Here is a 72,089-nt window from a genome sequence, read left to right as displayed (position 1 = left end):
TTGATAAAATTAAAACTTAAGGTAAAATACTTGCATCTCTTTTGTGTCGTACAATTTTATGTATAGCAATTTCAATCTTAAATATTTACTTTATCATTATACTTTTTGTAATTATTATAGTTGGTAGGTCAACAATAATGACATATTCATCAACGTACTCAATGAAATTATCAAACAAGTTGATAGTTAAACAAAATTAAATAGATAAAACTAAGTTTATTCAACAACAAAAGAATATCAATATTAATACATTTCATCAGTCAACATAATGCAACACTTATAAAAAACACATGTAACATTTACTTATATAAAAAAAGCACTGCATACGCAATTTGCATAGAACGAATTGAAGCCAACGTTAGGATGAAACAACGCGTGTACATTATGTTTATCTATAACACAATATGTGTATACTAAGTTAAACGCTGAATATGAACAATTAGGAAGCAGCTAGCAATTATTGCAAACAAAATAAACACACTTAAAGACAATAATACATTATCAGCCGTGTTTAAGGATGTACTTAGGTGAGGTTTTGGAATTTGTGTCAAATGTTCGGACTCCTCGGTGTTTTTCCATACAATATAAGGTAAAAGATTTTGCCCCATAACACCCATTTATTTTTTAACATTAGACTAAATAGCTCATATAAGGTCATTTACCAAAATTTTAGAAGATTCTTACTTTTCTTTCTTTTGATTTGAGACACAAATAACACCAGTGCAAATATAAGGTAAAAGTCAGAGTCAGCCTTTTCCCGCAATGTATTAAATATCAAATATCTCAAAAAGGAGCTCCATGACCTATCAATATTTTTAGCTTATTTTGATCCTTAACCAATGCGCTACCGTCTTATAGTATCAATTTTAAATTCTTGATTTATTTAATTTCACCTAAGTACATCCTTAAACATATAAAAACAAAACGTAATTTATAACATATTTAAAAAAATCAACTGTAATACTACTTATAAGTTCAGGTTATTTGATTTCTTATCTGAGTCCAAACCAATTTGATCTTTCAAATAGCTTTATACTGTTGTGTGATGGTGCGATGCTTTCATTGACGTTTTGTTCTTCATTTAATTAAAAAATAATCAAAACAATGAATCATTCGTGCTGTTTTAATCATTAAAATTTAATCAGAACGTGCACTTTGAAACTAAACTTTTATTTTCACACGCAAACGACCATTTCTCAGTTATTGTGAACAAATGGTCAGTATTGTGTATGTGTACGAGGTCCATGTTCGTCGCATTACTCATTCACTATATTACTGATATTCATGCTTAAATGTCATGCTTAAAGAAGTAATTCTTGAGATAATTTAACAATAACTACCATTCTTAAAGGTATATGCATGTGTATTTGATAATGTTATATGATTTTATAAAGAAGTGTTAACTCAAGTCGATAAAGAACGTAGGTAATCGTTATACTTGACCATTAACTTACCTTGTGAATTAAACACAAATATACTGTCAATTCTGCGGGTAGCGTTATACAGAACAGTCGGCGTTGATCCTTGTAATGTTGTTATCATTAACAACTGATTGTTATTTGCATAAAATATGTTATTACCGACGACACCGATAGCAAGGTAGTCTCTACGAACATGTGTTGAAAGAATAGTTTTAACATCAGAGCCATCGTCCTTAGCTGACTTCATAACACCATCGTTATTTATCCAATGTAGTCTTTGTTCATCAGTGTCTACAAAATATGAAAACAAATGGTTAATATATATTACATGCTTAAAACAGAAAATATATAAACGTACTTTAGTTATTTTTTTTTTTCAAATATGGTGTTAACTGTACGTCTGATCATTAAGGTGAACCATGAGGTAAACAGATCAATGGCATGAATGTTAACAAATTATATTATGTTTTGTTCTGTAAAACCATTTGATCAGCATTTCAAATGTCCTGTTCACTTAGCCGTGAACAAAAAAAAAAGCTTTTTAATACTAAGACCAAATATCTGCAGAAATGATGATTATACCGACCTTGACTCTGATTTGGTCCTATTAATATATCCTCAAAAACTAAAAATTAAAGAAACAACAGACACGGCTCCGCCTCATTTTTAGACTTATATCTCTTATCTAACATACAAAGTCATCTCTGTTCCAGAATCTATGACAAAAGAGACAATTTTAATTTTGAAATTATCAATCCCTCCAATCTTAGTAACAATATACCAACTTCACCTGCATATGGGATATACATTTCCCAACTTATTCGGTACTTAAGAGCTTGCAGTCCTACTCAGACTTTGTTACTCGACACCAGTGTCTGTGCAGAAAATTTTGTTGATAAATATTCCGTATCAACTCACAAATAACACACGGTCTTGAATACAAAATGTAATTCTAGTATCTATGATGAGTTTACTTGAAATATATATTCTGCTTACTGACGTTGTTAATCTTTTTTTGTCTCTATTTATATTACTTTCTCTGTTAAGTCTGTTTTTCGTTATATCCGTTTGACGTGACTCTACTTATGCATCCCATTATATTGTATATCTACCTGTGGAACGTTAAACGCACAATTCTACGTAAGAGTTATTGTTAATCTAACCATGTGTCTGTCAGGGTAAGGATTCTGTCCAAGTACTTAAAGTCTTCCAATCCTTTATGGGTGGATTTTACATAGATAAATAAAATCGTATAATCAAAAACCAAAATGAGGTTGTTAAATTTAATGTATTCTTTTTTCTGCTGTTTTGTAACATGTGTTTGTTTGGATAGTAATTAAGACGATAGCACAATGTTGACTGCTGTACCCCAATTTTTGACATTGTTACATACTGTTTCTGTTGTTTTGTTCACGCACCGTTGTCAATATAATGGAATTTGATGCAACTGTAGTACAAGTGAGATGTTTAGCGAGCTATAAAATCAAGTTCAATCAAAATTTTCTACACCAGAAAAGGCCTGTAAAATGACAGTTGTTATTCTTTCGTTTGATGTGTATGAGCTTTAGAATTTTTAATTTGATTAGGCACTTTCTCTTTTGAATTTTCTTTGGAGTTCAGTATTTTTGTGATTTTACTTTTTCTTTAAAAAAAAATTAAGCACTTTCTCACCCATCAATTTAACTCAGTTTGATTATGTTCATATTCTCGTTATACAATCTCCGCATCTAAATGTATTTCTGTTCAACCAAAATAAGATGTTTGGTTAAAACCTCTTTGCAGGATGAATCCTCTTATCCCACTAATACATCGCCCTCAGTTAATCAAAGAATAAGATGCCACTTTAAGGTCAATCTAAGCTGCTACACACGGGTTAGGAAATTTAAAATGTCATTTTTCCCCATTAAGAATCTACTTGCTACTATTGCTGGACCTATTACCACTGCTTATGAAATCTGAATGTAGGAATACTAATACTTTCTAGCTAACTAGTGACTGATAAACTGGTAAACCATCATAATTGATTGTTCTTACAACTGAATTACCAATCAAGATCCGACAGGTTTTTTTTTGCTTTAACCAGAACAAACAGCATCATTTTTCAAGATATAATGGCCCATATCTATATAACTGAATTAGCCAAGTGAACACAAAAAGTCATACTCTCATCTAAATGTCTATGTTATTCTATCGATTTTATTCAATATAATGATGGTAATGAAAATATTGACCAATAATATATAGAACACTTCGCTTAATTTATTGTTTAAGTATCCAGTAAAACATATTTGACAATAAACTGCATTTTTGTTTATGAACAGTAAAATCTATCGTAACTGGACTTGTATCGATTGTTTTCAATACACTAGTCTGTTTTCTAATCATACGTTTTATCTGTATTTCTCTTTAGTTCCAGTGTACCTTTTTTTAAAAACCTGTGAAACAGGCTCTTTTGCGGGACTCTTTTTATAAAATGTTTGTCCTATCTATGATTGAAGCACCGACATAATAATGACCTCATGAATATCTGGTGAGACCTCATGGACAAGAAACCGCATTCTTTTTTTTTTTTTATAAATAGCAACATCTACCAAAATGGAACTTTACATTAATATTTTAAAGGAAAAAAAGTCTTCAAAATGTAGCAAATCATCAATTCAAAATTATGTTTATTGCAGACAAACACTCATCTTTATTAGTCATTAAATCCATTTTAACTTAAATCTGTTAAACAAAATACTCTGAAAAGGTACCTTTGTATGATTCTGACTATAAAAAGTTTGTTTTATCTCCAAAATTGAATATTGACGGTTTTAAAGTTCATTCTACTAAACTCTGCCAAGTTCCAAACTACTAAAAACCATCAGTAAACAAACATAATATGACCACTTGACTGGACGTTCATTGCGTGTTCATCATGCTTACCATTCAGACGTATTGAGATTTACTACTAATTTTTTTTTTATATTTTGTCAGATTTTCAGAATCCTCTGGTTTTATCCATCAAAATGCCTCTAAAATTTTTACCATTGACCCCCTTTTCATTTGTATTATTTTCATTCCATATATTTTAATAAGCCAGTTTTGAAAATTTTATAAAATCCGTGTTATTTTTTTCATTGTTTTTTAAACACGATAGTGGCCAATGTTAAATAAATGAAAAGTCTAGAGAACGTTGTTTACCGCCAAATTTTTTATGGTCTTTATCTTAAAAAACAAGCACACTGACCAATATCTTTTTCAGCTGTTTTAAAGTCTCTATTCATGTTCCATCTGTTGAAAAGATTCATTTGAGATCCTTATTTTAAAACTGAGTAGCGGACCTCCTCAAGAAAAAAATTGTTATTGGTTTTATTGTTTTCTTAGATGAGAATTCAATCTGCCTTTTCATAGCAACTTTAACACAAGTTTTCCAACTACGTTAGCGATCATCGTTAAAAAACAGATTATAATACATCTTACTTGATTCGTGGATAACTTAACGTTGATGCATATGATCATTATATATAGTAAGTAAAGAATCCATGCCATCCGCATGTCGAATTAATACGTTCACATCTAATTTGACAAATGGTCATGAACAAAGTTTTGGGCTTGCAGTTTTAATTTACGACAGGACCATGAAATATCATCATTTCAGACTTATATTTATAACCTTAAAATATGAAAATGTAAATACAACTTACATTTTGGCTGTAAAGTTCCCTTTTTTCACAATATTGATAGATTCTGATGAATAACGATGTTCCATATTTTTCAATTCTTTCCTTAACGTTAAATATGAGTAAAGCTTTATAGTTTTTGAGAATTATGTATTTTGATATAAAAGAGTTCATGTGCCTTCAAAACATGTTCTACTGGTGAAGCAGTCTTTTAAGATGACAGCACCATTAATAAGCAAAAAGCTATAAGATATCCATTCTCAGACATTATTCGTTTTATTCTGCCTCTATGTTTATTTTACTGAACTGGTTTTTAAAGTATTAACCTTATAGTAATGCAAGACAGAAGACAAAGTTTTCATAAGAACATTTGTTATTGCGATATAGTTGATAGTATTATGTGTTGGTGTACAAATTTGATGGTTAACACGTTCATTGTTGGTGCATGTACACATTAACATTGACATAAATATACAAAAATATGACTATTGATATCCAATCTTATAACGAAACAAAAAAGGTCAATTGTCACATTTTATGATATATTCTAACAAGTACAACTGATGAAAACGTACCTATATCCATGCATTCAATATATGGTGATGTAAAGTTAACAATCGTATGTTGTTTAGATAAATCGAATCTAGACTTAAAAATTCCTTTTTGTTGTTCAACTATATACATCCACCTGAAAGATACATCAAAGTGTGACTAACAGAAATTAAAGTTGCTGGATAGTGTGTGCTTGAGTATATATGTGTTGTTACTTTACTTACTCCATTAAGATAGAGTTGGACGATTTTACTCGAAGATTGAGTTGAACGACTAAAAAACATTTTATGACATCTTAAGGTGGTATGGGAGTCTAAAATAAAAATGATAGAATTTGTTCATACTTTGCCAAAACCTAGTATATATTGATATATGTTCAAAAAAATAATTAAAATGATAGGTCACCGCGCATTTTCGCAAGCTACAGGTTGTGACAAAATGACACATTTTATATGGATTATAATGAAAAAAATATCATTATGTGATTAGTAGCTAAACTAACTGATAAAATCGTAAAATAAAATACTAAAGATAGATTTCAGAAAATGCTTTGAGAATATCAAAAGAAAAGATAGGGTCACCGTACGTGTTTTCGAGCTAAAATACAAAATAGGAAAATTCCAGGTAGATTCCTTTAGAAAATGCACTGTTCCAGAGTTACTGCCCCTTAAAATGCAAAATTTAAAAACATTAAAAATGAACTTAAAACAATCTACACTTGTAAACAATTAATATTTGTAAGTTATTATCTTACCAATGTGTTCATTTAAATCAAAATTCGCATAAGTTATCTGCATTCCTACAATAGATTGTGCTAATTGGATTAAAAATCTGGAACTTAGATTCTCAGTTTTTCACTATCCAAGAAGGCGAAAGACACCCATACCACCTTAAATTGGTTACCTTATATATATTGTTTTATTATAAACTGAAAGGTACATGTAGGTTCTGCATAATGCATTTTTATACTATTAATATCATATTGGTCATTGAAGTACATATACATTCCATAGTAACCTGTATACTTATATATATCGAAACTTATTACGCAACAAAAGCAAATGTTTGATTAAAACAAAAGCTAGAAATGTGCATAGCTTATATTAATATATATTAAGACAATTTTAAAAAGAGTCAAAATCGTTATAAATTGATGAATAATAGAAATCATGTATAGTTTTATTAACAAAATTTAGTCATACTTGCTCATTTCCTAGAAACATAAAACTTAATACCTGTTTGTTACATCAAGTCGTATCACCCAAGGAATACTGAGAATTGATAAAACAGTCACATTACTTCCGTTAAGATTGCATCTAAAGAGTCTGTTAAAATCATAATCAACACAGTAGATGTGCTCATTGGTTGAATCAACCGCTGCTCCTGTTGGATATCGGCCTATCTTGACAACTGTCTGTAATGTTATGTTCTTTGATGGATATGGAAAACTATAAACATTATGAAAAGTAGTTGACATTAAATAAATTAATCTATACGACCTTGTGCTCGCGCCTGTCCCAAGTGAGGGGCATCTACACACAAAAATAAATATTACTAAGTAATTATTTTTTACTTAAATTAAGTTTTCTTTTTTATTACTCATTACCAGGAATTAATTACTTATTACTCACTATTACTAGCAATTACTTATATTTTACTAGATATGAAAATAGTTACTTGAAACAAGTAATTGTTTAACTGAAAATGTGTGTCTATTAACAAAATTACTTAAATTAAAGTCATATGAAACCGCAAATTAAAAAAAAAAAATGATGCATATGTTTTTTATAACTAAATGGTAAGTTAGTTTTCATTATAAAACTTATGTACAAATACTGTTTTTTTTAAGAATATTCTTTAATTTGTCCACATTTAGAAGAAGTTTACTTTTTTTAATTGCTTGCATCCAGGAAACAATTTGCCGAAATATTTTTCGTATGCAAGTAACCTTAGTGTGACCCTCTCGTAAAAATATGGAAATCGCAATACGCATGGATCTGTCATTTAAATAAACTATTTTCTGATTGTACATGTTATACACGTGCTCAATATCCATGCTTTTTTGTTGATTGTTTACTATTAGGTGACAATCGATAAACTACGGCTTCAAAACATGGCAATTAATGAGCTGCCATGTTTGTTAAATCATAACAGACAGAGACAAAAATAATTGACGATTATTTTTTGCGTAAGAAATGATAAAATCGTGCATAGAAGACTAAGTTGATAATATATGCATGCATTGGTTTAATAATTGAATAAACATTATTTTTCACAAATCACTCGTTTCATATGACTTTAAAACAAATACTGATAAGGATTTTACTCACTTGAGTAAATGAATTACTTTGCCCTTATTTCAGTAATAACTTACTGTTTTTGGTAAAAAAAATAAATTACTTAGATTAAGTTAAATATTAATGAACTATACATATTTTTTTTTTTTATTTATACTAAAATGGAGTATGAAAGTTACTGGAATTACTTCTGATAACTTGGATATAAAACTTGTTATTATTAAGTAGGATTAGGCACTACATAATGTTGTTTGCTTGCATAAGGACTATTATATCTAATAATAAATGCTTCCTATAAAATTTGACTTTATAATTCAACTATTTCAACATATGTAGGTTTCACAGTCTGAAAATTGCATAAATTTGGATAACTTTTATAGCAATTTCCTTTAAACAGGCTATTATTTAATTATGGAATTTGCTTAATTTCTTGTGCTTGTAATTTTTTATAAATTCCATGTTTATTCTGTATTTTAATGTTCTCTGCGGCGCACAACACTTTCTATTACATAGATGATAACACATTTGCAATAGAATGTACTGTGCCGCGCACAACACTATCTTTTCAAAATACATTGTATGGAAAGTGTTATGCAATGCTTAAAAAATTATAATGCAGAATAAACATGGAATTCATTAAATATTTCAAGTACAAAAAATTATGCAAATTCCATAATAAAAAATACTTCCAAATTGAAATATTAGCCTGTTTTTAGATAATACTTTGAAATGCTTCAAAAATTTGATTGGAATTACTTAGTATCAGAAATTACTAGTCAACACTCAAATTAGTTTCATATCAAAACATCTTCAAATTATCGTTAATAATTCTTGAAATATTTTTTATAATGTTAACTTACATGATTTAGTTTTATTAAAAATTGAAAATTAACTATGTATTATTAATGTACAAAATTGTATCATGTTTCCTTTATTTAATAAGTGGTTTTTGATTTAAGACTAAAAAAAATCCAGCCAAACAGAATTAAGGTTTCATTTGACTTTGGTAAGCTATTTTTGAAAATTTGCTTGAACTCATTCAGATTTAAATTTGAACAAAACGTATACTAAGTTTGTTGAAATAATTGCACGCTTGACAAGCATGAAAGGAAATGAGAATCTTACAAAAATGACATTTTGTGGGTATTCATGTTTCTGGCTACTCTTTGTGTACTAATTCAATTAAATGAAAATGTAACACAAAGAGTTTCTGGGGAGGTAGCCCTTGTTAACTTACAACACACAAGAATAGAAATGGATTATAACAAAGGATATAGTATATGACAATTCTTTAAAAATGTATATTGTTTTTCAAAATATATGCATTTATAATGAAACAGTGTTTAATTTTTATTTTAATCTGTAAATATATTATATATATAAATATATGACGGATTACAAATGTGTCGAGGTTTGTGATTGGATAACAACACAGAGATGTCAGTATATATTCAGGAAACTGCCGGGGTATATACGACGATTTTATCCCCAATTGGAACCTCAAAAATGTCATCATAACACCGGTTACTATGTGACGTAGTCAACTGCTATACAAAACACTAAGGAATGTCAGAGGCTCACAGAGGGAAAATAATGACGTACATCAGTCAATAATACCTTTTCAATACAAAATCACGCAATTTACACTTTAAATACTTAAATTTAATGTTAAAAGTGTTATTATAAATTATTGCATACACGATCAAATTATTTTCACAGCAAATTACAAAATCCTTCACGTATGCCAAACATATCAGGTTGGGTATTTCAATATATGTGTTGTAAAAAACAAAGCCACACACACATTCAAACACAAAATATAAAATCTAAAAACTTTATTGAAAACATTTTCCTAAAGGAAAAAAAATTGTCAAGATAAAAAAAGTGCATTTAAATGGATTACTCAAAATATTAAGTAACAATAAACATGATGTAATGAATATACATGCTGCATCATGAATCATTATTATGTTGAACAAATAGGCGTACCTGCACTGGAAAAAATATTAAGACAGAGGTAATCCGTAATATATGTGTAATTCAGGTCTCAGACAGGGTATATACTGTGACATTCCCGGCTTAGGGCTTATAACCCCTTCGCCTTCGGCTCAGGGGATATAAACTATAAGCCGGGAATGTCACAGTATATACCCTGTCTGAGACCTGAATAACATATAGTATATATATATAAATATACAATTTATAGGTAAAAGAATTAGTCAAAACCTACAAATAAATTTATTGTTGCCAGTAATTGTATTTCAAGAAATTACTTGCCATAAGTGAAAAAATGACTTACAAGTGGTACACGAATTGCTAAGAGTATTAAAAGAAATACTCACAGAATTACTAAGAGTATTAAAAGAAATACTCAAAGAATTACTAAGAGTATTAAAAGAAATACTCAAAGAATTACTAAGAGTATTAAAAGAAATACTCAAAGAATAACTTACTATTATCAATAGAAATACTTAATGTGTATTTAAAAAATTACTTACTATCATTAAAAGAAATACTTACTATCATTAAAAGAAATACTTATATGTATTCAAAGAATTACTAACTATTATTAAAAGAATTACTAACTATTATTAAAAGAAATACTTATATGTATTAAAACAATTACTTACTATTATTAAAAGGAATACTTAATGTGTATTAACAGAGTCAATTACTATTATTAAAAGAAATACTTAATGTGTATAAAAAGAATTACTTACTTTTATTAAAAGATTACTAACTTTATTATATTAATTACTTACTATAATGAAAAAAATACTTAATTTGTATTAAATGAATTACTTCCTGTAAAAAAAGAATTACTTAATAAATAGGGAAACAATACTTAGTATTTATTAGAAAAAAAGTACTTAAGATACATTGAAAAATTACTTACATTTAATTACTAGGTGATTCCTTACAATTTGTTGGCATTACTAGCAATTACTAATTTTTTCACAAAGATTTTGACTTGTTTTTTTATTGATTTGAGTAAAATCAATACTTGTTTTAAGTAAATTCAAGTAATTTATTTTTTTGAGTGTATAGCCTTTGTGAGTCTTGTATGTGCTTTAATTTCAGTTCACTTATATGTTTCGAAGTTTAGTTTGACGTCCATTTCTATCAAACTAGTACACACTTTAGTTCAGGGGCCTGCTGAATTCAGCCTCCGTGTGCATGATTTTCTCTCTGTATTGAAGACCCATAATTCTCTTTCGGCTATTCACTACTCTTTTGTTTGGGTTGTTGTCTTTTTTACACATTCTCCATTTCGATTCTCTATTTTTATCCTAAACAAAACTGAACTTGTATCTGGTACAAAAAGATGTCGTTTTATGACAGTGACCCAGTGTGAATAATGTACAATGACTCGTCGATGTTTATGTCCACTAGTTTTGACAAGTGTTTATACATACATACTGGGACATATTAATTAACACTGCACATAATAGACGAAAAAATGTCCAGTACTTGTAAAACATATACAGTATGAGCTCGACTTAACTAACTATCCTAGTGTTTTTCTTTTCCTCAAATCCAATTTATGTGGCTTATAATCACATTGTTCGTCGATAAAGGCAATATTAGTATACCGCTGTTCGATAGTTATGAATCGCTTAATCGTAGTAAAAGTTTATGTAAAATGATCTGATTAAAAATGGCTTGGTAGCAAGCAAGTCAACTTATTTTACTGGAGTTTTGCCCTTGGAAATAGAAAAACAAATAATCGATCCCATGTCTACATCTCTGTATTTATTTCTCAAACATATATTGTGTTAGTTAGGTGCACAATAGAAAACTGTTCTTCAATTAAGAATACCAACTATATTTTTAGAATTTCCCAAAATACACATCATGCTGTTGTGGATTATGTAAAAGTCTGTCGCATATAATTACTTTATATTATTATAAATGGTTACAGCCGAAATATTCATCCAAAAAAAAACTGAATACAATGTTTCTTTAAAAAAATATGAAAGCAACAGATCAACCGTTAAAGCTACAACATGATTCCGGAGATAAGTACATGTCATAAATCTTGACTCTTTTTCAAGTGGCATTTAAAAGTACTCGACAGCAACAGTCAACAGCACGATGGAACAAGCAACAACATACATTTTTAAAGTGAATTCGGATAATATTAAGTATTAAAAGTTGGCTGTACTAAGCGTTAATAAGTGCTACTATATATAATTTATGCTTATATTGCGTTGACATGTTTATGTCTGTACGTGAATTACTTACCTGTATAAGGTAAGTTTGAACATGGTTTTCTAATAAGAAGGTTTTATCTAAAGTTAATGTACTGCCAAACTTAATGAAAGGTTAAGAATATGACAAGGGAAAACAATGCAAAAGATGAACGAAAGATAGTGCATGCAATAAACAAAGCATAACAGGATTTGTACATTTTTAAAAATCAATGAAATATCCACATGTCAGAAATATGTGATATTAATAATTCTGTTAACATTGATTGTTGATACTTTGAAAATAAATCTTCCTTGACACAAGACAGATTGTTCTTTAATGCTGTGGTAAATGAGAACGAGTATGTATGTTTATAAAACTAGAAAAAATCTTATTACAATTGATAGAAATGATGCTTTTCATTATACATGAATTTAACATTACCAGTTGATGTTTGCCTTACTTTAGACGTCATCAGAATAAACGTTTACATACCGAACGATTTCACTGTAATTGTGTCTCAGAAAATAAATGAATCGGTTTTTGTAATCATAGTCCATGGCAAACACATAATTAGTTCGATGCTCTACCAGTACAGTCACAGTGCGTGTATCAATATCAAATTCCTTAATTGCATTGTTGTCTGAATACAAAACTGTTCTTGAGAAAACTACAAAAAAAATGTAAAAATTATCGTCCTAATTACTTCATAAAAAATCTAAAACTACAAAACACTAAATGGGATAAAATCATCGCAATAGTTTACAGTTTACGTAACTCGCGATTTATTTGTTTTATTTAGATGGTTAGACTGAATAAAGATGAAAACAATACGACAGACAAATATGCAAACAAATAAATAATTTACAAATTATTTTAATGAACTTCACGAACAAAGATTAAGTTTTTATGTATTACCTACGACTTACGTTAAGAAATAAAACGTATAACAAATGGTCAATACAAAATTGTTTGAAATTGTTATGACATCAGTGTCTCTTTAAGATGTATATTTCTAGGAATTACACGATTGTATATAAAAGGGGAAAACAGACACAAAATACTTTCAGACAAGATAACACATTTAAAGTTTAGATTTGAACCCTTGAGACTCAAATAATAGATGTACGCTCATACATATTATTTGTACTTCAGTACAAATGTGTGACATGTGTTATATTTAAAAGGGTAATGTGTCTTTGAAGTCAAATTGAGTAATGTAAGTTTACTTTGACTGGGAGAATTAATAGAGACTAAATCAAAATCCATTGGGACATATGGAGAACTATTAGCACCACGGCGATATATACTAATAAATAAACAAATATGGCACTTGTAGCATGTTATTCTAGAATTACTCCCATATTGTATTCTTGAGACACACTTTTTGGTTCGACACATACAAAATATTACTGATATGCTTTCTAAAAATAAGCTTAGTATTTTGAATAAAAAAAAGACATGTTGGCAAAACTCTAGATTTCAGCCGACAATATTTTGTATTCATTTTGTGTCAATAATGCGAAATTTATAATATACAACCCATCTTGAGTTACCAAATTTATGATTTACGATACTGGCATATATTCATCATTATTAAGTACAAATATGGTCATCGTTGATTGATGTGGCCAAACATTTCAAACATGTTCAAAATATATTCATCCTGATAAGATAATAAAGTCATTATAGATGCCAGGATAAAAAAAAGTCATCAGTTGCATCAAACAGATAAGCAGGTGAAATTAAGTACGAAGTTTGAGAACATTGAGCACCAAAATTTTCGAGAAAAAAAATTAAAACTAAGCTTAAGTATTCTATTCCTGGGGTAGAAAAAAATAAAAGTGTGTATTCAGTTAACTCATAGTTATGACCATATAAATGATAATTCATATCACCACTGAAATATTGACTACTTAGCTGGTGATAACTTCGGAAAGTGAACCTCCACTAGCATCATGATGACTGACACATTTTAACAATACTTTAAATCCATGAAAAGCTTAACACTCCGAGTAACTACGGTTTTAGGATTTATTAATTATTTCCTGTGTTATAAAATTCACCTAATTTTTTAATGTACATGTTCCTTAAAATCAAAGATATGAGTTTCCATTAACAATGGTTTCCTTGACAAACGTGTAAAATGTTAAATAACTATCAACTAGTTTATTTAAAGGTACGTCAGCAGGTTAATATCTAATTTCCAATGACTTCGTGTGTCTAGTTTAAGGTCAAAATGTTATTCGGTATTTTAACTAATTCAGATTTGATTTCATAACGTTGGCATGATAACAATAACTTAAGTTGTATTGATAGATTTGTTATACATTTCTTGAAATATGTAATATATTTCCAGCATTGATGTTGAGCATTGATTAGTTGATTCGTAAGGTGAATAGAAAGAATTCATTTATTTTTTTAATTATTTAAGTATGAATAAAAAAAAGGGTATCGAGTATTGATCGTCGAAACAGTTTATACCTATCCAATTTAGTTGTAGAGAAAAACACTTAAATTCTAAAATCTTCCTTAAAAAGTCTTCAAATTCATTTTCTAATTAATTTTCTATGGTCGATTATGTATATATTTTCCCTAAACACTTATATCTATCTATTGCAGCTTTTAAGATAAAGGCAAAACATGAAATACGCAAGATAGTCTCCTGACGTAAATCTGTAAGTATTCTAGAAAAAGTGAAACGTGAAACATCGAGGTGAAACGTGAAACATGCAAGGTGAAACGTAAAACGTGAAATATGTCCGTGACTGGATTTAACTGTCACATGAGAATTGTATTGAACAATGTTTATACACGGAAATACTATCAGGTATGATATGATTCCTAATGAGATAACGTTTAGCCAAAGACCAAATTACGTATAAGTTAACAACTATAGATCACCGTACGACCTTTAATAATGAGCACAATCAATAAATCATTAAATGTCATAAAAAGCCCTGTTATACATTATAACGGCATATACACGTGAATCATTAAGTAAGGTAAACACTAGTTTTGCAGTAGAAATGAAATAACAAAACAAATAAAAAAGATAAAAAAAGCAAACAAACATTACAATAAACAATTTTCAATATTATTGTTTTCTGGATATTTTTTTTTTTTTGATGACTCAGAAGTACAACTGGGACAGTTTATACTGGGATACTATTTCTTATCGAAATTGCCATGATGAACAAACACATCGGAAATAGCTTTACGATTGTCGTCTGCCATAGAATTTCTGATAATGTGATTGTAGAAATTGACATCGGATGTTGTTTTATAGAGCTGATGTGATGTGAACATACATTTAAAGAGAAACAAATGAATGAATATTATTACAACAAATACTAGATATTTTTTAACACATTTCTATGATTCTATGATGAAAATGTATGGGTTACGTAGTATACCGCTGTTCAAAAGTTATGAATTGATTGAGAGAAAACAAATCCAGGTTACAAACTAAAACCGAGAGAAACACATCAGATATAAGAGGAAAACAACGAAACAACAGAACACAGAAAGAATCACACCTTGCAAGTCAACAATACAAATGTAAGTATCTGTCTTTAAAATTATTCATTTAACATATACAGATACAAAACCATATGTTACCATTACCTACCATTTTTCTACACTGAAATACCCCTATCGACCGACAATGGACATTTGTAAACATTTTTTATCATTTTAGTCCAAAATTAATGTTAATGATTCATTTTTTAAAGAGAGGAACACCAGATTCCAATAATTTTTATAAAAAATCATATGTAACAAACAATATAAGTTGACGCATCCAATGTTTGATAAGAAGTCAATTTGAATCAAAACACTGTGCATCAACAGATTAACAACTAGTCTAGAAATCTATATAAGCTGAAATGTAAGAATGTGTATTTGAATATAAAATTGTTTATAATATTTAAATGTAAAACACAAAATATTTTAACTTACATTCTACAGCTGAGATGTGGTAAAATATTAAACATATGCTAAACCAAATTAGATCAGCCATGATTCTCAATGCTGTAATACAACGAAGAAGATAACGATCACTGAGTTTTTCGAAGAAGAGGCAAAATCGAAGATAACAAACATTATTATAGTTATTTAGCTACCAACAAAGGAATGGTTATTCAGTTTGTGTCAACATTTTATTTAAATCCACAACAGGGTTAAAATTCTGATAAATAAGATTGGGGATCAAAGTTATGTGTGTACGTCTACAGTGAGTCGTCTACCGAAAATAAAAACTAGAGGCTCTTACTTAGATGTATGTTTATTTTCGACAATGGACAATCTCCAACATTTTGGAAATCTAAATATAGGAAGATTTGGTAGTATTCATGATCATTATCACTTTTTGATGGTGTATCTGTTTACATTTTCTCTCTCAACTAAGGGCAATAACTTATATACGTAGACAACTGACAATTTTATATATGCTGACCCTTTTGTAGACTCTTGTACATTTTTTTAAATATTGGCAATAACACACAAGAATCAGTAGAACGTGTAATACAGCTAGAAGGAATCAAGATACGACTTCTACAGTTTCACAATTTAACATATTGTCTTGCTTTTCGTTAGTTGCGACAGATTCTATGAATCTATTAAAGTTTTCAAGATATTGGGCGAAAAAGGATAAAACATGAAAAATTAGGCTACTTCACGTTTTGTAAAACTTGTATAGCTAACCAATTTTTATTTAATTTAGATCTGTTATTGTTTTCACGATCACAGGCAAAATTGAAACAGAACTGATTAACTATTTGAGGACATTACTTCATAAAAGAAGTCGACTAACATTGTATATGTCAATTTGCAGTAGTGAGATCCCAACGTGTTTCAACACGTTCGCCCTTGTCAGATTTTCTCTATCTATATCGGTGTTTAAACAAATAAACACACCTTCATTATTATCTGTTTTAGCATGCTGGCCATGTTGGTTGGCAAGCGGGGACATCCAAACTAGACGATTGATGATTATGACAAGTTTGGTTCAATTTGGTCCAAAGTTTCACTGGAGAAGATTTTTGTAAAAGGTAATGGAGGACTACGAACGACGACAGACGACATGTGGTGCAGAAAACTTTCACTGGACCTTTGAACCAGTTGAGTTAATAAGGTGGTGTAGTATTAATAAATTGAAAGTGTTAACTATATTGAAGGTACGTTCATCATTGAACTTGAAATAATGGTTTACTAATATAATGATAGGTATGTCTTATATCTGAACTTACATCGAGAAATTTACAATGATGGTCAGTTCAAAACTAAACTTTACCACACCAATTTTTCCAATTGTTTACTTCCCATTTCTATGTAGTAATTTTCCATCAGTGTTTGCACATGAAGTGTATGTCTCTAAATGTAGAACTTGCATTTCCTATATTAATTTTCTCGTTAGAGGGTTGCTGCTAAGAATGGTCCCAACTGGTAAAGTAACAATTATTTATGTTTAAGGGACGCAAAAACGAGTTGGTTGACTGTTATTGAATATCTGTGTCACAGATGACCATGGATATATTCCAACCACAGTCCCTCAATCTTCCTCTCGATTTTGACATTCCAAATATTAACTTATCCTGAACAAAATTACGGGTACCACTAGTGTTGCAGGAGCGTTTTACCCTTTCGGGCCAGCTGCTATTAACTGAGAAATAAGTAATTTGTCGGGTTCCGTGTTTTTCAGACAAGTTTTCAATATTATATTTGTTTATCCTTTCTTTGTCTTTCAATATTTCTGTATTGTGTTGTCAGTTTCTCTTCGACTAACTTGATTTGTGTTATCTTCCGTAACTTTTATTCTTTTTTCTATTTAATCTACAACAATTAAACTATGCTGGTACCACAAGCGACGTTGCTGGTACCACCATAAAAGTCCATCAATATAAAAATCGACCTAGAAGTAAACTATTTTGTATTCCGTACATCAAACGTTAACCAACGTGTTTATTGTGTATCATTGGCATTTGGAAAAAGAATCTTGAACGCTCCAAAGGGAAAGAAAAACAAATGTTGCAGTGTTGTTCGTCTAGCTTTGCAGACTCCATGAGTACACATCTACATTCCGTTTGACAAGAATTATCCAACATTCCGATAATCTTTTTAATTCCAATCATTAAATACTCTAATAATGGTTTTAATTCTTATTTTGTGAATAATTAAATAATGTTAAGTGTCAAGGTCCCACATACTAGAGGATAGTCTATAGTTATAGATTTCAGGTTATGTTACGTCTTATTATTTTGTATTCTTCACTTTATTTGTCTTTGTACTATAGTTGGTCTTTAAACTATTGACGTGACTCGATATATATACATCAAACTTTCAACTTTTAGTATTTGGGTGCTCCTGATGCATGCAGGTCCTTATTATTGTCACAAAAACTAGTTATTTTTTGTTATTTGCTCGAACATCTTTGTCAATTAGACGGAACTATAAACAAGTGGGAGGTTCCGCTTTCATTAAAACCAAGTTTAGGAAGTAAAAAGGTTCAAATGAATGATAATTACTGGCTATTACCTATACACTTTATATATCTAAATCACTAAAACATTATAGTATTGCGATGCATAAACTCCATGTTTGTGGAAGGATTGTGATCATGGGACATTTCAATGAAAAGCATAAGACACAACAACTTAGAGAGTACAATACGACACACGCTTAAAAAAAGCATAGGATTTGCCCATCACGATAAAGTGAGCGTCCCTTGTACAACCATACATGGCTATATATGGAAGCCTCTTAGCAGAACACAATGTTTATCAGTTGATTACTTGTTTATTAAATAAAGGTAGTGTTACATTGTGGCAATACATGACATGATTGTATTGTTCAAAACGTTTTTTTTTAGATACTTCGAGATGTAAGTATGTGTTTTAGATTCCACTTTCCAATTGAAAAAAAATAGATTCTATAGATCAAGTGATATTTGTTAAACACCAATAAGCGATCAATTTATTAATATTGATATATTGTGTATTTAAACATATCGTCAATTCAAATAGACTCTCAGTATATGATACTTCAGTTTTTAAGTACAGGAAAGTTTACCCGTAAATATAAAAAAATGTATTCTTCATATCAATTATATTATCTAAAATTCAAAGTAAATTGGTCTTTTATTATAAAAAATATATCTTCTTAAATCTCAGTTTTGTTTTCATATTCTTGTTTGATTTTAGATTCACATAACTTGATTGCTAAACGATGAGTCGTCCTTCAAATATTCACTTTTAAAACAGCATGTACATCAAACAGGGAAGTAATGACAAATCAAAATCATATCACAAGGAACTATTTATGATTTTGACACGACACTGCCGATTAATAGCACCCCAACAAGATATGGTCGTGTGAATTTAATTTACAATTCTTATCATTTTTCATAAGGTTGTTAAATACAAAGTACAATGTATCGAAGTCTTAAATGTATCTAACTTCGTTAAAAAATTTACAGAAATAAAATGCAAAGTCGCTTATATATAAAACAAACTAAAAGTACGTTTCGGACTAATGCTTATTTTGTAATTCAAGATTGGCCATGATTTAATTTTGATTATCTCTCTTACCCTTGAAAAAAACGATAGCTCTAAATGTATTTTGTATATAACTCCCCTTTTCACTGCCGAACCTATAATTGCCTAGTCCTTAGGAAGAAGTACACCGACATATACTTGTTAACTTAAATGTTTATTGATGAATACAATATTAACGAATTTAGATCAACGCCTACCAATACGATTGTGATAAAACATAATTCGATTTTGAAGCATGAAGTGTACACATAGTCATCAAATCACCACCAGTTCACTACAAACCAGTAAAAGTCTGAAATGGCCTATATCTGCACTCGACTGTACTGAATTTTACTCGATCAGTCTGAATTGGTCTGACTTTTACTTGACATTACTCGACCCCAGTTTGAAACATACTCGACTGTACTGAATCGTACTTGACCCTTATCTTTGCCATTGAAAATAGTCTGAACTATTCCTCGACCAGTATGAAACAGTTTTAACCCATTCACGACCTGTAATCGACCTATTAACCAGTCTAAACCATACTTAACCAAAGGGAAGAACAATACTCGACCAGTCTGAACCAAACTGACCAAATAATCTCTACGTTTTTTAACTGTTAAAATAAATTTCTTTTTAACTGACCTGACATATATAACAACACCCAACAAAATCAATGAATTGTTTAACCTTATAATAGAAATATATATTATTATAATTTGGGATAGTTTCTTTTATATTATATATAATTTATATCAAAAAGGGATAAAATTAAAGAAACTAATTAAATTTTTCTTCTGATTAGTGGTGAAGTATAGAGTATTACCTCTGCTTGGGGCAAACTTATTAATAAGATCACACCTGGTCAGAAGTATTTAATTCTAAATAACATGTATCCAACATCCTGTTTAATTTAAATTTTAAGGCCTTTTAAATATACTAGATAAGTAATACACGAGTTTAAGAAAATGGGCTTTCTTTTTACCTGTAAAGCACACATGTATTCAGGTAATTAAACCATATTAAAGTGCGTTTTGTATGCCATGTCTTTAATTTGACAAAAATCAACTTAAAGAAGTAGGTTCAGTAAGACCCTTTTTTGGCCCCAAAATAAATCCGTTTTACAAAATTGTTATAATGTAAACTTTTAGCTATTTATTGGAAAGTAGAATACTTCTGCTACATAAATATGGTCTGTTTGTGACAATACAATGCACATATATCGGGTACTAGCATCATTAAGTCATGCAAAATTACTGAAATCTTCACAATTTTATCATTTGAGTTATATTTTAGGCGATTTTCGTCTTAAATGGAAGTGGCCGCATTCGTGTTCATTCTCAATATTTAAATGTAAGTTGTATTTGATGATAATGCACAACATATATAAAGGTTGAGGGTGAACACGGATGCGGCCACTTTCATTTTTTACAAAATTATCTGAAAAGTGATATATTATGGCATATTTGATAGATTTTCCATATTTAAGCTTGAAGATGAGCGTCTGAAATGACTAAATCAATTCAAATCTTTCACACAAACTAATTGAATCGACTGAAGTAGACACTTAAGTGTTTAAAAAGTGTACAAAATCTTCCATCAAATGAACCTGAAATTTGAGGCCAAAATGGGCCCTTACCGGACCTACTCCTTTAATTGAAATACATTTGTACTGTTACTTTGGAACACATTTTCCTATTTAAAAACGGTTATCAGGGATTGCTATGGAAATTATATTATCATGATTATATCAAATTCTTGGTTTAACAAAACAAAACAGAGGTCTCATTCTTTAAAAGTTATTAAGTTGCTATATATACTATTTTCTATATATATTTAAAATAAAAAAATCACTGCATTATTAACTAAACTCAACTGACATCATAAATCTATACTAAGCTTAAATTAATGGTGAAAATAGTCTAGTCACCATAAAATACTACTGAAACATTAAAAAATTTGAATAACATTGAAAATATAAGTCACAATTTATTTTTGAGATTATTCTATCAGCGTGTTTTATTTATATTTTAAAGTTGATATATATACTTATGTAAGTGTTGATGCATATTGTATTGAAGTTATATTATGATTGATTATTGGGAAATTTTAATTTCAATATTATATTGGATACATTTTTAATTATATGTTGTTGTTGAAATTTTTTTTTTTTTTTAAATAATTCCTTAATTGATAAAATTCAGTTGTTAATTACAAATAATAGGTCTGGGTTTGGTTAAGACTTGGTCGGGTATGGTTCAGACTAGGTCAAGTATGATTCAGACTAGGTCGAGCATGGTTCAGACTCGTATGAAATGGATAAGTACTGGTCGTGTAAAGTTTAGACTGTTAAGTATTATTCAGACTACAGTCGCGTATTATCAAGTAAATTTCAGAACAAATTCAGACTGGTCGAGTAAAAATCAGTACAGTCGAGTACAGAAATAGGCCATTTCAGACTGGTTTGTAGTGGTTGTAAATGTTTATACGTAGGATGCCAGGCTTTGTCATAATGTATAACCACTGAAATCATACATTTTGTTTCATGGACATAAAGTGTATTTGTAATTTTTACATTTTTCAAACTCATTATACATTAGTTCTGTCTGTTATTCTTTTTATTAGTAATAAAAGTAATAAGTTGAAGAGTGATTGCCGTATGTTATGAAATTGACGGAGTCTGTGTCACCAGTAAAACTGCATTTTCTACCGTTAGATTTTTTCAACGACTGTAACTATTGAACTTCAGGCCTGTATAAAGAGTATGCATTAGTTCAAATCTTGTTTAATCCCTGTTGAATGTACAAAACCAAGAAGACCTTCTTTAACTCGCAAAAAATGCCATATGCCTCAATAAGGTAGGCCTGTCTTGATATATACGCACCATATGGTCTGTAAACTCATACGCTGTCAAAAAGTAGCGATACGGAATGAGACATCACTGGAACTGTACATCAACATAAGTATAAATAAATTTATCTATGGAGAAATGTCTCTCATAGATTGGCACATCTTTGAAATAATTAATTTGTTTGCTTTCTTCTTTCTTTCTTTTTAAATTTCCAGTGGCATTGAAATTATTATTGCGACTAACTGTTTTATTACTATGGACTGCTTGTAACCAGAGAGAATCATCGATCATCTGCAAGTCATAACAATCGAAATATTTCAGTATTTAAGATTTTTTAGAAAATTGAAAGCAACACGTTTAATAATTTCTTGCGTTCGAAGCGCTTTTCTTGATTAACCTTCATCAGGAACGCTCAAAGCCAAATATTTGAAATCCGAAGATGTATAAGTACTGAAACCATCGAAGAGCTATATGTCAAAAATACCTAAAAAAATAACCAGATTCATCTAAAGCCAACTTTGCCTGAGGGAGTTGAAACCTTAGTTTCTAAATAATTTCTAAATTTATCAACGAAAAATTTTAGTAAAGTTTGTTAAATCATGTCAGTACCGAAATACTGACTACTGAGCTGATGATAACCTCGGGGACTGATAGTCCATCAGCAGAATTATCGACCCAGTGATGTAAAAAAATATATATTGTCTATAAAACAAAAAAGCGGAAATGCCATGTTTCTGCCCATTGAATTTGAAAATCGAAAAGCATTATCAATCTCTTAAAAATTATTATCCCGGCCCCGGCGCCATAAAACTTTTTTTTTCTGAGTAAAAAAATATTCTCAGAATGAATTATTTTACTCGGCTAAGAATGACAACTTTTTTATCCGCCATAAATATAAAATTCTCAACGTTGAGAATATTCTCAGCTGAGAATTTTTTTTGATCAGCTGAGATTTTTTTTAATTGAGTGGTAAAATAGATGTTTGAAAACTAAAAAAGTGTACCAAACTTCGCTTAAACGCAGTTTTATCTCTTTGGCAATAATGTAAAACATGGAAAAAAGAATCTATGATAGATAAAATGACAAGTAGCATATTGTGAGCATTGGTAAATCGACAGAAAGTCAGAGTCCTGACAAACATTAACAGGATATAAAATTTAGTCACAAATAATTTGTGGATAATTGTTTGAAATTATAAGAGAAAGATCTTGAAATATTTAAGTTATTTACCCGTAGCTTCTTATAAGTATATATTTCTTCTTATATTTCTTTATTTATCTAAATTTTTTTATAGGGATTAAATGTAATCTTCGTTGACTTTTACGTAAAGCGCGCTTTCGTTCACGTCCATATTTCTATCGAGTATGGCAAGACAAATAAACATTTAAGATAATTATTACGGATCAATTACATACATCAAGTATTCAGACGACATAAGAAGACACCATGTGACAATTGTAAGTCAATTGTTTATTAAAGTGAAACAGAGGTGGGTTTTTTCTCAGATATACAAACAAATAAAAAAACAAAACATAACATAACAAAATAACCAACAAACCAAATATCTTTATATCAATATGAAAGCCAGTAAATAATTTTTATCCGGTTTCAATATTCAAGATATGTACAAATTGCTTTGCATATTGCACAGACAGAGAAAATGAAAGTACGACGTCGTGTGAGAAGGCATGGCATATATTGTCCATTGCATTTATAAGCAAAACCTTGTACAAATATTCTTTTCGAAAATAAAAACAGTTTAATAGAACAAAGAAAACTATCCGTCACAATGATTTATGAGGATCTTGATAAGGGGAAAAGAGGAGATTCCGTATTCTGTTATTCTATTGGCCATTTTTCTCTATCTTTTTCTATCAGTAAGAAAATGTTTCTGTAAAATCAAATTCTTGTGTTTTGATCGTGCATATGGAAATTTCCTTCTGTATCATGATTTTTACATGATAAAATGTATCAACGACTTATGTATGACGGCACTACCCAGTACCCCCCCCTCCCCCCTTTTTCCCCTTCCCTTAATCTCTCACTGTACTGTATTTATCAACTATTTTGGAGAATATTAAACTATATTTAACATTTGTTTTGTTCTACATGCCGTACAGATATTGTAGCGGTGTGGTTGTCCTACAAAGGATGTGAAGAATTTGAAAAAGAAGGTAGTGAACAAAAAAATGCTATCCCTCCCCCCCCCCCCCCCCTCCAAAAAAAAAATAAAATAAAATTCAAAGAAAATGGTTATCCGTCCTCATGTATCACTCAAATAGCCTTACTAAAAAATTGTAATATTTAAATTGCAATGAATTATGGATCTTACAAATCTGAAACCGAAGATGTAGTAAGCATCCTGGCGGTCGCAAACGAGACTTTTTGATTCTGCAATTCTATTTAGATGTTTAGTTCCCGTTAATTGATCATTTATAAATTTTGAAAATATAAAGAAACTGAGATTTCAATTCGGGCAAAGTTGACCTTTGACTCATTTCATTGGCTATCTTTAAAGCCTTTATGGTCATATTTCTGATTTGTTGTTTTCAATTTGTTTTCCACTATTGCAGAGTTTTTTGTGGCCAATGGTACGGTGGCAGAATGCGTCCATGAAAGAAAAAAACATATGTTGTTCCCTCAAGACACTATGTCGTTCCCTCAAGATGCTATGTCGTTCCCACAAGATGCTATGTCGCTCCCACAAGATGGTTATCTCGTCCCCACAAGATACTATGTTGCTCCCTCAACACAACTATACAATTGTATTGATATATTATTCATTTCCCCTTTCGAAGCTATGTTATTGGAACGACATAAAATGTTGAGGGAACGACATATAACTTGAGGGAACAACATAGTATCTTGAGGGAACGAGATAACTATCTTTAGGGAACAACATAACAGTTTGAGGGAACGACAGAGTATCTTGTGGGAACGAAATAACTATCTTGTGGAAACGACATAGCTTCTTGAGCGAACGAGATAACTTTATCTTGAAGGAACAACATAGTATCTTGAGGGAACGAGATAACTATCTTGAGGGAACAACATAACATCTTGAGGGAACGACATAGTATCTTGAGGGAACGAGATAACTATCTTGTGGATACGACATAGTATCCTGAGGGAACAACATATTTTTCTCCTGTTCATGGCCGCATTCTGACACCGTACAATGGTCATTTTGGTCTGACCTCTGACACGAACTTTTTTTATCAGTGATGTAATGTGTAGTAATTTCTGAAACAATGCAGTAGAAGGATTTAAGGTTGACTTTATCTGAAATAGTGGACGAAATGATACGTCAAGATTGTTAACTCCTCATGAAAAATACTGATGGTTTCGGATGTACAGAAATTGACAAATTCCGATTACGACCAGTTCAATATTTTATTCGTTTAACCTTATTCTTAATTTTTATATACAAAATGTGTACAATTTAGCACCCCATTGTTCAGTCTTTTTTCTTTATTATTTTTCTGCACATTTTATTCTTTATTTTTGGGGAGGGATATTTTCTATTCTGTAAATCACTCCGTATGTCTTTGGTAATTTCAAATAAAGATCTGATATTCAAGCGGGATATATAATGCATAATACTACTAGTATCTACAATGAAAAGCTGTTTAATTGGTCGCTGTTTGTGGTCTCTTTTAAAATTCGGTAAGATTAATATGCTACAACCAACAAACAAAGATGGGGTTTTCAACTTAATTTGTTAATTCTCATATGCTATCACAGAATTATAAGACATATTTTGATTTCTAAAGGTCAAATTATGTTGTATGCTACTAAATTGTTCAATCATGTTCAAAGACAATGTTACGGCCATATTTGGAATATTTCTACTATATTGATTTTTTTGTAGTATCAACATATATTTATGCTCATTTTACAAAAAAAAAAACATACTTATTCCTATGAATAGCAGATGCTGCTCAAAGGATTTTATTGGTTCTAAAAAATATTGGATGCTCTCATGATTATTTTAAATAACTTTTGTAGTTGTAAGATTGTTTTGTTTATAAAAAAAACCCCACTCTCATATCTGTTTATAGCATATTTTAGAAAATGTTTACAGGAAATAAAGGAAAATATTAAAATGGCATTTTCACCTTTGATAGATGCTGATGTAATTGTTTTAATCCCTCAGCATTTGGATGTTGGCTTCTAATCATTTTGAGATTCTGGCATCCCATCACATCATTAATTTCGCTCAAATATCCGATACTTCATACGACAACAAAGGAGCAGTGTGCTATTCCACACTAGATAGATTTCAAAAGTTTTTCAATCTTTTCTAAAATTCATAGTATCACAGCACTATAGGTGTAATACCACCATTGATTTTCCCCTATTAGTCTTTGTTAAAGTTGCACTTTTAAAAAAATTGTGCAGAATTTATCTTTGTTTCAAATAAAGAAATACTTGGCATGAGTAAAGTTTGATCCTGTCCAGTACTATAGAAAAAATTTCACATAACATTTCATTGCATATAAGAAAATAACCATCACTGGAAGTTAACCAATCAAATGTTCCCCCTTTTTTAACCTGTGTACAAGCTTTAGTAACCATGTAACCTCAAGTTTCCAAAATATTCTATAGAAACCCCAAATAAAAAAAAATGGTGCTTTGAAATACCCAAGATATGTTTATGACCCAGAAATGTTTTACTGCAATGAAATGTAGGATCAATTATCTACAACTGTCAAATTCAAGGGAATAAATTTTTTTCGACCTATTTTCGTATGCAACCGGATGTGACGTACTATGATTTGGTGGTATTACACCTAAAGAAGACTTTTTTGTTAAATAAACTGAATGTGACTTTTTTCCTTTGTAATACTGGTTATTTCAAGCATTCCTGTCAAGTTTTGTCATAATCAGTTCAATAGTTTGAGAAAAATCTAGTATAATGTAAGACGACATCTACAGCGATTCGAGCTAAATTTCTTCGAAAAATCCAAACCAAGCCGCATCATGATAGAATATAGTGTGGACCAATAAATTATCAAATATTTATCTCATCTGCCTACAAACAGTTGAATATGATACAAAAGATGACTTTAGGATGATAAATACTACTAATGGACCTCTTTGTCTTCTTTATAAGGTCTCTTTTGGTCCATTTATACCTCTCATTTCCTCAAAATTTCGACTTTATAGGCCAATAAATAAAAATTTTGGGGTAACTTTCACTCATTTATGATAGAAATGTTATAATAAATGATTAATTGAAGTATTCAAGCTGAATGAACTATCCGTATAAAAGTTTACTGTCTCCAAGGAGGTTTCCATAAGTCCTTACGTAAAACTTAAATTTACGCCGCGTTCCAGAGAGGGACATAAAAAGCTTCTCTTTTGGTGAATAATTTGTTGTTACTGCTTTAAAAATAATTTCATTTACTTAAAACTATATATTTATTAAAGTATTTCTTAGGAAAAATTTTCTAGTATAGCAGAATATAAGAAAAAAGGAGAAAAAGCTCCCCAAAACTCTAAGTATGGCTTATTCTGTCAACTAATATTCATGGTAAAGTCCTATTTCAAGAAAATTTTCTCATAAAATGTGTTTTGGAGACTCAATCCACTCAGAATATTTCATTATTAGTAATATTTCACTTAAATAGCAAGAAATTTAAACACATGAGAGTACTCACAAGGTCAAAGGTGCATGTACAGCTTCCCATATTAGGTGTAATACCACCATTGATTTTCCCCTATTAGTCTTTGTTAAATTTGCACATTCAAATAATTGTGCAGAATTTATCTTTGTTTCAAATAAAGAAATACTTGGCATGAGTAAAGTTTGATCCTGTCCAGTACTATAGAAAAAATTTCACATAACATTTCATTGCATATAAGAAAATAACCATCACTGGAAGTTAACCAATCAAATTTTCCCCCTTTATTTAACCTGTGTACAAGCTTTAGTAACCATGTAACCTCAAGTTTCCAAAATATTCTATAGAAACCCCAAATAAAAAAAAAATGGTGCTTTGAAATACCCAAGATATATGTTTATGACCCAGAAATGTTTTACTGCAATGAAATGTAGGATCAATTATCTACAACTGTCAAATTCAAGGGAATATTTTTTTTCGACCTATTTTCGTATGCAACCGGATGTGACGTACTATGATTTGGTGGTATTACAACTATATGCACTTTTTTTTATTGTTCTAACAATAATATGATTGATTATTTTAAATAAAACAACAAATTATGAACCCTGGAAAAGGCCTGAAACCTCAATTTTAACAGTTGTTGACAAAATTGATGTTGAATCAGTATTTATCCTAAAAACGTATAAAAAAAAAACATTAACCAAACAAAAAACGTGTGACTGATTTACGATGTGCTTGTTTTTTCGGATACAATTTAATTTGTTTAGATTAGTGACGTTTTTCAATGAAAAATTTAACACAATTTTAACAAAATCCCTATTGACAGATGTTATTTTATATCAAAATACCCTCAATAGCAACATGAAAGATTTTTTTTTATACTTAAGTATGGTTTTGGCTATACTCAATTATTTAAGAATATTCTTAACTTTGAGTAAAAAAATATCTGAGAATGTTTTAATGGCGGTGTATTTTGCTGAGAATAAAAAAAATTGAGAAAATTCGCAGGCTGAGAAAATTTTTTTAACTCAAATATTTTTATGGCGCCGGGGACCTGTGTGCATAATACATGCGTTTGTTGGACATGACGATTTGTTATTTTGATTTTGTTTTTATTATTTTCAAAAAGTCTTCAAAATTATTGTACACAGGCAAATTTTGTTCACGTAAATTTCACGTGAAATTCACGTGAATTTCACGTGAAATTTTTCACGTGAGATTCACCTCAAACGAGCTTATACATGAAACTCACGTGAAATTTTTCACGTGAATTTCACGTGAATCTGATGTGAAATTCACGTGAATTGAGATTTCACGTGAAATTCACGTTAAAAATTTCATGTTAAATTCACGTGAATTGAGATTTCACGTGAAATTCACGTTAATTTTTTCATGTTAATTTCACCTGAATTGTGAATTTTGTGGTGCTTTATTTTTTCTTTTTCAACATGCATGCGCTATAATTTCTGTATAATGAATATAACTTGGCTCACTCTGTAATCATAACTGTTCAAGAACATATATTAAACAGAATGCAAAATTTAAAGCATAATGGCATATAAAAAAGATAATGTTGTTAGATTGCTAATGAGACAACTCTCCACTAGAGACCAAATGACACAAACATTAACAACTTTAGGTCACCCTATGATGGCCTTCAACCAGGAGCAAAGCCCATACCATATAGTCTTAGCTACAAAATGCCCTGAAATGACAAATGTAAAACAATACAAACCAGAAAGTAAACAGCCTAATTTATGTACAAAATTACTAACCAAAAATTACCTATGTAACAAAGCAAACAACAAAACCCACCGATTACAGGCTCTTGACTTGAGACAGGCACATACAAAATGTGGTGGGGTTAAACTGGTTTTAAGGCACCAACCCTCCGTCTAACCTGGGTAGAGGTGTACCTGTACAACATAAGAACAAACTTTCCCTTTATGTTTGTCTTATACTTTTTCAATTTCGATGCTATAATTCTTTCTTCCAAATTGCCAAGCACTAAATTGATAAGAAAAAAAATAACAACAATCAATTACAAAAATATACTTATATTACATATACAGAAAGAAATATATAAACAGAAAATCATAAAATTAAGTGTTCTCATATTGTTTTAAAACTTAAGCTATTGCAGCACTCCATCAATCATGTCCATCTTTATCTGTAAAAAAAAAAGAATTCTCATATTTATAAAGGACACATTTAAATTTAGCTATTCTATTAACGAAGAATACAAAGAGTTATAGTTAAATAAACTTAAATAAAATGAACCCTCAATTTTAATTAATCTAGACTTAAGTTCCTTTCCCAATAAAAATAAGATGTATAAGGAAATATTAAGCTCAATCATTATATTATATGTATACATGTACTCTTGTTTTCATGCATTTTTTTAACCAGTAAAGTATGATGTAGGGTCTGATCCTAATATTTTAGAAATAATAATATATGGTAAAAAATATAATGATCGTTCCATATAAATTATTCCAAAATTTGCCTGCCTAAAACTTGTTTTACTGAAAACATACAGTTCAAAAGTTTCTTATTGTGTCCTAAAACCTTTACATACATGACATATATCCCATACAAGATGTCTTAGGGACGTGACTTAAATTGTTAGTTCAATAAAAACTTTACATCCAAATAAAGTTATTTCCAAATGACTGTGCCTTTTAATTAAAGGAACCAAATACATATGACCTTTCCTTATATTTTCTTATGGAATTATCTTTAATATTTTCAAAAGAGTATGTGTTGCTTGGTCATGATGATGACAAAGTAGAATATTGAAAATAAAATGACATCTTTGTATACATAATATGTCACAAGCTAGCGAAAGTGTAAATTATATTTATTTTACATACTTATTATATCTCTCAATTCTCTTGACTTCCCGCTCTTTAAGCAGGACCCATTTGTCCTGGTCCTGGCTTTCCAAAAGATCCCCAAGGTAACCCTTGAAGGATGTCCAGTAATCCTCCAAAGGCTCCCCAGACTGCCTTTTTAACTGCTTTTTTTCATGGCTGAATGCTCTCTGAAAAATAATTAAAGATCAATAATAAAGATTAAAAAAAATGTTTCAATTTATAGTATGTTTATACAAAACTAGTGTTTAATGCACACATTTTCAGTGCCCCATTGGTTTCAAAGTCTCTTTACAGTAACAAAGGAGGTTGACAAAGAACAGACATGAAAATTGCTAACACAGTAACAACTCATCATTATCATGTCCAACATGCCAAATATCAAATGGAAATTTAAAGAATTAAATTAGAGTTTATACATATTTTGATAAATTCCTAAGGTCTTTCCCAGGTTATAAAGGCACTGGCTGGATTTTCTACAAACTAGATACCAATATGCATAGTTGTTAACTTTAATAACTTAATATTTCAAGGTGTATACAATATAATTAAAAATTAAATTTTCCTTATTGTTTCACCCAGGTAATGAATATATATATAAATGTTGCATCATTGTATTTATATAAGCGAACAGCCAGCTCAATAGATGAATTAGGTATGCAGTAAAATAACTTGTATTTCAGTTTTTTCTGTATTATAGTGTATGTAACCTACTCATAACTAATGTTCTACTGACACAAATTGAGTTTATCTGAAAAATGACGTGACAAGTTGCTTAAACTCTTAAGTGATTGATTTTGAGAATTCTTACAGCTAATAATTATCATAATATGTATTTTATGTGATCAACATCATCCATGTGATGAATAAGTGAATTACAAAATGTGTTTTTAACACTCCTTTCACATAATGAATATCTTAAGATTCAGATGTGGGGACTATATTTTTAATATGATAATAATTATCTATTATTTTTTTTAAAATAATGATTCATGTACTTACTAAAGCAACTGTCATATTTTCAACAGCTTCCTCATCTTGGCATTGAAACCTAGAAAAAAGGGCTTTTCCCAAGTCCTTTAGACTTTTACAGCCTAAGTCTGCGGATTCATTTCTTGATAGCATCTAAAAAGTAATTCAAACATCATGATAGGATTACATGTAAGCAATTTATGTTTCTTAAGGAATAACTTTACAAAAATTCTGTCTATGAAGAAATAGCATCTAAAATGTGGTGCACATATCTGCATGGTTATTTTAAAGTGTGCACCACATTTTTGATGTTATTAGAAAGAAAAAATATAAATTAAAAGTCATTATTTCTTTAATTTAATTCTAAATTCCATTTTAAGCATGAATAAATCATGAAAATACAAGTAATTTTTATGTCCTGTATTAGTCTAAATATTTCTCTGATTTATTTTCCAAGGAAATGTTGTCCATGTCCTCATTTTCAGTAGTAGGAACAAATTGTGTTTAATGTTCAGATATAATAAATAATCATGTATCTTATTTGGTGATTTTTTTAAATCACCTCATATATATGGTGAAGTATCAGAGGTACATTAGTATTCAAGAGGTCTCTTAACAGTTATATATCCTTATTACAGGCCTAAAGAAATCTGATGATACAGATTAAAAAACAAAACTAAATGTGTAGAAACGACATGAATGGCCCTGTCTCAAAGAGTTGAAAAACTGCAATTTCAACAACACCTGTGGACACAAACATGATGGTTGTCTCACATATAAAAAATCAACTCAAAATTTGAAGGCGTATAGAAAATAAGTCTGTATAATTGTGATTTTCAAAGTCGTGAACCCTTAATTTTGACAAAAATCAGAGGAGCTGAACCTAACTTTAACTTGATCTATAACTCATCATGGTTAACTCACAATCCAAAAATCAGCCCAATATCTGAAGGCGTTTAGAAAAAAAGCCTGTATTAAACTGTGATTTTCAACAATTTATCAAAGTCCAAAGCTCGTATTTTCATCAAAAATTAGTGGAACTGAACCTAACTTAAACTTGAATATCTGAAGGCGTTTAGAAAAAAGTTCTAAAGATGCATATAAAATGTGCATCTGTAAAGCTGTATATCAAAACTGTACAGCAGTAAAGCCATATATAAAACTTTACCTCTGTAAAGCTGTATATAAACTGTACATCTTTAAAACTATAAATAAACTGGATAGATATTGTATTACACAAGATGCAGTGGTAGAATCTATAAAGCTTATATAGAAATTTAAAAATGTGCATTTTTACAGAGTTGCAGTTTATATACAGCTTTAAAAATGTACATTTGTATACCACTTTACACCTGTACAGTTTATATACAGTTTACAGATGTACATTTGATATGCATCTTTAGAACTGTAAATCAAGATAATAGTTATAGGACAACACCTAGTATAAAACAGAAGATGTGGTATGATTGTCAATGACAAAACTTTCCACAAGAGATCAAATGACACAAAAATTAATAACTATAGGTCACCATACTGCCTTCAACAATGAGCAAAGCCCATACCGCAAAGTCAGCTATAAAAGGCCAGCAAATTACAAATGTAAAACATTTCAAACTAGAAAAGTAATGGCCTAATTCATGTACAAAAAATGAACTAAAAAGAAATATATACAGTCCGCCAAAAGTTAAGCATCACCTTAATATAACTGTCAATATTTTTTTAACTATTGCGAAAAAAATATTTATGTTTGGTGTTATGAATTGCCTATCGCATACACTAAGAAAATTCATTACGACCAAAAAAATTAAACTACGATATACCCGCCAAGCAACCTTTTATTAAAGGTCATCTGCACTTTAACAAATACACTGTTTCGATGCCTTTAAATCATCTTCCTACTGTCCCGCGTACAGGTGAAATTTGACCTTCACCAAGTCACTGTGAAGTATGGCAAGCGGTAAATTATCTGTGACTGAACGTTGACAAGCAATTGACATGTCAAATGCCGGTAGGAGCACTAGGAGCATTGGTAACCATTTCAATGTTAATCGCACCGTCATTGTCAGATTTTTACAACGTCATATTGACACAGGAACTGTAAATGGTAGACCAAGGTCAGGAAGACCCCGTTTAACTACCTATCGTGATGACAGACTACTTATTGGTCGTGCTAAAGCCAACCCATTTACTCCTGCCCCATAGATTAGACACCACTGGCCTCCAGGTGGTCGTGTTAGTGTTCGAACATTGGTCCGTCGACTTCATAAAGGCTACCTAAGAGCACGTCGTGTTGTCAAAAGACGTGCCCTAACAGCCAGGCACCGTATAATCAGGTTTCAAAGGGCTAATGACCATCGACGATGGAACATGAGAACCTGGCAAAATATTCATTGGTCAGATGAGAGCTGGTTTCTGTTACCAGCAAAAGACGGCAGAATACGAGTTTGGCGGGGAAATAAAACTGCCTATCACCAAAACAACAATTGCCCAACGACAGCAATCGTTGATGGTGGTGTAACAGTATGGGGTTTCTTCTCATACTGTTGTAAGCTGGGTATGCATATTTTGGAGGGTAACATGAACAGACACACATACAGGGATTTGGTGCTTAGAAACATTGTAGTCCCTCATTTTGAGAATCCCCAACTTGCGTCAAGACCCTCGTACATGGACGACAACGCTAGACCACACAGGGCAAGGATTGTAACCGATTACAAAGATCAAGAAGCCATTGACACTATCTTTTGGCCTTCCATGTCTCCAGACCTGAACACTATCAAACATGTCTGGGATGCCATTGGCAGAAATCTCAATCGCAGAGATCCACCTTTGCAAAATCTTGGCGATTTAAGAGGGGCAATTGTTGATGAATCGAATAAATTTGCTCAACTAAAGTTCAGAAGGCTTGTACAGAGTAGGAGACGCTGTGTTGTGGAACTGTACCGGAAGAGAGGTTGTTACACATTCTATTGACTTAAATATTGACATTAAATTTGCGAACATACCAAAGATTATTTGTAGAGACTTTTAATGATTTTGGGTGATTAATTGTTGTAAAAAAATAAAATCAAAGTAAAACTTAAATTCCGTTTCTGATTTGTGTAATTTTCACTATTTCTATGAACGCAAAATTCAAATGCATCGAACCTGCATCAGTGACCAAACTTAAGTGTATGGTTTGTTTATGGCATATGCTAGCAAGATTGCTACATGAATATTTTCTCTTTTTTGAGGATTAACTGGTTTTTTTAAATGAAAAAAATGTCGATGCAACAAAGATAGGTGGTGCTTAACTTTTGCCGGACTGTATATATGTAACACATCAACAAAAGACAAGCACTGAATTACAATGCTTGTATGTCATTCTTCTAACACTTTCAAAAATTTCATGGTTACCTTGTTTTTGGTTTGAGACCTAAAGTCGACCATTTTCCTAGTGCTGAACTTAACTCCTGCTCTAAGCACTTCTTGGGTGTCTGCCTCTGGAGCGAGTCTCCTCTTTAACGACATTAATTTGGCCTGAAACAAAAACAAGTATGCAAAATAAAAGTTATATTTTCACCTTTATTCAAATTAACCATTTAATATGATATAAATGCTCTCAGTAATTGTTCCAATAAACAATGAATTTTCATATTTTTTGTATTTTTGTCCAGTTAAATAATTATTCCATTGAATTTATATGTTGTTTTTTTAAATGTTATATTGCTAGTACGATTGAGTCCTTCAAGCAAGAGAAGTGTGTAATCTGCCTCTCTATTTTTCAAGTTGATCAGAACCATAAAGCATGTTTATACATCTCATGCTGTATAATACCAAACATCCGGAATTATAAACTGTGACTTTGCAGTATTCAGCTGACACAAAAATCTGTTGTTGTTTACCATTATTTCAAAAAGTTGATTGATTTGCAATTGCCATGCCTACATAGAACTTGGTGCCAAATTGGCAATTATAAAATATAGGATGAAGCAGTGATTTTAAGTGACTGGCAAACTCACAAGTACACATTTATTTGGGACACTGTTTCATGAAAATCCATAAAGGGAAAGTCATCAGTAATGCTGAACACATAAAATTCATATAGACGGAGAGACAGAACTTTCCCACTTAAACTAAAAGGCAGATGACAATTAAGTCTTGGTTTAAACATGCATATGTATTTATTCATCACCAATAAATCTTACTTTTAACTCTGTGTCTGGGTCTGCCAAAAATGGGTTCTTTGGGAACCGGCTTTTCAGGTAATCTGTCAACGGTCTCTACAAAGAGGAAAAACATCAGTAGTCTCAGTCTTCTAAGTTTCTGTCTCCCTTTATAATTATTATAAGATCTTAATTTTATTTGACTCATCATGTTTGGTCAAATTATAGCTCATTCTTTGTCTGTTTTTTTTTACCTGATCATTCTTTTCAACTCTTCTATGATATACACATGTCACTGGTGATTTTTCTTGTAACCAGCAGAAGCTATCATTAAATATTTTAAGGTGCTCTAAAGTGCAATGATTGAGGTCTGTCATTTATAAATGAAAGTGAAACAAGAGTGCACACGCTGAAATGTCTCGCCTTCTTTACTAATCACTGATATTATGTTGATAGTCCTTAATATAAAGCTTTATTACAACTGTCACATAAAGTTAACATTAACCAAGAAAACTAAACATTGACAATTGAACCATGAAAATGAGGTCAAGGTCAGATGAACCATGCCAGGCAGGCATGTACAGCTAACAATTATTTCATACAACAAATATAGTTGACCTATGGCTTATATAAGAAAAACAGACCAAAACACAAAAAATTAACGCTGAGCAATGAACTGTGAAAATGAGGTCAAGGTCAAATAATTTAATTTTGGATGTAACGCGTCATATGATTGGCTGACGTTGTTTTGTTTATCAGCTCATAGACATAATTTTGTCATGTGACCGTGACGTCATCAACGTTTTTTCATGGTTTACTCCGGTTTAGAATGGAATTTAGAATTAAATTATAAGAAATGACTGTAATATTTTTTCTGTCTATTCGAAATAGCATAAAAAATGTGGTGCACACTTTAAAATAACCCACTACGCGGGTTATTCAGTGTGCACCACATTTTTGATGTTATTTCTTCATAGACAGAAAAAATATTACAGTCATTCCTTAAATAAAACCTGCGCAACTGACATATAGATCATAAAATATTTCCATACACCAAATATAGTTGACCTATTGCATATAGTATTAGAAAAAAAGATCAAAACTCAAAATCTTAACTTTGACCACTGAACCATGAAAATGAGGTCAAGGTCAAATGACACCTGCCAGCTAGACATGTACACCTTACAATCATTCCATACACCAAATATAGTAGACCTATTGCATACAGTATAAGAAAAACAGACCAAAACACAAAAACTTAACTATAACCACTGAACCATGAAAATGAGGTCAAGGTCAGATGACAGCTGCCAGTTGGACATGTACACCTTACAGTCCTTCCATACACCGAATATACTTGACCTATTGCTTATAGTATCTGAGATATGGACTTGACCACCAAAACTTAACCTTGTTCACTGATCCATGAAATGAGGTCAAGGTCAAGTGAAAATGCTGACGGTCTGAGGACCTTGCAAGGTACGCACATACCAAATATAGTTATCCTACTACTTATAATAAGAGAGAATTTAACATTACAAAAAATGTTTACTTTTTTTTCAAGTAGTCACTGAACTATGAAAATGAGGTCAAGGACATTGGACATGTGACTGACGGAAACTTCCTAACATGAGGCACCCATATACAAAGTATGAAGCATCCAGGTCTTCCACCTTCTAAAATATAAAGCTTTTAAGAAGTAAGCCAATGCCACCGCCGCCAGATCACTATCCCTATGTCAAGCTTTCTGCAACAAAAGTCGCAGGCTCGACAATAGCCGCCACCGCCGGATCACTATCCCTATGTCAAGCTTTCTGCGACAAAAGTCGCAGGATCGACAAAAATGGAGAATATGTCTAATTTGGCCTTAGACGCACCTGTAAATGTGCATGCGTCCACATAAAGATACAGGATTCACATATTCAAGACAGTTTAGCAATTATACCCTAAGCATTTTGAATAAGTTCATTGCATTTGGTGGAGGCAACCTGCAGTTAGAGAACAGAAACAACAGATTGAGAGATTTTTCCATAAATAAAGGGGCATAACTCATAAATGGTAAAAGTTTTGCCACTCAATTTCAAACTTTATCTATAATTATATTTTGTGGGAATGTGCATTGTATATAAGTTTTATAATATTTGGTTGAGGCAAACTAAAGCTATATATAGAATGGAAACCAAAAAAAATCAGCAATTGTCTAGGCTAATAAAGGGCCTTATGAAAGAATAAAGTGATGACACCCAATTTCGACCATGATCTTTGTTTTGTGATAGTATGCATTTTGTTTCAGTTTTATAATATTTGGTTGAGGCAAACTAAAATGAGAGAACAGACACCATTTTTTGAATGGTCAGGACGGACAGACTGGACAAACGGACATGGGTATTACTTAATGCCCTCTTTGTTACTGCTTGGGCATAATAATAAAAAAAAACATGATCAAAGAGTTCTGTCTCATATTGTACATTAAGAGACTTATAATTCCTTTACCATAAATTTAAGAATGTATACTAGTTTCACTACTGAGAATATTGGTGCTCTCAAGAGTCTCAACTGTATATGTTGAGCAAAGAAACAATTCAGTGATTTGTTGATCGCCAGACCTGAAAGATCTATAATATTTATTACAGTGACTGACTGCAGCTTTAATTCTTACAAATTGTAGATATTTTCAAAACTTTCTCAAGAGTTACCTCCATATCTGTCTTCTCAATACAGGTAAATGACCTTCCAGGCTTTGCTGCTGTGTTCACACATTGTTTTAAATCTTTTAATTCCTTTACTGTAATAATTATAAGTTAAAAAAATAAATAGATAGCTATAAAGATATATTTCAAGGTCTTTATAATGTGACATGCAGACACTTTAAAAAAAAATAAAAAATAATAAATGTAAAGTGTAAAATTAAAATATATATGCATTTTTACTAAAGAAATTATCTATATTTCATCATTTCATGCCGTTTTTAAATAAGCAAGCAAGCAAAGAAAGATATTCAGCATTTAACATATGGGAAAATAATTGGTCAAATGATTTATTCTTTACTACAGGAAATTCAAAGCAAAAAAAAAATGTCTACTTACACAATATATTTATATGATATTAATCTAATAAGTGCAGGCTCTTTCTTAGTTAGTAAGTATCATACAGTGCCCATCTAGTTTTTAATTCAATGACATGGCTACTTTATAGTTTTTTGTAGTTTCATGAGTTATCTCCCCTGTTTTGTCAATTTGCAACAATTACCAACAAGTATTTCAAAAGAAGTAGGTTCCAATACATTGCATAACCAATTTGAATAATTTTAAAAATCATGCAAGTTGGACTATGGGTCTATAAAACAGTGCAAGTTGGGATGGAAACACTAAAGATATTTAAATTTTAATACATGTGACCATATATATAGTTTCAAAAACGTAACATACCTATTTCTTTTAACAACAAAGAGTTAGATTTACACCCATCACAACAAAACTGTGCATGTGGTAGGTTAGGGAGGGGTGCTGCTACCCTGTCATCAAAGAGGTCCTGCTGTGACCCTAGGCCTCCTTCATCAATACTATTAGTATTACTATCTTGGCTGTCCTGTTAAAAAATTAATTCTTTCAAAAATAAAACAATTTTTTTTTGTTGTTGCTTTTAATGATTTGTTCTCATACAGTTTTTTTTCTCTCCATTTTGATTGAAAGGCTATGTAAAAACTATACATTGTGTGGGTAAATTTAAGCTTTTTAACTAATTACCAGCAATGCCTTACTTAAACTTTGCTTTTTATAATAATTATCTCAGTCTGTTTTAAAAAATTACTCTGACAAAAAATATCTGTTTGGGAGGTAATAAAAAACTTTATTCAAACTTTTTTTTACTGCAACACATGTTTGTCAGACAGTGCAACCATTGTTTCTAAAGATTTTCGCCTGTAATTGCTGTAATTTCCACCACTACAACCTCACCTACAACTGTGTCCACTTGTTTATAAATTTTTACCAAAATTCATGTTATCCTTCTTTCCATTAAAATTAAAAATCGTAACAGAAATAGAATATTTGCATGTTTATAAAATTTCTAGTTCATTGTGTGGCATTGATTTTTTTTCTGGTTTTATGACGCTGAAAGATTGTTTTTTTTTACCTGAAACATGGCTTTCAATTCGAATCTTTGTCTATCTTTAATCTTTTTGTCTTCCTTTGATCTTTGGCGTCTTTGACAGAACTGTAATAATTTTGACAGAACTGTCGTCTGTATTATGACGTCATGTATAAGCAGGGTTACGTATACGTTTCAAAGAGATGCGATTTCGTTGATTACAATTATAAAGCGTTTCATCGATGTTGATGGTTGTCAATGAAGCCGCTGACATGTCTCGCAATCGGACGTCAAAATTTGAGGCACCGGATAGTTTTAAATGTGATTGTTGTGGGTACGAGACAGGAAAAAGTGCAAATTATCACCGGCATTTGGAATCTGATCGGCATCTGCGTGTACCGAATTTTTCCACCCAGGTAAACTGTGAAAATAACGAGAATGATTTATGCACGGATAGCGCTACTCAGGCTCAGCCCACTGATATGATCGTAGATGGTGCGACCGTAGACTATCAATCCAGTTACGGTCAAGATAATTACGATAAAGATTTTGAAGAAGAAGAAGATGAAGCTGTAGATGATGAGGATGAACAAGAATATTACGAGGAACGAAGCCGTGACACCAGGACAGAAACAGAGTGGTTCCCATTCGATTCCAAAACCCACTTTCTCCTCACTTCATTATACAGTTCTAAAACCCACCGAGTTGTAAGTTTACATTCTGATTGCATATCTTATTCTAGCTGTTTTCTTATATGTCTCCAATTTATGTCCAATCTTGTGTACTTGTATATATGTATTGTGATGAAAGCTCTTTATAACCTATAGGGCCCTTCAATTGTAAATAGAATATTCTTATTCTTTTTCTTAGTCTAGTCAAAGTAATTTTGTAATTTATGATGTCTAGAAACTTAGAAGGCTATTTTTTGATTTTTGCTGTTACCCCTTTCAGTTGAAGGAAGGCATCCAAAAAAAAATATGGAAAAGTCATACAAAACATTGTAATTATTTATTGTGGTCTCCCCAGGGTCTTAAGCGTCATAATATTCATTTGTATAAAATGTGATGCTATTTCAATCACTGATTTTTGCACATCTCTCTCAAAGAGGGAGTACATTTTTTATTGTCAATTAAGGTTCATGTGAACCCTTTGGATAAAATGACTGCATTATTACCTCAAAATTTACTGAGAGTACAGATTCAAACAAACCTGTGCATCTGAAAAATGCAGCCAATTTAGCCTAATGGTCCACATGAACCTTAAAGCAGCCCATATAAAAAGCATATTAATCACAATAAACATGATAATTAAATTTATTTACAAACAATTGGACTGAAACTGAATTCAAACAAGGCTCTTGGTCATAAAACTTTATTCAGTACAAGGAGTACAAAATTTGAGCTCCAACACAAAATCCAGTATTTTGATTGGTTAATTCTTGAGTCTGAGTAAAAAAATCATGCTCAAAAGTTTTATGACCGCAAGGCCAGGCCTTGAAGTCATAAAACGTTCGAGTCAGTTTTTTTGTACCCATACTCCAAAATCACCCAATCAAAATGCTGAATTTTATGTTTCGAGCATGAATATTGAGCTCCAAGCACTGAGCAAAGTTTTATGACTTAAATAAATTTCAATCCCGATATCCTGAAATTCGAAAAAAGGATTCCAAGATTAGGAAAGGGTTTATCCCGAGCTTAAAAACACCCAATCTCCTAGTCCTGATAAAGGTCCTAGGCCTATCCCCCTCATATTTATTCAAAAATGTACAACAATTGCATGTATTTAACAAACAATGATTAAACAAGAGTATGTAAATGAAGTTCAAAACTAAAGATTTCAAATGTATAATAAGAATAAAGTATTTCCAGAGTTAGTATTAAGAAGCGTTAATTTGCTTCACGTTGTGTTTTTAAAGAAGTAAAAACTTGCACCAAAAAAGGAGTGAGTAACTCTTGCGAACTGCACCTGAAGTTATGTCTTTCACTGTAATTTTATATTTTCATTTATACCATACATTTTATTTTTGTTGATGTTGCAGCCATGCAGATATACATAGATATCAATATTTGACAGTCATGTTTCACTTTTCATTTTTTTTTTTTTATTGTTCTTCAGAGTGATGAGGTAATGTCTTTTGTCATGTACATAATGAAGGAATGTGGGTGTCGTAATGTGCCTCCACTGTCCAAAATAAAGAAGTATCTTCAGACAAAAATGGAAATGGAAGATATGATCCAAAAGGTAATTCATTCATTTTAATTGTTATAAAAAAAATTATTTAAAAAAATATTCAAAAGTTTAGTTAAAAAGCAAGTAATCTGAGTTATTTATTTTATTATAATAAACTTTTTTGTATAATTTTTGTTTTGTCTGTATTTATAATATTTGTATAAACAAACATGTGAAACTGTTATAATTTTAAAAGGTAAGTCAAATAGTTTGCTTATTATGGCCCCCAAAATGAAATGGGCACACTCTTTAATGTTTGCTTAAGCTTCTTTCAACAATTTTCAATAGCAAGTTTCTTTAACAAAAACATGAGAAATAAGTTTGTCTTGTATCTAAATTTTAAAAATGTGTCCAAGGATCCCCCGCTGTCCAAGATGAATGACATGGCTTAAAATAGAACATGGGGGTAAAATGCAGTATTTATGCCCCACCTATGATACAACTGTTGGGTTGCTGTCCCTGAATTAGTGATTTTAAGGAATTTTGCTGTTTTTAGTAATATTATATCTTAAATAATAATATCTAATATCTAATAATCTATGTTATTCCACTGCATGTTGATTTTTATAGCGAAATCAACATTTGATTGGTTGAAACGTTCACACGTGACGTCGAACAAAACTTCATATTCAACTCTGAGTATCATATTCCCCTCTGAAATGTCGGGACTAAATCATGCGACGTTACGCACGGTTAATGTACATAACGTCTTGAAATTCTTATTTTTCTAAAAAGCTTTGGCAAATGTCATTATCGTGTTCAAATTTATTTCAGACGTTAAAACAAAAATACTAATTAAATAATTAATGTTTATCCGTACTGTTTATCAATACATATGTCGTGTTTAGTAATAAAAACAAGCGGATAAGAAAAAATGCCGGTATGCAAAGTTGCAAACTAATATTTGAAGTTCAGATAGTATACAAAGCTTAGGCAGTGGAATAAAACATTCCTTTCCTGTGCCTGAGGGAGATATGAAGATTTGTTTACCCAAGAATATTCATATTCAAATTTTTTTACTGTTATTTGTCACAAATGAAATAAGAGATTTGTTTTTTCAACTATATAAGTACCCGAAACCTTTATAGTATCCAATACTATTAATTATGATTTTAACCTTATTTATTTGTACATGTACAATTTTTGATTTACTTTTAGCATGAAGATAAAGATGGAAATATTTCCTGGATGATCAAGCCAACTTCAATGCTAAGGTTACAACTGGCTAATCCAGTGATTTCAAAACAGATATTCAGGTATTAAAATGTTTCATAAAGAGTGAAATTTCAGTCTTTTGCAAGATTGCTGTAATTTTGTAATTAAAGATGGTTGATTGATGCTAAATGTTTTTATATGAGGGTTGTAATGCACTTTACTGTTAGGTGTCAAACGGCCATTTTCAGCTATAAAGCATCAAATTGGTTAAAATTTTATCATGATTCGTCAAAATATTATTATCATGACTCGTCAGAGGTCTGAAATAATTATTGTTACCATCATTTTTTGGAAAAAATTTAGCACGATTTATCAAAATCATTTGAATTTTTTATTGTTTAAAAGAAATTGTACATTTTATAGTAATGCACCAACAATTTATACCGTTAACGTCATTTGGCAAATTTTTTTACCGTTATTTGTCACAAAGGTACCCCCATTACCACCCACTTATATATTTCTATGTATTCTCAGAGGAAAACCCTTTAAGGAAAAGACACTCCAGGTACTTGAAAAATATTAAGAGCGCATGTCAATATGAATTATCAATGTCAATGAAATGAGAGATTTGTTTTTCAACTACATAAGTACCCGAAACCTTTATTGCATCTCAAAAATATAACAAAATGTAGAAGAATATATTTTATAATAAAATACTCTCCATATATATATATATATAGATATCCAACTGTAGAAACAACTACTCAGTCAAACTACCAAGTGTCAGGCAGTAAGTGGAGAGAAATGGAATTTCACTGGACTATAAACAGTAAAAAACACCAATTTGTTAAAGGGCAGTTCATATCCTTTGAACTTGATGGTCAAGCAGTCTACGGCAAAATTTTGCAGTTTCTGGAAAGTGTACAGGTATTGTAATTCAAAACAGTCTAATTATTGATTCAATTCAGTTATAACATCCTTTTAACATCAGTCTTTTTCCCTTTTCTTCTCACAGCATTGTTCTTAACCATCCAAACTTTGATGCAAAGCATTTGGCAAACCTGATATACATGATATAGGGACGTTTAAAATGATATTCTGTAAAAAAAAAATATCTGATGATATTAGCAGATTTAGGTTTAAAAACGAACTAATAAATGAAAATTACATCCCTCATAAGATTATGTAAAATTTGAAACAAAATCATTAATCAAAATATGAACTATTGAATTTATTACATTTTTCCCGACTGTAATGAAAGCTTATTTATTGAGATTTGATTTGCAGTCTCCAACAAAGGGAGATAATTTAACTTAGTTACTCCTACAACAATGTTAATGTAATATCAAACAATATTTTATTTTTTTAAAAGCCAGTTTAGTTCATGTTCATGCATTTTGTTTTGAATGTTGCAGTTATAATTATTAAATTTTGTGAATCAGGGATGTTGTGAGTTGTCCTGTGACTAATGCAAAAAAAAAATTGTTGTATAATGGTATGATGCTGTTGTTTAAATTTGATAGTTGTAACTTTTGTCAGTATTGGGATGTATTTAATATTGATGTTATAAATTTCAAGATACTTGGGGCCTAAATCATTTTATTTCATTAATTTTATGTTAAATTATACATAGTTACTAAGTTAGTGTATTCATATCTTATTTTTTAGCTTAGAACTTATTCTAGATGTTTCAATATGAGTATTAAATGTAAATGCTTTCATAACTGCTGTAATTTTTAATTTGATGTTGCAGGAAGACAAATTGATGTATGCTAAAGTAGATGTGTTTATTGGCAAGGAACACAGATACATGTCTGAAATGAACATGGAAGAAAAGTATGTATATTTTTATAAGCCCGTCAATTTTTGACGGGACGTATTATGGTATACAAAAGTCCGGTGTCCGTCCGTCTGTATGTCCGGCGTAAACATGTCGCACCGTAATTTGAGAATGACTTATCCAAATTTCATGAAACTTAACATAGTTGTTTCTTATGATGGTCAAACGATCTGTATACTTTTTGGTGAAAATAAGATTAAAACTTTCTGAGTTACGGGACTTAGTAACTAAAACAGGTGTGTGTTTTTTTTCACATGTCGCGCCGTATCTCAAAAACAATTTATGATTATTGCTTAAAACTTTACACACTTCTTAGTTATTTTAATCTTAAGATCTGTATACTTTTTGGTGATGATTCAAAATTTTATTTTAGAGTTATTGAGTATTTTGTAAAAAAAGGGGGAGGGGTTTTTCACATGTCGCGCCGTATCTCAAAAACGATTTATGATTATTGCTTAAAATTTTACACACTTCTTAGTTATATGAATCTAAAGATTTGTATACTTTTTGGTTTTGATTCAAAGTTTTATTTTTGAGATATTGATTTTTTTTTTTTTAAAAGGGGGGTTTTCACATGTCGCGCCGTATCTCATAAACGATTTATGATTATTGCTTAAAATTTTACACACTTCTTAGTTATATTAATCTAAAGATCTGTATACTTTTTGGTTTTGATTCAAAATTTTATTTTAGAGATATTGAGTTTTTTGTAAAAAAAAAGGGGGGGTTTTCGCATGTTATGCCATATGTCAGAAACTATTTATGCTTATTGCATAAAAATTCACACACAAGACGACGGGCGTATCATGCACTCATGGCGCAGCTGTTTATTACTTAAGTTAGGCGATATGGTATTTAGTCCAGTCAATCTAGCATAAATTTGACACTGACCTTGAAGTAATTGCAACAGAAGTTTTAATCTTTATCATTATACCCCAAATATACACAGAAAAACATCCCATAAAATCTAACTTGAGGAAAAGTAAAAAATAATGATTTTAAAATTCCTATGGAGATTTCCATAGATATGGGAGATAACTCTGCAAAAAAGGCAGAAATGTCAATAAAAAATTGACACAAAATTATAATTTCACTGCTTCTGTTCAACAGAATGTATTGATTCTTGATATTTTAGCTGTCTTTAGAGTATAAAAACAACTCTAAAGGTTTTAATTCATATCTTTTATCAAGCTACAATGTAGATTTCATAATTCATTTATAAGAATTTTCAGCATGTCAAGGTCAATAATCTCAAATTGTATAAAACTTATAAGGCATATATTATTCTTTTTGTGATTTAAAGTTTCTTTATACAAGGTAGATGATGAACAAATATCATATACAGATATAAACAATACCAAATATTCACATTATTTTTTCAAAATTGTCACAAAGCCATAAATTTGCAATTTCTTTAATGAAAAAGGTTTTGAATTACAATTTTAAGAGAAGAGTCGTACTCTTTGAATTCTCCTTGAAAAACAAAAAGGTGTGGTTTAAGTGCCTAAATGAGACAATTCTACACAGTAATCAAATAAACAACCCTAAAACAATGTATGACCTTCAACAATGATCAAAAACCACACAGTCATAATAGAAGGCCCTTAAATGACAAATGTAAAACAATCCAAACAGGAAATTAATGGCATTGTTTTTTTAGTGCAAAAACTTCCCCCTTATGTGCATTTGCAGTTAGTACAAGCTAGTGCCAAAATTTTGAACATTAATAAATGTAAGTTTAATTGTTTTTTAGATGTTTAGTGAAGTACGGGCAACTGCATATGGTCTCGTTAGAAGAATGCAAGGTGTTTTCTATTCCAAGTGACACATCATTGATGGAGCTCATAAATGGGGAGTTGATAAACATTTCCAGAGAAGTATGTGTTTCATTGTTTAACATTTGTACATTGTTTATAGATGATAATTTGAACAGGTTAGAAATGTCATTAGTTTTATAAAGGAGTTAATTAGCTATTTTCATTGTAATTTTTTCTGCTTAAGTCAACATGTTAAGGAACTACTTATTAAATCAATGACATTTTCTATAAAGTCACATTACTATCAGTCAGGGTTTCCGCTGGTTCAATTAATTTTTTTTCGCCACCTCTTTCCCAAAAACAATATATATTTTTCGCCACTTTATAAATTTATTCGCCAAGTAACATGAATATATTATTTTTTTGCCTTCAGTTATAAAGATTCTTATTTACTCAAGTTCATTTACTTATGTTTGCATTTATGAGAAAGCTGTATTGTATTTTAAGCTCTATCAGCATCAATTGGGGATTTGCAGTGGCGGATCCAGAACTTTTCATAAAGGGGGGGGGGGGGGGGGGGGGGGATGACTGACCTAAGAGGGGGCTGCTCTAGTCATGCTTCAGTGATTCACTATATCATCAACAAAAATGTTCCCATGAAAGGGGGGGATGCCCCCCCTTCAACTTATTCAAATGCAATTTTAAACAATGGTATCATTTAAGTGAGGAATAACTTACAGTACATCTTGGGTTTTTTCAGAGAAGAGATGCAATCTTAAAGCAATCATCTTTGTACACCGGTTTACCTGTTATAACAGTGCCTTTAAACCTGTTTATGGATGATATGTCAGCCAATCAGTCCAAAAGGTGGTCACCCCTGCATGCCATCCAGGGTCAGCTTTCTGGGTTGAGTGTTGAAGAAAAAAACAGAGGAAAGAATGTGTTTTTGTTAGGTGTGGCTGATAGAATGGATATTCTTGAGCTTGTGTCTCCTATTTGCCAGGACATTGAAAATTGTAAACAGTATGTATAATTGTTTAAAGAAATTAAAATGTTGTGTCTTGTGATCTAATTCTATGCATTGTGTCAATAAGACAGGACTTGTTATGGGTAGGGTTGTTGAAATGTTCTTAAATCTATAACTTTCAATTCCACCTAACAGGTATACATGGAGTTGTGATAAGCTTAATTTAACTATCGAGTTATCCACAAACATGTGTGTATAGTAGCAGACAATGTTTTTGAAAGCTTTACTGTAATCATTTGATAACAAACAAAATTGTAATTATAATTAGATTTTTTGAAAATAAAACAAGCACAAATATATACACACGAAACTTATTTACAAATAACCAAAGTTACTACAGCTTGTCATTTACAGAGTGTGACTCCTGCAATGCCGGTCCTAACAAAACCTCTTTTCAAACTGCCATCTTCTACATTTATATGAAATGCATGCACTAACCACCAAGCATGTAATACAGTATACCCAACGGCTATTTACGATTTTACTTTAAATACAGTTCAGATTTACACGCGAGGCAATAATCATAACTATAAAACAAATTTTTGTTTACTTTTGAGAAAAAAATCACAAAAATAAATACCCGGAAACTTGTTTGAAATACACAATTTGCAAAAATAAGTGCTCATGAAAAAAAGTACATTTACAGGATATGAAGTGAAATGGAACTTTTATATACTGTATGTTATTTTTTATCTTTCAGATCAGGGATAGAAGCATTTGATGCTTCACTTAACCAAAAGGTTATACTGACAACTCACATATCCCTGATTGTTACTGACTACCATATGATGAGTTTGGCTTGCAACCATTTAAGCCCATCTGCAAATAAATATTGCCCAAAATGTAATGTAAGTATTCACAGCCACAGGTACTATTTAAAAAATCTTTTGCATCTTATAATGGTATGATGTTGTCATCGTCGTCGTCGTCAGTGTCCGAAGACGCATTTAGTTTCCGGACAATAACTTTAGTTTTAGTGAATGGATCTTTATAAATTTTTAAAAGAAGGTTCAATACCACTAAAGAAAGGTTGGGATTGATTTTGGGGGTTGTGGTCCCAATAGTTAGGGGTCAAAAAAGGGCCCAAAGAAGCATTTGTCTTTGTTTTCGCACAATAACTTAAGTATAAATAAATAGAAATCTATGATATTTCAACACAAGGTTAATGACCTCAATAGGAAGGTTAGGATTGAAAATTTGAGTTTTGGTCAGAACAGTTAAGGAATTAGGGGCCCTAAAATGGCCCAAATAAGCATTTTTCTTGGTTTTCGCACTATAACTTAATAGGAGCACCTGGTTATTTATAGAAACAAACAAAAAAACAAACCTAAAAGTTGGATGGTTGTTCATCATATTAAAAAATACTTTTTTATACCAAACATTACATTATTTAGTGAGACTTATTTGTATATCTGTAGGCAGATGGCACAGATCCTTTTAAGAAATGGGATTTGAGAACACCGGAAACAACAAAGAGGACACTGGAAAGGCTCAAATTAGTGCGAGACAAAGTCTCCTTACAAAGACAGACAGGGGTGAAATTGTACGAAAATTGTTTATGGCAATTTATGGATCCACACAGGTATGCAGCACATATGCATGTGTTTTATAAGCTTAGTATAATTTTAGGGATATCAATATGACGTATATATTCAATTTGTTGGGATGGATGGTAATTGTCTTATATAAGTAACCTGAATTAGAGTAATTTCTCACAATTTGATTGGCTGATGTTGTCCTAGTAAATTTAAGTACCATTTTTTATTATCTCAGTTGGAATAATCTCCCTTAAATTATTGATCCTACAAAAAATGTTTTTAAGTTGCTGTATAGTCCTCATATTTTTCATTTTTCACAGTTTTAGATTAGATATCTAAATTTTTTTGGTTGATATTGTCCTAATTATTGAATTTATATATATAAATTTGTAATTAAAAAAAAAGCATAAATTAAATCTGATAGGTCTATAAAATTTGTATCGATATGAACTTTATTGACTCAATTAATTCTCGTATTAAGACAATTGCACACTGTGTAACTAACACTATCACTTATGGTTTAATTTGTCTTTTTTCTCATTGGTTTATTTGGTCATGTGTTTTCCATTTCATATTTTGTATTTTTTCACTGTTTGCCATATTGACTTGATGTATTTACTATATTTAGAAATGATATATATATGCTCTTATGTTGTTTTTTTTCAGAGATACACCAGTGGGAACTTTACATTTCCTGTATTTAGGACTAGCTAAGCATTTGATTAAGGTAAATGTTTTTTTCTATTATTGGTGTTATTATTGAAGAGGCTGATTGTAATCGAAGTTTTCTTAATAGTAGGGGACATATATGAATAATTTTTAATTAAAAAAACTATAGTTAGGTGTTAATATAAGAAAGCTTTATCATATTTTAATGTTTTTTTGTGACAAATTTACCATGTTGTCAATTTTGTAAATTTGTGATTTTTTCCCGTTTTAAGTACAAATTGCATATTTTTTTTAATTTCTTTGTTATAAATGATTGAAAAAATACATATCTAAGAAATTTGAAAAGAAAAAAGGGATGTGTGATGTACATGTTTCTGGTAAAATCATTTTTTGTATCCCTCACCCATTTTCTCAAAATTTTGACTAAAAAGACTGACTTGATTGGTAATAAAATTTGAATAATTGATTACTCAAAAACTACTCATTGGAAATACCTAATTTTTTCAGAGAGTTAAGTTTGATAATAACCTTTTTTTAAATTCATTGATATTTTCCACTTGTATCACATATTTTAGAAATAATTCCAGAACGAGATTTCAACGAGACTGAAACATCAGAAGAATACATCCTTAAATTAGGATAATGGGTTTTAATTGCATTTCTAAGGGAATGTATTACATTACTGTTAATTTGGCAATGAGAAAAAAGTGTTCCTTATCATCTAAAATTTTACAAACTTTGGACAGTCTGTGTTCTCTTTGAACTTTTTTATAACGTCTTAATTCAATTTCCAAATTATGATCATTTACATGTAATTTTGTTTAAAGTTGACGAATTAGTAGAGTAACCAAGAACAGCTACCATCTCAAAAATATGTATACATTAAAGTCACTTTATAAAAATTAGAAATTAATTTTAACACTCAATCTACAGTTGTTTTTATATATTTGACAGTACTGCTTAGATACCTTAACAGAAAACCAAAAATCTTTACTGGAAAAACATTTAGAAAGTATTGACCAGTCTGACTTCAGCTATCAAATCAATAGCAGTTTCTTCAAATACTTTGATAGTAGACAGGGCAAAGACTTTAAACATTATGTGAGTACTGTAGAAATAGCTTTTCATTACAAATGAAAATAAACTCAGATCAATACAATAAAATTGAGAATGGAAATGGAGAATGTGTCAAAGAGACAATAACCTGAACAAAAACATCTTAACATTGCTGAAATAATCAGGCTTGTCTTATTTTTCCATAAGAACTGAGCTGTCCTTGCTATATCTTTGCTATTTAAAAGATGTTTATGTCAGAATATAACAATGTAAAACATTTAAGCATTATATCTGGCGTGAAATAAAGGATAGGTTATTACGTTTTAATTTGTATAACACAGACAAAAAAATAGATAGTGCAACATAACTTGATGTTACAATGAAAGCATGCAGAGTGCATCATAATACAGGCTATATACAATGCAATGTACAGTGGGATGACCATATAAATCAAGGCAGGGTGATATATTTATATGACTATTTTTTTTGTGGTCAAATAAAAGAGTATGTGGAAAGCCAACTTTGTAAACCTGCTATTGGATTTCAGCACAACAGTATGATAGTATGGTGACATCACATTGACATGCAAAACGTTTCTGTTGATTAAAAAACTATTAAATTTTATGTTTTATTTTTACATCCATTTTTTTATTATTTGTTTTATTAATTTGTTTTGCAGCTCCAAATTGCTGTTATCAATATGGAATATGCCGGATTACGTACAAAGTACATTTTGGTGTTGGAAAAACTCGCATTGGTAAGAAAGATACATGACAATATATTTCCAATTAAGTCAATTTCATTATTTTTTATTTCTTTTGACTTGATTTACTCATATTAGATTTTTTATTGCACCATTTTATAATTCTATGAAATGCACATTTGTAACATACATAATTTCTAAAAAATAAATAAACCACAGACCAACATCTATAATTGGCCATTTACATGAGAAAAAAACAAATTTTTGTTAATGCCACTTTTAAGTTTTAATATTATGATTATAACAAGGATTTTGTTTATCTGTTCTTTTTTTGTTTGTTTTTTTTTTTATTTTGGTAATAATTATCTTTTGTAGATTTCAAAGTATATTTTGCAAGGATGTTGTGTGCAAAAAATCAAATCAGAGTTTGAAGGTTATTTTCTAATTGATACAGGAAAACGTACCAGAAATCGGCACAAAAAGAAAGACCCATTTTTGTGTTCATTTGGTAAATAATAATTGTTTTTAAGGTATTTGATCCACTTGTTTATGATATTTTTGTAATCTTCTGGTTTTATCCATGTTATACCCTTAAAAAAATATTCCCTTTCCCTAACTTTTTTTTCCATTATTTTCAAACAAATTTTCAATGGCTTATTTCTCCAAAACAAGCGCACAGACGTTGAGACCCTTATTTTTTTTTTCTGCTTTTTAAATCCATTATTTCATTGCAATTAGTTTGAACGATAAATTTCATTGGACATTGACAAATATTTTGAGAGGTCAGATTTCAGGTTCTACCAGTCTGTAACTAAGAAAGCCACCATTTTCAAATCTGATTTTTTTTTTTGGGGTTTGTAATTTCTTAAAAAATAAACAAGATAGTCACATTTTGAGCATGAAAATCTTCTTTTTATCTATATTGATACCATTGAAAGCTCATTACACATATTCAAAAGCTATCATATTAATGCTAAGTATATGATAAATATATATTATCCCCTAGAATGTTAGTTGTTTTCTAAAGGTCACCATATAGTCAGAGTGAGGAAGACATCATAAATAAATAAAAGATTATTAAGTCTCATTTACAACTTCCTGAATGTTTCCCAGTTAGTATAGTTTGTATGGTGTGTATTTTCAAGTGTGTATTAAGGTGGTACTCAACACCTTGACTAATATTAATTTGGCTCGTTTAATTTTCATAAAATTTTGACAAAATGTTTACTTTGACCCTTTGACAAAAATATAAAAATTTCAAAAAATTTGAACCAACCACTTTATCAGAAAAATTTCATTGGTTATATAGCAGTTTGACAAACACTAATTTTGATCATTGAGAAGCTTAATATTTCCTTAACAATACAACGTAATTAAAACGTTTAGCTGATTTTTACAGAGTTATCTCCCTGTAGTATTAGGTACCACCTTAAAAAGACTAACTTTTTCAAAAAAATTGCTGTCTTTCAAAGGCTGATGACATGGACAGACATGGCCACTTACTCCATTATACAGAGGACAGTTTTGAAAAAAACCATAAGACAATAAGAAGCAGTATCGCACACCAAAATGGCCATGCCAGGTCAAGGGATACAGCCAGTCAGTTTGCCAACAATGAGTTGATGTGATTGCTGGAGGATTTTTTCTAAATTCTACGAAATGGTAATAGAATAATAGATTGAATAATTCCAAACAAAAACAAGATAAAAAACAATTTGTTGTTTTATAAACTCATGATATAATTTGTAGGATGAAATTTTATCGACAATTAGCACATTTTTCCTTTGATCTTACTACCTAATATTTACAATATCAAGGACAGGACTTGATACTCGAAAGTACTGGGCAATAACGTCATGCATCAGTGCAGTAACGTCACATTATCTTGTCCGCTTCAATTTATAAATAAAATGCATGCGACTTCATTCATACAGACAAACAACGAAGCCCAACATTTTGTACGCATAAAAATAGTTTTACTTATTATTTCATTTTACTTCATATTTTTTACAATAAAAACATACATTTAAGACAGACAGAGTGGCAATAAAAATGCCATTATTCTATATGTATTTTAAAGTCATATGAAACGAGTGACTGGTGAAAAATAATGTTTATCCAATTCTTAAACCAATGCATGAATATATCATAAACTTAGTCCTCTATGCACGATTTTATCATTTTTGTCTCGCCTGCGACGAAAGTCGCAGAAAGTGAGACATAGGTATTACTATACGGCGGCGGCGACGGCGGCAACGGCTGCGTAAACTATTTGTATAAAGCTTTATATTTCAGAAGGTAGAAGACCTGGATGCTTCATACTTTGTATACAGATACCTTATGTTACGAACTTTCCGTCTGTCATATGTCCAATGTCCTTGACCTTATTTTCATGGTTCAGCGACTGCTTGAAAAAAAAGTTTAGTTTTTTTGTTATGTAAATTTCTCACTTATTATGAGTAATAGGATAACTATATTTGGTATATGGGTTCCTTGCAACGTCTACATGTCCATCAGACAGGGTTCACCTGACCTCAGCCTCATTTCATAGATCAGTGATCAAGGTTAAAGTTACGTGGTTAGGTCCGTTTCTCAGATACTACAAGCAGTAGGTCAGCTATATGTGGTGTATGGAATGATTATAAGGGATACATGTCAGTCTGGCAGGTTTCATCTGATGTTAAGTTTTTGTATTTTGGTCTGTTTTTCTAATACTATAAGCCATTGGTCAAACTATATTTGGTGTATGGAATGATTGTAAGGTGTACATGTCTGTCTGGCAGGTGTCATTTGTCCTTGACCTATTTTCATGGTTCATTGGTCAATGTTAAGTTTTTGTGTTTTGGTCTGTTTTTCTTATACTGTATGCAATAGGTCTACTATATTTGGTGTATGGAATGATTGCAAGGTGTACATGTCCAACTGGCAGGTGTCATCTGAACTTGACCTCATTTTCATGGTTCAGTGGCCAAAGTTAAGTTTTTGAGTTTTGGTCTTTTTTTCTAATACTATATGCAATAGGTCAACTATATTTGGTGTATGGAAATATTTTATGATGCACATGTCAGTCTCGCAGGCTTTATTTGACCTTGACCTCATTTTCACGGTTCATTGCTCAGTGTTAAGTTTTTGTGTTTTGGTCTGTTTTTCTTAAACTATATTTTTTGTATAGGATTGTAAGCTGTATATGTCTGTCTGGCAGGTATCATCTGACCTTGATCTCATTTTGTTGGTTCATTGGTCAATGTTAAGTTTTCATGGTTAAGTTTGTTTCTTGGATACTATAAGCAATAGGTCAAGTATATTTAATGCATAGGTTGATGGTAAGGTGTATATGTCTGCCTTGCATGGTTCATCTGACCTTGACCTCATTTTCATGGTTCATTGGTCAATGTTTAGTTTTCTTGGTTAAGTCTGTTTCTTAGAAACTATAAGCAATAGGTCAACTATATTTAGTGTATTGAATGCATGTAAGGTTGATAGTTGTAGTAAAGCTCAATATTTAGGACTATCAACATAATATCAATGGTTAGTAAAGAAGGCGAGACATTTCAGCGTGTGCACTCTTGTTTACGCAAATATATCGTATAATCGTCATTTTTTTTCTTTCTGTCTGTTATGATTTAACAAATATGGCTGCTCATTAAATGCTGTGTTTTGAAGCCGAAGTTTACCGATTGTCATCTTATAGTAAACAATCAACAAAAAGCATGGGTATTGAGCAGGTGTTTAACATGTACAATCAGATAATTGTTTATTTTAATGATAGATCCATGCGTATTGCGATCACTGCATTTTTACGAGGAGGGTCATGCTAAGGTCACTATGCATACGGAAAATATGTCGGCGAATTGCTTCCTGGAAGCAAGCAATTACAAATAAGTAAACTTCTTCTAAATGTGAACAAATTAAAGAATTTTCCTCAAAAAAAAGTATATGTACATAAGTTGTTTAATGAAAACTATTCATTTAGTTATAAAAAACATATGAATATTTCATATTTCATAGGTTTCATATGACTTTAAGATCTGTCCTTGAAATCTTTGGGTGTTATACTAATCCAAGACAATGTCAGCAGTTATATATTGTCATTGATAACTTTAATATCAATCCTGACCTCTGATGAGCCCCACAAAGTCACTGTTATCATGGTATAGAAAATTTCAATAAGCTTCACCAAATACCTTTCTATCAACTCTTATAACAGTCTCTGATTACTCAATTTAAAAAAAATGGTTGTTGCAGAAAATCACTGTTTCAGTTCCAAAATTTGTCAAAAAAGAGCCTCTGGTTTCATCAGTTTAGGAACTTGAAAGTAAAAAAAAGTTGCAAATGACATTACTATTTGTTTTAATACAAATGGTCTCAAATGTCTTGGAATCGGCAGTATTAATGTAAAATAATCTGTTGGCACAACCAGGAAAAGTAACTTTATAAGGAGCATAATGATAATAACTACAATAAAATCTTTGAATAATTATAGGTCAATGTATAAACTTAATCTGGAAATCATACACATTGTAATTTTTTTTGAAGGAGTTGTGCTTCTGATTTGGTGATTAGCTATGGGAAGGACGGCAAATTATTGAAGTTTTTAGGAATGCCGAATAACCATGATAAAGGAGCAGGACTTCTAAAAAACATTGTCAATAAAAAGATGGTGAGTACTTGAATATGTTTCAGTTTTTCAATTTTTCTGTTTCATGTTTTCAGTATAATTTCACAATATCTTGTGGGTTTGACTGTGAAAAAGTCTTAACTGTAATAAAATCTAGATTTTGTAAAGATCTGTAAAGTTTTTGTGAGAAAGTCTTAACTGTAATAAAATCTAGATTTTGTAAAGATCTGTAAAGTTTTTGATATGTATAAGTTAAACGTTTGATTTTGATTTTTCACAACAATAGTAGAAAATTTTGTGTTTTATTGGTTTTTATTATTTTACTGGGTGTCTTAGTAACTATGTTTTGTGTATGGAAATATTTGACGATTTGATATTTCCTAAAGTTCTGTCACCTGTAATGATAAAGAGCAAGAATTTGGCAATGCTGATTAAGCTGTCATATGTTATATATAAAAAGACAACCAGAGCTCATCACAAGATATTTATTGCAGCAGGTACTACCTCACAATAGCACCAATAAAAGCAATAAATATATACTTTAAGCATTTAGTATTATGTGTGCCGAACTATGTATTCATACAGTAAAAACAGAATCATGTATTATTGAAATCATACAAATGTTATATAAAATGTAGATTCACCTTGTCCCATGGTTTTAGACTATTTGAAATAAACTTTATATATTTGCTCATTTTCTTTATTGAAGAGTGTTGATGACCTAGTGTACATAGAAGTACAAGTCCTACAGGCCATTTTGAATTGTGGTGGAAGTCCAAATATTATTAGCAGCAAAGATCTCACAGTGCAGGAGTTTTCAAAGGGCACAACCAAACTGGGCGAAAATGCAAGAATTGGAAGTTTCGTTTTATACCTTGATGAAGAAGAAAACGTATGTATAAAACTCTACTTTGTGTGCAACTCTGTTGAACCTTTTAAAATCTCTCAGACCGGTAGCTTCATCAAAATCACTCTAATATTTAGAATAAAAAAAAAGTTTAATCACAAGCAATTAAAAAAATAATAATGTTGTACAGCTTTATCCATCATTTTGAAATAGTGTGCACACCATATCGCTACGAGACATAAATACCATAATAATTTACACAAGTATAACTTTATGTATATCATACTTTTATCTAACATTTTTAGTTATAATTTGTACATATAAAAAGAAGATGTGGTATGATTGCCAATGCGACAACTCTTCACAAGAGACCAAAAGACACAGAAATTAACAACTATAGCTCCCCGTACTGCCCTCAACAATGAGCAAAGCCCATACCCCATATACCCCATAGCTAGTCAGCTATAAAATTGTCCAAATTTTATTTTACATATTCTGTAATGATTAGAATTGAGAATGGAAATGTGGAATATGTCAAAGGGTTAACAACCTGACCACAGAGCAGATAACAGCCGAAAGCCACCAATGGGTCTTCAACACTATGAGAAAACCCAGCACCCAAACTGGGGCTTCAGGTCTCATTATTATGTTTTTTTGTGAAACATTATTCAGTATTTCCCATAATCCATAATTGTGTCTAAAATTCCATTATGTATTTACTGTATTCATTTATTCCAACTGTTACATACTGTACACGAATTAAAAGCTTCAACAAATACAGACTGGGATATTCATTTTAAAGATCCTTTTCACCCAAAACAGGAAAAAATGATTTCATTAATTACTGTCTGAGCACATTCAACATTGATTCATTTTAACATGGCCATAAGTAAATTTTTAGAACAACTGCAATCATGTGAACAGTTTGTCTGTATATCTGCAATTTATTTTGGCTTGGGTATCAATCAGTGTTGAACTATTTTTCAATCTATTCATATATGTATAATCACATTTGTTAAGAGCAGATTGTAGTCATATTATCACTGATGTATATCTGTTTTGAAAGCATGAGCCTGTTATCATTCAGACAGATTATATTGTTGTTTTTTTAATAACTAATGTTTAATTTTATTTCACAGGCTAAAATTGGAAAAGTTACAAAATTTCTGAGGTTGATGTGGAAGGGAAATTGTCACCCGGTTGTTTTTATCCAGAAGGTGATTCCAGTTCATCATAGTAATCAAAGACTGCAATATGTAACTACAACCGAGACAACATATTTTGTAAAACTAGTTAAATTGCAATCATTAATTCACACAGTACATGACTGTAAAGGAGGAAATTGCCATCTGAAGGAAGGAAATGTAACCAAAAGAATAGAACAGGAATACAGAAGTGTCAAAAGAACACACCTAAAACACTCTACACAGCATAATGTATATATCATCAACAAATACAGATTAACACATTCTGTGGATAAATTTGTTTTTTAAATTTGGTTCTTTAGAACAACATGCAGTACCAAATCAGAATTAATTATAAAAAAGAAGATGTGGTATGACTGCCAAAAGGACAACTCGTCACAAGAGACCAAGTGACACTGACATTAACAACTGTAGGTCACCGTACAGCCTTCAACAATGAGCAAAGTAAATACCTTCATGTACAGTCATGTATTGTGTGAATAGGATATTAAAGAATAATGAATGAAAATAAAAATGTAACACATCAGCAAACGACAACCACTGAATAACAGCTGTATTTGAACTCCCTTTCTGAAATCTGACATATATATTTGTAAGCTTTTTTTCCTTTAATCGCATTAATTATTTATCCAATTTTTCAGGTTGGGTGTTTCAATGATCCTCCTTATCACCCAGTAATATCCCTTTCAAAATGCTGTAGGAAAGTTTTATATAATAGTTTATTAAGAAAAATATCTTGGAAACAATCACATTAGTCATACTAGTGATCATCTTTTAACCCTTAAAACTGTAATTGATAAAGCATTTAAATAAATAATTAAGTAAATAATTAATTTTAAGAAGTCATTCAAAACTGTTAGCAGAGACTCTTCCGCAGATTAACTTTTTAAGACTTAAACTGTCCCTCTTGTCAATTTAACAGCATTGGCTGAACTTGGTATGTATCCTGTTTTAATAAATAGAAGCCCTGAAATTGTCTATTGGCTTTTGGTTGCATGTAAAAATTGACTATAATTGTTTACTTAAGAGACATATATAATTAAAGTTTGCACATGTTGCAAGTAGGCAGAGGGTTTGCAATAACAAATTAAGAGTCATTAGCTTAATTTTTTACATGTTTTTTTGGAAAATCAAAACAATTTTTTATAGACAGTAACTTCAGTCTATTGTATACATGCAATATATACTATACTTAATGATAGATATTGGAAATATTGGAAATAAAATGTTTATTGTTATATTGATTCAATTATCTGTAATAAGGTAAGAATTCATAGATGATTTAAGGTGGCTGTCCTTCTCCATCTTGTATTTTGAAGTAGCAGATAACTATTGATCTAGATCTTTAATGAAATGAGCAAAGTTTTAAAGAAGTATGTAATTTATGTGTAAGACTTTTCAATGTTAATATAGAAAATTGTGTGTTTTATTATATTTTGGGTGTGTTTTTTATGAAAAAAATACACCAACATTATGTTTGTTTGATTCATACTTTTTCAATTTTGTCACACAAGGGGAGATAACTCAGATAAAGTGATTCATTAAAATTGAAAGTGTTGTGCATTTACCTATGTTAATATGTAGCAAGAAAACAAGTCTGGTGACCCAATTTTTTTCTTTTTATTATCTGAAAGCATGTTAATTATTAGAGCTATCCTCTCACATCTTATTTTAAAATTCTGTAGTGTAGTTTTCTTTTCACAAGCAATTGGATTTTCCATGCATAATCTGTACAAAATCTGACAATTTTTCAAAACCTGTTGTGTGAGTATATAATGGACAAAAACAAATAAACTACATTTTGACAAATTATTAAAAATTCCTAACAATTATAATTAAGATCACCCCCTTCCAATCCAGCTTAAAAACAATTACAAATAAGAATTTGCTACTGAATTCATTTCACAATTATATGTACAAAATGCATTGAAAATAGTTCTGTATTTTATAAATGAGACTGATAAAGTTGTATTCAAATTTGTATATTTTTGTACAAGGATAATTCTTGGTTTGATTTGTAGATAGAGATGTTGAAATAATTAGAATCATTGTTAAATCCATTTGTAATATGTACAAAACTAGAAATACTTTGTTTTCATAATTAATCATTTTGTTGTATATGTACCTCAGAGTGAGACCACTAAAAACATTAACAAAATATTAATGTTAAAAAAGTATCTTTTTTACCATAAGATTTTAAAGGGGATATATAGTCATACATACAAGTGCTAGTAAAAATATTGTCCTGTGAATGTGTTTAAAATATTCATTGTGAAATTTGGTTAGCATTTGTGAATTTTTGTATTTCAAACCAGTAAAATATTTATATTCTTATTCTAATTCTTCTTCAATAATTATTTTTACTTTTTGGTTGATTATGTCAAAATGGCAATAATTAGTGCATACACTTAATTATTTTAAACTGTAAATGTACAAAAGAAGATGTGGTATGATTGCCAATGAGACAACTCTCCACAAGAGACCAAAATAACACAGAAATTAACAACTATAGGTCAACGTACGGCCTTCAACAATGAGCAAAGCCCATACCGCATAGTCAGCTATAAAAGGCCCCGAAATGACAATGTAAAACAATTCAAACGAGACAACTAACGGCCTTATTTATATTAAAAAATGAACAAAAAACCAATATGTAACACATAAACAAACGACAACCACTGAATTACAGGCTCCTGACTTGGGACAGGCACATACATTATATCTGTAAGCACATTATATATAAAATTAGCCTCAGTCAGATCAAATGAATTTCAGGTGAATTTCATGTGAGTTAGGTCATGTGAAATTCACGTGAGTCAGATCACGTGAAATTTATGTGAGTGAAATCACGTGAATTTCACGTGAGTGAGTTAACGTGAATTTCACGTGAAAAAAAGTTTATGTGAAATTCACATGAATTTCACATGAGTTTCACGTTAACAAGTTCACGTTAAATTCACGTAAGTCAGATCATGTGAGTTTCACGTGAATTTCATGTGAATTTCACGTGAAAACTGTTCACGTGAAATTCACATGAAAAATTCACGTGATATTCACGTGAGCAAAAATTCACGTGAAATTCATGTGAAACTCACGTGAATTTTACGTGACTTTCACGTGAAATTCACGTGAACAAAATTTGCCTGTGTACTATACAAAACTTTCAAAAAAGCTCATTTTTAGATCACGTCTTTATTTCTTTTTTAATTCAGCTATAGTTTAACCCCAAAAAGATGTTTCGCAACCAGAATTATTTTTTGTCTGTTGATGTTAGTCAATAGGTACAAGTGTTCGTTTCAACGTTTATTTCGTCAAAAAACATCAACGGAAACTGTTTATTTTAAACTTGAAAAATATAGTTCTACAAGGCAATATTGACAATAGAGACAATGCAAGTGACTGTATCCTGTTTGCTAGACAAGAGCCTATGCACCATATTATTGCGATATATTAGCCAATTCAACTGTGTAGTTTAACATAGGAAATGACATTCACAATGAACTACGATAGGGATATCAGCACATCATCAGTAACGGTATGTAGAAGCGTTATTTTGTTATACAATACGTATCAAGAAATCATCATTTGATTGGAAACCTTAGCGACACGGAGAAATATAGTCTCACCAATTTATCTTGTTCGTTAGTGGTACCTATCATGTGTAGAACAAACAATTAGAACAATGAATTCTAATATGAAATGTTTGTTTTCGCTTTGTAAACAACACTGTGAAAATATTGAAAATTTGTCAACATATCTATTATAAGCTCAGACTCATCGATGTAGTTAATAACTAGTGTTACAATATACCTCCTAGGAAATCCATATTTAAAGCAAGCAATGGAAAACGCTTTGCCGATTTCGCAGTTGTAAAAACTGCAATGCAGAACTTTTATACCTATGCGATACAAAACAAATAGAATTCATGCAGTTGAGCTCGGTAAAATTTACCTAATCAAAATGAAATATAATTCCGCGAAATTCTATTAGTGCTTTTGGCGCATTAAGGTGCATCAAAACATGACGTCATACGAATGAAAACTCTTTAAGTGAATGTTTTTTCCGTCACGTAAATCATCAAAATTCGGATAGTATTACAATGAAATGCAGTTTTGGAGTAGATGTAGCTTCATTTTATATTATATTGCATTGCTCGAACAAGTTACTGATATCATCATGTCAACATGGCGGCTCCTTATGTGTATTTGACGGTAACCTGCGAGAAATAAATGTAAATTAAAAATGGAAAATGGTGAGGTTGAGAATAAAAAGAATTAAACACACTTTTTTTAGCTGTTATATAAGAAAGCGTTTTATTAGAAATACATGTATCCAGCTTTATCTAACGAGGTCTAAAATAGAACGGTCACATAGACGGCAAGTCCATCCACGTCTGCGACCTCATATCTGTTTAATATTTAACAGAATGGAAAGTTATCTGCTTATATCCTTTACAGCAAACACTCAAAGGCAAACAACGGAACTATAACTTTTAATGTTTAATCTTCCATTATATCCTGACAATATGCATATTTTACTATAGAAGTTCAAAATATAAAGAAAAAGATAATCATATCTAATAAGAGAAAATATTATTCAAGACGTGAGACTATCAAGTGTTGTGTCCCAAGAAGTTCAATAGATTTTGAGAAGTGTATTTTATTATAATTTACTTATGTTTGATTCCTGGTATTCTCTAAATGCATTTATCTTTTACAATATTTGTTTTCAAGAATCGTGTCACTGTTAACATTTCCTTAATATAAACCATTCCTAAATATCCACTGTTGAAGATAACCACTGCGGAGTACAGCATAACACAAGAAATGCAGTTATGAAACGTTTTATGATTATAAAGATAAGTAAACCATACAATAAATATTATAATTATAAGATATTTTATTAACCAATCATGGTGCCCAAAATTTGAGCTATACAATAAAATGAATTACAAAAAAAGCAAAGTAATTGATTTAAATGCTCAGGGGGATTATAGTATATTTTAAAGAAACATGTACACACTATAAAACCAAGTAATTCAATTATAAAAAAAGAGGTCATTGTTAAAACATAAGTAATTTGGAAGCCACTGCGACCTCATCAAGTAGTTTTCATTTGTTTTTAACTGAGAATTTAAAGTAGACTGATGTTGTGATCTTATCAGAACAGGACTTTTTAAAAAGGAAACGAAGTTCATCTTAAAATACCTTCTTACATAACTCAAACTTGTTTGTACCAGTGAGAAAAAAATGTATGTTAGTGTATAAATGAATTTCAATGTTTTCAACACTACCGTTTGTTCAAGAGAACAAAATTAGACCAAGGTAATCTTTAAACAATTGTAGAACTTTGTGTATTCCATCTACACGTTTTACAAATAACTTCACTTACTATTTTAAGTGAAAGGACAGCAGTTTCATTCGTTATATCAAACATAAGCATTCTTGAAATATTGATTACACAGTCTGTTCAGATTAAATGACTAACACATGTCTGGATTTAATTTATTTAAAAAGGCTGTAAGGCACTTGGACGACTATACATAACATTGTCTTATTTTTGCAGTATAAAGAGAAATTCTAAAACCAAATCATTTGGTTTAATTACTTCTTTTTTAAATAATCCTAGAACCTTCTTTCTTTCTCTTTAGGAATTGTTGTGACCTTGACTACACCTCATTTCTTCCATTTTATTCATGACGCTTCTTGGTTCTTCTTCTTAACTTTGAAATGCAAATCCTCAGAGAAAGAACTGTTCTTAAATTAATTCCAAGGGAAATAACTGTTCATCTGTAAATATTCTAACCATTTGATAATGGGTTAAGGTTACAGTAGTAGTTTACCAATGTTGCAACCTCACAAATAAGTCTGGAAATGTCATGGTTGATGAAATATTCATTATATCAATACGTTATTGATTTCAAAATTCTGAGTTCACTACTGATATACAATAGTACTTTCGGTAACTTTTTTTTCCCTTTTTTTATTTTGCATATTAGTTCAGTTAATCGCAACTTATTTAACTGTCATCTCTAGTTGACATAATATAACGTGTTGGATTTTACACTTCTTTTTGCAGTTTTGTTACGACTCAGGTGAACCTTAAATAAGAAAAAAAGAAACACATATAATTAACATTGACTTTGTCATTTCTCTAGTCTCGAGTCAAGCGAAACCAGTAAGTTTAGATTTTGAAACTTTGAGAAAATTGACCAACAAATAGTAGCGAAATGTCATAATACCAAGTATAACGGATATGTTTAGAGTTAAGATTGTATTTTGTGTATGATAGTTTATAGTTTTGGTGGGGTTCGTGTTGCTTATTCTTTAGTTTTCTATGCTGTGTCGTGTGTACTATTGTTTGTCTGTTTGTCTTTTTCATTTTTAGCCATGGCGTTGTCAGTTTATTTTCGATTTATGAGTTTGACTGTCCCTCTGGTATCTTTCGTCCCTCTTTTATAGAATTACATGTTCGGAGAAATATCTTTACGCGTTTCAGGGTACACATTTATAAATCATTGATATGGTCATATTTATAAATTAACTGTTTACAAAACTTTGGAATTTTTGATTTAGTAAGGCTTTTCTACCCCAAGAATAGATAACCTTATCTGTGTTTTAGGAATTTTGGTCCTCAATGCTCTTCAACTACGAACTTTTTGGGCCACGAGCGTCACTGTTTAGTCTTTTGTAGACGAAACGCGCGTCTGGCGTAAATACAAAATTTAATCCTGGTATCTATGATGAGTTTTTTTAATACTATAGCACATGTAGCATACATATGACCACACAAATATTCAACTTTGCATAAGGTATCTACATACAAATACAAAAACACTTTCGTGATTTTTTTAAATGACATTCTATTTTTGTTTTTCTATGTCATCTCCAATTGTTCTTAAATACGTTTTAGAAATTATTAATTTGTTGTGTTTTGGGACGTTGACGAGATTGCACACGTGTTTAGGAAAATACAAGATTCAGTCAAACGAGCTGGTATACCAAACAACACAAAACACTGAAATATAACTCGTTACGTCAACGATATTTGTTTTACTCAATAAAAATGATTGATTTAGATATACTTTTACTTATAATACAAGTGTCAATGAACTATGTGTTGCAATAATATAATCAACATGCTATGCTTACCTTTCGATCTGAATTGATATTTCAGTTTTTTGTATGACATTTGAACTGTATTCCACCACTCCATTTCAATCTATAAAGGAAAGAAGAACAGATCTTTGATATTTGGCGCTCGTTCATGCCTTATATGTATATAACATGCATATTGCAATATATGATGTTTGGTTGCTCTTTGTTCAATGACTACAGGAATAGGAGCTACAGCATTGTTAATTGTTTGTTCATCATAACATGATAAGGAGAATGGGTAATATTCATTCAGATTATTACTAAGTGCAAACTAGCGATACTTTAAAGTTTAATTAAAGGAACACACCCATTAGTTTGTTTTGAGATGTTCTGAATCCAGCGTGTGACCTTATTTTATTTTGATTTGAGATCTTATCAATAAAACTTACACATCAATGCATTTCCCTGATCGTTTCAGCTATCTAATAATTTGACTACAGTCTGTGAAATTAGGAATAATTCATGAAATCGAAAAGATACGAACTTAAACTTTTTTTAACTATAACATATCTTTAGACTTAACGAGTTTGCCTTTAGCACAAAAAACTGTCGACACTTTGTTAAAGGAATATAAGCTGCGTTACCAATATCATTTACACTAAAACTGTACAGATCGCTCGCATATTTATCGCTCCGTACAAAATGAAACAAATCAAGTACGCTGAATTCAATTGAACAATAATATATTTACGGTCTAAGGTTATATATGTTTGGGATTGTTTATGTTTTACAATGACCGGTTTAAAATGTTGGTACATATAGTATGACTGCATGAATGAGCAAGTGAGCTATTGCCTTCATTTTGATACAACTAGAAACAAACCGCATTGTATTTAAAAAAACAATTGTCCCTTTCTATTCCGAATTTCATATTCTAAAAAATACTCTGCTAAATTTGGGTGACACCACATTCTATCACTTTGAATATAAAATCATCTATTTGACGTACCCAAGCATAATGTAACAATAAGTGAAAGTGTTTGACAACACATCAATGTGACAATCAATTTGAACTTCCACAAATATAGCCCACTGTTCGAATTTCGACAACAACAACACTAAAATAGCAGTTCAAGATATGTCAGTTGAACATTTCCGGATGACGTGGCTTTAATGCCTCAATTTGATTCGGGAAAAAATTGGGTTTTAAGTTTATTGTGGTGATCTGTTTTTGTATATAAAATTATAGAATTTGATAAGAACAATAATGTTAGCATGTTGATAAAAATTAGCAAAAAATACCAGTACTACTGAAGAACTTATCATATAATTTACCTGTGTTGAGTTTACTTCCATGATATATACCCGTGTTATGTTGCTGTTTCTAAGTTTTTTAATCTAACACTGACGTCAATCTGGTATTCACGGCGCTGCATCACACTCAGATGAAATGTATAATAATGAACAATAATAGATTTATTGATGTACTCTAAGAGTTTGTTTTTTTTATTTTCATTTCTTTACGTGTTTCTTGGCTTAAAAACAAAAGTTCAATTTTTAAAGTAGATAAAACAAAATCAATTTTTTCGAACAGCGAGATTTGGTGAAATAAATCGATTTTATGAAACATAATCATAAACAGCAATATAAGTGAGTTCTCTCAGTTAAATATAAAACCACATGAATAAATTTTGATACTGAGAGGACAAAGTAATATATGTTTTAGAATAATGCCACATTTAAATTTGGGTTACAATTACGTACCTCTAGATCGGTCTAATAATTTCATTAATAGCAATTTCATTCGTAATAAAGGTTACTTACTTGCTTATTAAATTTTTTTGTTAAAATTTGTTACGCTATTAATAATGACAGATAAATGACCTTAGTCAATGAAATTTAAAAAAAAAAGTAATAAATGAAAGAGATTGAAGAAATAATAAGTATTTACAACATACAACAACATATATCAATATAAATACATTTTTATCAATGAAGACAATACCGATCTTAAAGAATACAAATTGTATTGTAACTTAAAAGTAATAGCATTTAATAAGCATTGGGCATGGGATGCATAGAAGCTACATTAGGGTGAAACTACACATGCACATTTGGTTAGTCAACACAACAAGACATACATGTATATATATATATATATATATATATATATATATATATACTAAATAAAAAGCTAAATATATGAAAAATTAAGAAGCAACTAGCAAATAGAAATAAACGATATAATCACATGTAGGAAAATAATAAATCATGAGATACCTTTAAAATTGTGACATAATATGTAATATATCAAATAATTGAATGATTTACTTCAATTTTCGAGTACTAGTGTTTTAGTTATGACCCTTAACAACTGAGTATAAACGGATTCCTTTTTTAAACGATTGTCTTTGTACATGTAAAACATTATATTTCGTTACGTTTATTGCATATAATCAAAATATCCTTTGTCTTTATTCCTTCAACCACAAAATGCATCCATACATTACTACACATGTTTAACGAAATTACATACAGTATCTGAATAAAGAGTTTGTGTTCATATTTAATTAAAAAAATGGTAAATACATTTTGTACTTAAAATATATAAAAACGTATGCTTCGATATCGAAATTAATCCAAATTGCATTTAGGTAACAGCACAAAAGACGTTATATATAACAATAACATTAATCATGTTAACTTTAATTTATTTATTGGTCATGTTGATGTTTAATTGCCTATATGTATTTGGTTCTCTTGAAATTACTGACTAACTTTATAACTGTGTTCACATGCATACTAACTTTCAATTAATGACACTTCACAATTATTAATCGAAAATTGTAAGTAACGAATTGTAAAGATCAAATAATGTAGATGTAAAAGATGTCACGTCAATCTCTACCTGTATACACCCACATTGCATATATTCGGATTTAAAGACTAGGAAAATGTAAGATAATCTCAAATGTATGCAATTCTTGATATAGTTGTATCATTATTAATTACTATATAATAAAATAAGTCTCTCTATGAAATAGCTTTTTGTAAAACATTTTTAGAAATAATTATTTACATACCTGACTGATTAAACACAAATATACTTTCAATCCTACTGGTATCGGTATACAGAACAGTCGGTGTGGATCCTGGTGTTTTAGCCACCATTAATAATTGTTTATTATCACCATAAAATATATTGCTTCCAAGGACACCAATAGCCATTTTGTTGCCAGCAGAATTTGTCGAAAGAATAGTTTTTACATCAGAGCCATCGAATGTAGCTGTTTTCATGTCACCATTGTCATTTATAATCCAATACAGTATTTGTTCGTCAGTGTCTACAATTTTGGAAGAAATGTTTGAAAATTTGTGTATCTATTATACTCAGAATAACCATACATTGTCTCGAAATATCAATGCTATTTTTTTACAAGGCTTAGAAAAGGGTAGAGCTGAGCATTTCTACCTGTATCGAGCCGATCACAAAAAGAAAACATTGATATTTCGAGACAATGCATGGTTATTCTTTAGATACTGCAATTTTTATAAACCATCATTTTTCAATTTAGAGTTGACGAAGTAAAATTTCTGCGAACATGTATGTTTTATTGATGTCATAAATAAAACTCTACGGAAACGCATTGTCAACGTCATAAACAAGGTGATATACGGTCATTGACTGTATATCACATATGAATATACGGTCAATGCAATTTGACTGCTCAAAGAGCACAGCTACAGTATATATTAAATATATATGTAACTGTATCGCAGTTTTGTTTGTTTTAAATCTGGTATTAACTTTACGACTGATGTATTCAGATGAACAGTGAAGTAGTGACCAAAGAAATGTTTACGATTTTTTTTAATGTTGTTTTAAATGTAAAAAAAATACATTTGATCAGCCTTATTATGTTCTATACAAAAAATAAACATCGCCATCTTATTTTTTTGTTTTTCTGTATTTTAACACCAAAAACAAATTTTAGCAGAGACTATGTAATACCTTCAAGTACATTAATAAACAGCAGAGCTTTTATTGCGGTTCTGATTTTTTACCGACATTTGTATGAGATTATTCTATTTTTCTACCAGCAGAACTGCTTCCGTTGAGGCAGGTTTGTCCGTCCATTGTTGGTACTGTTTTGTTTTTAAATTAACATATTTTACAGATAGATAGACAGTTGGACTGTCACAATTTAGCAACACTACAACAAAGCTAACTCATAACAACGTACCTATGTCCATGCAATAAACATGTGATGATACAAAGTTAACGATCGTCTCATTTTCAAGTAAATCCAATCTACACTTTAATATTCCTATATCTGTCTCAACTATATACATCCATCTCAAAGTCAAATCAAAGTTTGGGCATCTAAAACATTGAAGTTGAAGGACCAGTTTGTGTTTGTTAACATATGTGTTGTTATTATATTTGTAAACAGTTATAAGATATCTGGACAATGCCACATACGGATTATGATAAACGAAACATTCGATGACCCCTTTAATAAACGCAACAATAGTATACCGCTGTGCAGCAGTCATAAATCGAATAAGAGAAAACAAATCTAGGTTATAAACTAAAACCGAGGGAAACATATCAGCTATTAGAGGAAAACTGTGGAACTACAGAAACGTTGAACTGCAACATAAAAACAGACTTCAAATCATACATTATTTTGCTTAATTTAAAAGAGTAAATTGAGCGTACTAGGTCGACTAAAATTTTAAAAAAGTTGGAGCGTCTTATATTTTGATTTTAAGAGAAAAAAAAACTACTGTTGTATGTTGCAAAGCGTCATCGTCAAATAAGCGTAATTTTTTAACCTTAGAGAGACATATTATTTAACATAAAATGCTATCTTCGGCGAGCTTGCTTTTACATCCGAAACAAAAAACAGAGGCATAATTTCACTTTGAGTGCTACTGCCAAAGAGATGTCATGAAGACAAAATTTCTTTATCTCAATGACTCTTGATTCCAAGGAATATTTGTATTTAGCAATATGAGAATAAACTCTGATAATATCATTGCATTGTTGATTCCACAGTAACTTATAAAAATACATGAAAAATTCAAATACTGTTTTATGCATATTAAAACAAAAGAATATATTTAATGGAAACCAAAGCAATAAATCTGCAGGACATATATTAAGGCAATTATTATAAAACTTCAATTTCGTAATAAATGTGCATACCTCAGTTTTTTTCATTATATACCAGAAGATCCACGTCAAACATGTATAACAAACTAAGATGTGCATGTTATATCACTTATATAGGATAGACCAAGTCAGGAATACGACAGTTGTTGTCCATTCGTTTTTGATGTGTTTTGTCATTTGATTTTGTAATGTGATTAGGGACTTTCCGATTTTATTTTCCTCGGAGTTCAGTATTTTTGTGATTTTAATTTTAATTTTTATGTTTATATAGGTTTAACATAATCTAAGATATTTTGTAATATATGAGTTCTTGATTAGGCTCCTTTATACATAATTTAATTCATTTTCTGTTAATCAAATTAGTCATTTCCATCACATTGAATCCACATGCATTATTTGGCATTGTTTATTGTTAGTTTTGTAATAAAGTATCTTCCAACTAATTTTGTTGTAGTTCCGTAGTGATATGCGAGATAATGATACTGATAGGAATGCTCTTATAACACAATACTCCGATTTTTTACGAAGAGCAGATATATTCTAAGCTATCAATTTCTTTATACCAACGTGTGTGATTGTGCGATTTAGAGAAATCAACTTTGCGTGTGCATTAGATAGATAATTTATTCTCTAAAAAACTAAATACAAGTTTACAGAGAAACATACAATATAAATACAGATACAATAGTTGAGGTAAACAAATACAGTAAGATATTTTAAAAGTACAAAATTATGATGGCATACATGTTTAGTAACATGTTTAATTAAAGGCTGAACTCAATAGAAAGAAAAAAGATCAGTAAGATGCTTATGCGATTACATTTACATGGAGGGACAAACTTTTTGTATTAATACACTTAAAAAATAAACACAATTTTCTTAAGACAGATTGTTTTTTACTATTAAATAGTGAGCAAAATGACATAATATTTGAACTATTTGAAAATTTAG

The 72,089-nt window shown here is 30.5% G+C and overlaps 3 protein-coding genes and 1 long non-coding RNA gene across 4 annotated transcripts; 2 read left to right on the top strand and 2 right to left on the bottom strand.

Moving 5' to 3' along the window:
• Positions 1–30,279: 30,279 nt before the first annotated feature.
• On the bottom strand, positions 30,280–40,272 carry LOC127705526 (uncharacterized). The gene is made up of 8 exons (XM_052209854.1): positions 40,264–40,272; positions 39,558–39,717; positions 38,826–38,914; positions 36,172–36,246; positions 35,381–35,503; positions 32,015–32,137; positions 31,013–31,182; positions 30,280–30,309 (listed from the first exon to the last, which is right to left on the bottom strand). The coding sequence occupies exons 1-8, from the start codon at positions 40,270–40,272 to the stop codon at positions 30,306–30,308; spliced, it is 753 nt and encodes a 250-aa protein (XP_052065814.1). The 3' UTR covers positions 30,280–30,305.
• A 1,891-nt stretch (positions 40,273–42,163) lies between these two features.
• On the top strand, positions 42,164–53,820 carry LOC127705524 (uncharacterized). The gene is made up of 14 exons (XM_052209853.1): positions 42,164–42,459; positions 43,606–43,703; positions 44,343–44,529; positions 45,356–45,438; positions 47,196–47,319; positions 47,960–48,222; positions 48,927–49,074; positions 49,645–49,808; positions 50,431–50,491; positions 51,388–51,534; positions 52,169–52,246; positions 52,568–52,700; positions 53,306–53,313; positions 53,665–53,820. Exons 1-14 carry the CDS (start codon positions 42,346–42,348, stop codon positions 53,818–53,820), a joined length of 1,764 nt encoding a protein of 587 aa, XP_052065813.1. The 5' UTR covers positions 42,164–42,345.
• Positions 53,821–53,824: 4 nt separating this feature from the next.
• On the top strand, positions 53,825–60,225 carry LOC127705456 (uncharacterized). The gene is made up of 4 exons (XM_052209780.1): positions 53,825–53,854; positions 56,729–56,852; positions 57,520–57,702; positions 58,797–60,225. The coding sequence occupies exons 2-4, from the start codon at positions 56,793–56,795 to the stop codon at positions 59,148–59,150; spliced, it is 597 nt and encodes a 198-aa protein (XP_052065740.1). The 5' UTR covers positions 53,825–53,854; positions 56,729–56,792; the 3' UTR covers positions 59,151–60,225.
• Positions 60,226–63,737: 3,512 nt separating this feature from the next.
• Positions 63,738–67,977, bottom strand: LOC127705917 (uncharacterized). Its single transcript, XR_007984112.1, has 3 exons — positions 67,295–67,977; positions 66,014–66,083; positions 63,738–64,962 (listed from the first exon to the last, which is right to left on the bottom strand). It is a non-coding gene; the product is annotated as an uncharacterized LOC127705917 (long non-coding RNA).
• Positions 67,978–72,089: the final 4,112 nt, after the last annotated feature.

This window comes from Mytilus californianus, unplaced genomic scaffold, assembly GCF_021869535.1.
Source record: "Mytilus californianus isolate M0D057914Y unplaced genomic scaffold, xbMytCali1.0.p SCAF_6, whole genome shotgun sequence".
Taxonomy (NCBI): Eukaryota; Metazoa; Mollusca; class Bivalvia; order Mytilida; family Mytilidae; genus Mytilus; species Mytilus californianus.
Note: the sequence above shows the minus strand (reverse complement) of the source record. Positions and strands in the feature narration are given on the sequence as shown.

Coding starts and splice junctions, on each gene's coding strand:
- LOC127705526 (XM_052209854.1), bottom strand. Junction 36,247..38,825: donor TTGAGAAGACAGATATGGAG/GTAACTCTTGAG, acceptor TCCTCTTTGTAG/AGACCGTTGACAGATTACCT. Junction 32,138..35,380: donor GGTCTCAAACCAAAAACAAG/GTAACCATGAAA, acceptor ATTACTTTTTAG/ATGCTATCAAGAAATGAATC.
- LOC127705456 (XM_052209780.1), top strand. CDS start 56,793: ATGCCGAATAACCATGATAAAGGAGCAGGACTTCTAAAAAACATTGTC. Junction 56,853..57,519: donor ACATTGTCAATAAAAAGATG/GTGAGTACTTGA, acceptor TCTTTATTGAAG/AGTGTTGATGACCTAGTGTA. Junction 57,703..58,796: donor ACCTTGATGAAGAAGAAAAC/GTATGTATAAAA, acceptor TTTATTTCACAG/GCTAAAATTGGAAAAGTTAC.
- LOC127705524 (XM_052209853.1), top strand. CDS start 42,346: ATGTCTTTTGTCATGTACATAATGAAGGAATGTGGGTGTCGTAATGTG. Junction 42,460..43,605: donor TGGAAGATATGATCCAAAAG/GTAATTCATTCA, acceptor ATTTACTTTTAG/CATGAAGATAAAGATGGAAA. Junction 43,704..44,342: donor ATTTCAAAACAGATATTCAG/GTATTAAAATGT, acceptor ATATATATATAG/ATATCCAACTGTAGAAACAA.